The 71,402-nt window shown below is 36.4% G+C and overlaps 5 protein-coding genes across 10 annotated transcripts in view; 4 read left to right on the top strand and 1 right to left on the bottom strand.

Moving 5' to 3' along the window:
* Positions 1-28,385: 28,385 nt before the first annotated feature.
* On the top strand, positions 28,386-34,858 carry LOC104229595 (uncharacterized). Of its 2 annotated transcripts, none has more exons than XM_009782251.2 (7): positions 28,386-28,541; positions 29,238-30,693; positions 32,382-32,437; positions 32,544-32,774; positions 32,895-33,186; positions 34,092-34,288; positions 34,481-34,858. In XM_009782251.2, the coding sequence occupies exons 2-7, from the start codon at positions 29,302-29,304 to the stop codon at positions 34,632-34,634; spliced, it is 2,322 nt and encodes a 773-aa protein (XP_009780553.1). In that variant the 5' UTR covers positions 28,386-28,541; positions 29,238-29,301; the 3' UTR covers positions 34,635-34,858. The 2 variants fall into 2 exon arrangements, with proteins under 2 accessions (XP_009780553.1, XP_009780552.1); XM_009782250.2 differs by having other exon boundaries at positions 29,232-30,693.
* Positions 34,859-38,815: 3,957 nt separating this feature from the next.
* LOC104229600 (uncharacterized protein At4g37920-like) lies at positions 38,816-41,372 on the top strand. 3 transcript variants are annotated; one of them, XM_070172210.1, is made up of 5 exons: positions 38,816-39,140; positions 39,811-40,247; positions 40,470-40,562; positions 40,654-40,692; positions 41,250-41,372. In XM_070172210.1, exons 1-2 carry the CDS (start codon positions 38,984-38,986, stop codon positions 40,203-40,205), a joined length of 552 nt encoding a protein of 183 aa, XP_070028311.1. In that variant the 5' UTR covers positions 38,816-38,983; the 3' UTR covers positions 40,206-40,247; positions 40,470-40,562; positions 40,654-40,692; positions 41,250-41,372. The 3 variants fall into 3 exon arrangements, with proteins under 3 accessions (XP_070028311.1, XP_009780562.2, XP_070028312.1); XM_009782260.2 differs by having other exon boundaries at positions 38,817-39,140; positions 40,454-40,562; XM_070172211.1 differs by having other exon boundaries at positions 38,817-39,140; positions 40,454-40,562; positions 40,654-40,716; positions 41,250-41,334.
* Positions 41,373-41,404: 32 nt separating this feature from the next.
* LOC104229597 (uncharacterized protein At4g37920-like) lies at positions 41,405-46,026 on the top strand. The gene is made up of 4 exons (XM_070172212.1): positions 41,405-41,494; positions 42,181-42,332; positions 42,450-42,634; positions 42,860-46,026. The coding sequence occupies exons 2-4, from the start codon at positions 42,276-42,278 to the stop codon at positions 43,017-43,019; spliced, it is 402 nt and encodes a 133-aa protein (XP_070028313.1). The 5' UTR covers positions 41,405-41,494; positions 42,181-42,275; the 3' UTR covers positions 43,020-46,026.
* Positions 46,027-54,440: 8,414 nt separating this feature from the next.
* On the top strand, positions 54,441-66,944 carry LOC104229598 (uncharacterized). Of its 2 annotated transcripts, XM_009782254.2 has the most exons (14): positions 54,441-54,594; positions 54,721-54,826; positions 55,261-55,348; positions 61,211-61,310; positions 61,405-61,478; positions 61,564-61,635; positions 61,713-61,790; positions 62,618-62,742; positions 63,840-63,912; positions 64,224-64,285; positions 64,377-64,775; positions 64,928-65,027; positions 65,926-66,177; positions 66,754-66,944. In XM_009782254.2, exons 2-13 carry the CDS (start codon positions 54,747-54,749, stop codon positions 66,124-66,126), a joined length of 1,452 nt encoding a protein of 483 aa, XP_009780556.1. In that variant the 5' UTR covers positions 54,441-54,594; positions 54,721-54,746; the 3' UTR covers positions 66,127-66,177; positions 66,754-66,944. The 2 variants fall into 2 exon arrangements, with proteins under 2 accessions (XP_009780556.1, XP_009780558.1); XM_009782256.2 differs by lacking the exons at positions 65,926-66,177; positions 66,754-66,944 and having other exon boundaries at positions 64,891-65,027.
* Positions 66,945-67,281: 337 nt separating this feature from the next.
* LOC104229599 (pheromone-processing carboxypeptidase KEX1-like) overlaps positions 67,282-71,402 on the bottom strand; it is a 4,825-nt gene continuing 704 nt past the window's right edge. For both annotated transcript variants that reach the window (XM_009782258.2, XM_009782259.2), the window contains exon 3: positions 67,282-67,849. In XM_009782258.2, coding sequence (XP_009780560.1) covers positions 67,406-67,849 — 444 coding nt within the window. In that variant the 3' untranslated portion in view covers positions 67,282-67,405. The remainder of the gene's footprint in view (positions 67,850-71,402) is intronic.

Here is a 71,402-nt window from a genome sequence, read left to right as displayed (position 1 = left end):
TGTGTATAAACTGTGCCGAAACCCATCTCCTCTCTGAGTCTTCTAAATCATGAAGAAGGGTGTACTTCGTACGACTTCTTTTCTGTATAGTGTCAAATCCCAATTTAGAACGAGGTTCGGACAAGTTGCTAAGCCGGTGAAGCTTCTGTATTCCCGGTACGCTACCCCCCTCGGCTCGAGCTGTCCGCTCGGGTAAGCCAGGTCTAGAACAAACACCCAGGTTCTGAACCTAGTATAACAAAGCCACATGCCGGATCCCTAGTAGGAACGTTTGTTTGCATCACGTGCATCTGACTTTGGAGGCTCAACAAAGGGGTTGAGTCTGTCTAGGACAGGTGCACCAAAAATGAAAATGACCATCTTGATGCATCTTACTTGTTACTACTTGCGCATTAATTTGATTCGGACTTGTGTGTTGACTGACTTGTAAATATCAAGAATAATATTTTGAAATTGAAAAAAAAAAGAAATAGCGGTTAGGGAATTGATTGTTTATTTTGAAAAGAAAACAAATGCCCAAATACTGTCAAAACTCTGCCGAAATTTTGAGAAAATGAAAAAAAAATGTCTTATTAGTTTGTTTTATTAAAAGCTAAGAAAAGAAAAAAAAGAGTCGTTGTTCTGTTTTGTTTTTCAAAAAAAAAAATAGAAAAATATATAGTTTGTCTTGCCATGAAAATGAAAATGAAAAAGAGTCTTATTTTTAAAATGGTTTTTTTTATTATTTATTTGATTATGAAAATGCAAAAAAAAATAAAAAAAGTCTTTCATTATTTGTCGCAAATATATATATAAATCTGAAAAGTTTTTTTTTATTTCCAAAATATATATATCTTTATTGGTTGCAAAGAATATTTGTCTTGCCAAGAAAATTCAAAGTAAAATTCCAAAAAAGATATGTCTTGCAAAAAATAATATAAATATCTTTATTTTCCATTGTTGATAAAACAAAAATAATAAAAATGTTTTTTTAAAAAAAAAAAATCCGAAAATATTTTGATACTTCTTTCAAAATTGAAAAGAAAATTCAAAATTCAAAAAAATATTTTTTAGAAGCATTTCTTTTATCAAAAGTAAAATTCCAAAAATATTTTCTTTTTTTCTTTAGAATAAGAAAAAAAACAAATGGATAATTCAAAAGCAGTTCTTTCACAGTTCCAATTAAAAAAAAAATATATTAGTTCATTTACTTATTCGCGAGGCCCGAACTACGCGGGTTTGATTCTCACCGGATGTGAGATACGTAGGCAACCCTCATCGGGTCCAACCCCCTTTTTTGCTAAAATAGTCAAAAACCAAAAAAATAAATAAAAAACGTGTCAAAATTTTTTATTTTTGTCATAAATAAGTCTAGTGGTGTCCAACCTTCCCTTTTGCTAAAATAGCCAAAAAAAAAAACATGTCAAAATTTTAATTTTGTCATAGAGAAGTCAGGTGACGCTGTTTTATGAAGACATAGCCGAATGTTCCCGAAAGGGACGCCGGGAGGCTGACTTTGCATAAACAGCCACCTTTGGGTCATTTTTAAGATTTTGACCAGTTGACCCACACAGCCTTAAAAATCTTCGTCCCCGAGGCGTTGAAAGGCCGTGTTTGCAATATTGACTTTTCTAATTCGAAAAATGATAAAAAGAGTCATAAATAAGTCGGGTGATGCTGTTTTGTCAAAAATAGCCGAATGTTCCCGAGAGGGACGCCGGAAGGCTGACTTTGCATAAACAGCCACTTTTTTTGGGTCCTGTTTAGGATTTTGGTCTAGTTGACCCACACAGCCCTATAAATCTTCGTCCCCGAGGCGCTGAAGGGCCGTGTTTGCAACATCAGGTTTTTAGTATAATTTGAAAAGAAAAAAAAAAGAGTCAGCGGTCAGGTGAATACCGTTTGGATTTTTTTTTAGTCAAAATAACCCGAGCCAACTTCGGCCGCGTCTTGAACCGTTCTTGCCGAAATAACCTTAGAGTATCTGTCAGTTGTCGAAAGGTTATTTTCGTAAAAGAATGGACAAGTGTGTAAAGTGTCATAAAATAATCCTCCCCGGCCTCAAATTCATGTGAAAGTTGGAAGGGGCCACATTTGCAAAAATAACCGTTTGGTTGCATTTGTCAAACGGGGAAAGAAATTGGCCATTTGTAAATCTTTTAATTAGAATATGTGGGTTGTTTGATTTTCCAGCTTGTAGGTCATCTTCAAACCTTTGAAACTCAGTTTGTTTTAACATGAAAATTGAAAAAAAAATGTTTAGCATTGTTTATCTTTTATTGGGTCCGAACTACGCTCGGTCTGATTCATGCGGGGTCATGATACGTAGGCAATCTCCATAAGATTCGACCACCACCAAAATAAAAAAAAATATAAAAAAATATAATAATAAATAAATAAAAGAGAGTGTGGAAGATTTTCAGGGGGGCACAATTGTCTAACTGCTTAGGTACATTGTATCTCTGATACATGATTGTCTGTCCAATGCCCTAACACTAACGTGATGGCTTCCCTTTGATGTGTCCATATATAGAAAGTGGTTGGTTGTGGTAACTCCTCCCTGCAAAGCAAAATCAAAGGACAATGGCTCAGAACCGCAGAACCGAGTGGATCGGTACTGATGACCGACAACAATTGGTCGAACAGAACAACAGGTTGGTAGAAGAAGTGAAAATGCTGAGACAGCATGTGGCAGACATGTATCAGGCATGGATAACGGGAAAAGCACCACCCCCTCCACCGCCAAGCCTCTTGAACTCGGTCATTTCCCAAGCACCCAACACCATAATGGAAGATTCTCCATACTCTCCATCCCAACCCATTTATGGCAGCTTTCCCAGCTATCCGAGTAGCTCCATCACTCTTCAATGTTTCTCCGCTCCCCAACACCACTTCTTTCCCCGTGACCTCAAAAGCCATACCTCACTTCCCAGGTACCCGACTCCACGAAATGCTTACCCACCCATACAAGCCTACCAAAAGCCATCTGGATCAGGTTTCCGGCCCTGTCAACATGCAAGAATGAAGAGGTTGCTGAAACGAGAAAAGGCTCTCACCCCTATCGGGGTATCTTATGCCAGTCTGTTTGAAAGGCTAAGGCATGCTGGCTCGATTGAACCACTCCCCGCATGTACTCCAAATCCACTTGCAAGGAGCTTTGATCCGGCAGCGCGATGCGCCTACCACTCCAATGTCATAGGGCACAACATTGAGAGCTGTCATAGTTGGAGAAGGGAAGTAGAGAAAATGATCCGAGAAGGGCGGGTTGTGATTAATAACAGTGACATGGAGCACTCGAACCCCCTCGAGAACTTGCCGACGGAGGTTGATGAGATTGAAGCTGGTAATGGTCTCGGCAGTATTGATGCAAAGCTCAGTGGCTAAAATGCCAATTTTGATAAAGTGGGAGGACGTTTCGTTCCTTGGTCAGCAAGAGAGAAGCTTGTGGTGGCTCATTTTGTTGTCATTTCTGTTGTTCGGATTATTAGGGTTATAAGTCGGATGTTGTCTTGTCCAGTTTGTTTTAGGATTTTGTTCTGGATTGTTTTGTTTGTTTTGTTATTTAAACCATTTCACCGGTAGTCTAATACAAAATCCGGTCTTTTATTATTTCCAGTCATCTTTTTGTTTAGTCCTTTTATCATTTTTGTTCAATGCCGATTCTAGGGACATGACATGCGCACCCAGTTTGGGCCTAGTCTTAAAAGTTAATCATAAAACCCTGAGAAGGTGATCAAAGCATTTAAAGGAAATAAGAACGGTTTGAGATTATTTGGAGCCCGAGTCATGTGGAACTGGGGAAAACACAAAGAAAACCGTTAAATAAAGATTCGCCTAAATTGGCATGAGGGTCGTTCATAATAAAAGAGAATGAGAGTGTCGCCCAACGGTGCTTTAGAAGTGACAAATGAACAAACATATGTTTAACATAATTGTCAAGCCCAGCACCGTCGGAAGAGACTATAAATCTATTGTTTGTTGTGTTGTTTGCATTTGGCATGTTTTGAAGACTGGAATGACGAAGGCATTTTGTTCTGCTACCTAAACACTTTATCCTTCGTTACCCCTTTTTGAGCCTTACTTATTTTTCTTTCATACCCCTCGTTCGGAATCAGTAAAAACGACTAGAAAACGCGAGCATGACATGAAAACATGAAAAAAAAAACAAAACGAAAAAGAAAAGAAAAGAAAAATGGTAACAAAAAAAAAAAAAGTCAAATGAATAAAGAGGAATTGGGAACTACGTTTGACCTGATTCCTCAAAGAGGATACGTAGGCGCTTCACGGCTCGGTCATAGTTTTGAAAATATATAAATCAATCAAGTAAAATATCCCCAAGCAAGAAACTGGGGCAAAAGTTGCGTTTGTGGTAAATAAATCTAGTTCCGAAAGTTGTAACTAATAACCCAGAATTAATGCTTTTTTGAGCCTTTAATACCTTTTTTTTCTAGCCCTATCCAAAACCCACATTACGGTCCAAAGAAAGACCTTCTGACCAGTCTTCAAAAGATGCCAAGTCAGACAAATGAGAGTCTTACCGGCGAACATAACATTCTGTTCCACAGCAGAAAGGACTCTAATCTCCAGCAGAGAGAGTCATACCGGCAACACTCCAAATCCCCAGCTGGAAAGTGATACAAATGAGAGAGTCATATCGGTGAAAACCTTCACAGGCACCATAAGGCGATGAAAGCTAAGAGAAGAACAAAAAATGAGAGAGACTTGATAGTGAAAACCCTTTGGGCACTACAAGTCGAATAAGATTAAGAATCCAATGGGGAATCGCCAATTGAAGATCTTGAAAAATGATTGACGGTAGAGGATAGGCCACATACGCATGTCATGGCCATTAGAGTCGGTATCTGCGTTTGATAGGTTTTTATTTATAGTTTCTTTTGTAAAAGAGTCATCATTTCCTTTGTCTTTTATTTTGTTTCTTTTATCTTTCTCCTTTCATAGAAAAACTCCCCAATAGAGTCTGTCTGGTCATAACAAGTGTGAATTGACTTCAAAATATGTCATCAGCTTCCCAATTATACAAAATGAGATCTGACTAGTGCATCCAAATGGTGTAGTCAGCGAGGAACAAACGCGAGGCCAGTGTCAAGAAAATATTCCCAACAAAAGGGAATTGACAAAAGGATTGACGAGTGTCAAAAGGGATATCCTTGCCAAAACCAAAGTTATAAACCTCAAGGTCAAAGCCAGTGGGAAAATCAAGGAGAGCAATGAGCATGATTTGGGAAATTCATACTAGGACTAAAAGGTCGGGGAAATGTCAGCTTCCGAGTTATGTCACAAAAGAAGACGGATATCCCCAGCAGGAAGGGATTATCCCCAGCACATAATATCATCCCCAACAAGCTGTGGAACGCAGAGCAAGGAAGGAGAAAGGGAAAAGCCATCCCAGTAGGGGTATCACAACCAACCACCATGTTTTAAACTAACAAATTTTGTTTGATTTGAAACAGGTAAAGGAAATGGCATTGATGCCAGAAATGCATGCCGCAAGGGATATTATCAAACTGGGGCAGAAAATTTTCCTTCCGCTTAGAAAATTTTCTGGAAGTCAGGTACCCATGCGGGAAAGAATAAAGATAACGCCAGTCTCAAGGGAAGTGGTCTTAGAACCAGTGTTGCCCCCAACATAATAAGTTCTATGGAGGAAGTTGTTCCCCAGCAAAGGGATGAAACTTGAGCTCAGTGAAGCACTAGTTCTGAAAGAATCAGAATCCCCCAACAGTGTTATCCTCGACAGCGTTATCCCCAGCTGATAACATTTTACCCCCCAACAGGTAAGTAAATAATTCCCCAACAGTGTTATCCCCAGCAAGTATTCGAGGTAAGACATTTTCAAGTCTTAAGGATATTTTGGGTTCATCCGCCCTCAAATAGGATATTTTGGGTTCATCCGCCCTCAAATAGGATATTTTGGGTTCATCCGCCCTCGAACAGGATATTTTGGGTTCATCCGCCCTCGAACAGGATATTTTGGGTTCATCCGCCCTCGAATAGGATATTTTGGGTTCATCCGCCCTCGAATAGGATATTGTGGGTTCATCCGCCCTCGAATAGGATATTTTGGGTTCATCCGCCCTCGAATAGGATATTTTGGGTTCATCCGCCCTCGAATAGGATATTTTGGGTTCATCCGCCCTCGAATAGGATATTTTGGGTTCATCCGCCCTCGAATAGGATTTTATTTTCAAAGTTGTTGTTGAAGCCAGGCGCCCACCTGAATAACGAGAGGAATACTTTTCTTGTCTGTCCATTGCATATTTTAGGCGCCCACCTGTATAACAAGGGAATACATTCCACGCCTTTGCCAATAGGAGACGCACTTCCTAAGTCTAGTTCCGCCAATAGGAGACGCACTTCCTAAGTTAGTTTCACCCATAGGAGACGCATTTCCTCCTAAGTTTAGTTTTACCCATAGGAGACGCATTTCCTCCTAAGTTTAGTTTACCCATAGGAGACGCATTTCCTCCTAAGTTTAGTTTACCCATAGGAGACGCATTTCCTCCTAAATTTACTTTTACCCACAGGAGACGCATTTCCTCCTAAGTTTAGTTTTACCCACAGGAGACGCATTTCCTCCTAAGTTTAGTTTTACCCATAGGAGACGCATTTCCTCCTAAGTTTAGTTTACCCATAGGAGACGCATTTCCTCCTAAGTTTAGTTTACCCATAGGAGACGTATTTCCTCCTAAATTTACTTTTACCCATAGGAGACGCATTTCCTCCTAAGTTTAGTTTACCCATAGGAGACGCATTTCCTCCTAAGTTAGCATTGAAGTTGGGAGCCCGCCCATATAACAGAGGCATACATTTCTGTCCTTTTACTTTCTGTTCTAGGTCGCCCACCAGTAAAATGCGGGAATACATTTCAGTTCTAGGTCGCCCACCAGTAAAATGCGGGAATACATTTCAGTTCTAGGTCGCCCACCAGTAGAATGCGGGAATACATTTCAGTTCTAGGTCGCCCACCAGTAAAATGCGGGAATACTTTATGTTCTAGGTCGCCCACCAGTAGAATGCGGGAATACATTTCAGTTCTAGGTCGCCCACCAGTAAAATGCGGGAATACTTTATGTTCTAGGTCGCCCACCAGTAAAATGCGGGAATACATTCTGTTCTAGGTCGCCCACCAGTAAAATGCGGGAATACATTTCAGTTCTAGGTCGCCCACCAGTAGAATGCGGGAATACATTTCAGTTCTAGGTCGCCCACCAGTAAAATGCGGGAATACTTTATGTTCTAGGTCGCCCACCAGTAAAATGCGGGAATACTTTCTGTTCTAGGTCGCCCACCAGTAAAATGCGGGAATACATTTCAGTTCTAGGTCGCCCACCAGTAAAATGTGGGAATACATTTCAGTTCTAGGTCGCCCACCAGTAAAATGCGGGAATACATTCATGTTCTAGGTCGCCCACCAGTAAAATGCGGGAATACTTTCAGCTCTAGGTCGCCCACCAGTATAATGCGGGCATACATTTCATAATTTTGCATTGAAGCAACTTTTTAGTCTTGTATTACAGATTTTGGAATCAGTAACCCCACCAGAAGGCGGAAGGTTACAACAGGAATCCCCAGCAGTAAACAATAAAATCCCCAGCACCGGGAAGCGGAAGGTTGCAACAAGAGGTCCCAGCATAAACTCAAGTCCATGTGTCAAAAGGAAGAAAAAGCATCGGAAGAAAAGCACCGGAGGAAACACAAGCCGACAAGAAAGCAAGGCAACAAGAACAAATTTTAGTCTAGCCTAGCTTCTTGTTTTCTTTTAAGCACGGTGTAACAAGGAGATCGGTAAGCAGTGATAACAGCATGCAACAGCAGTAACATCGCAGTCCCACGGTAGTCCCAGCTACCAAAAACTTCCCGAACTACATTGACCTGATTCCTGTTTAGCCCAGGATATGTAGGAAACCTTTGAAGCAAAGGTTCGGTCAAATCTTTTTCAAAAAATGCTTCAACGGAGTACTCGGATGGGCAAAAATCGCTCGCTTTATCTTTGCACGAAAACCCTTCGTGTCTCCGGGCAAAGAGGGGCAGCTGTAAGCACGTGATTTTTGCCCTATATGAGAATTACTCCCAAAAAATTCAAAAATAAAATGATTTTTCTTTGGTGTGCAATTTTGTGATATTTTGAAGAATTATTTGTATTTGTCTGTGCGTGTTTATTCGCTAAATTAATAAAAAATACAAAAATATGTCGCATTTGCATGTAGGATTTAATTCTACAATTGATAGTAATTAAAATTGTTTTACAAAAATTAAAAATTACAAAAATAGGCATCGTTTGCATTTTTAGCATTTAATGTCCAAATATACAATTTTATGCTTAATTAATACTTAATTGTGCGTTAATTGTTATTGGGAGTTAATTTGCGCCTTTATAACTTAATTAGTTCTTAATAATAGTTTAAGTATTTTTATAATTTAGTTTTAGAAAAATAAAAGAAGAAAAGAGAGCGAAAATATAAAGAAAGTCGGAATTGGGCCTCTTCTTCAACTTCAAGCCACAGGCCCAAAAAATGGCTCAATCTTCCCTACGACCCAGTCCATTTCGAACTGGGTCGACCCAGTCCATAACCCAACACCCTATAATCTTGCATTTCAAAAAAAAAAAAACAAAGAAAAACAAAAATAAAAAAAAATTTAGAAAACCCTAAGAAATGCCTAACTCACCCCCCGCCCCCCCCTTTTCTATCTTTCTTCTTCTTCTTCTTCCTTAAGCAAAGCTCCATTAATGGCTACTTCACCATCTCCACTACAACCACCCCTTCACCACATAACCATGGCTGCCTTCAAGCTTCACCATTGTCGTTTTTGTTTTTGCGCCATGGCTGCCCGCGTTTGCTTTCATCTTCTTCGTCGAGCTCAAGCTTGAGCTCGACATCCATGGACGACCACTGTTTCTCTAGCAGCCATGGCTGCGTTCCTCGTCATCGAACCCCAGCCAGCGCGACCAAAGTCACGAGCTCCGACCACACTCGCGAGCACCAATGGCGAACAAACAACCTGCCTGCGCCACGCCGCTACTATCGCGGCTTCTTCTTCAACTCCTTTTGCTCGCCGCAGCTGCTTCCTCCTCGCGTCCGAGCTGCTGCTGCGTCCATTTCAAATCTCCGATGTCCAGCAGTAGCGGATGCTACTGCTTCAGTCCATATCGAGCTCGCAAACCTCGATGGCTATGGCTTCTTCATCATCAGTTGCTTCCGTTTCGTCGAGTTCGCATACATGAAGTAGTTTTGGTCGATGTCGTCGATCACTGTCCGAGTTCGTCGTTGGTTGGTCGTTGTTCGTCGTTTCATTTCCGGTTAGTGGTTTTTTGGATCTCATTTATCGTCCATATTTTTGTTTGGTATTTTTCGGATCCAAAATCGATAAATGATTCAATTCTTGTTTTGTTTGTTCATCATTGAAATAATTTTTTTTAGTTTGTTTATATGTTTGATTGGTTTAATTTTCAGAGTCAAATGAAAATTTAATTAATTGATTTTTAGTTTATTTCATGTTAATTTAATTTTTGCAAAAAAAATGAATTGTTAGTTTAGATTTAATATTGTTAGATTTAGTTTAAATCGCTTGAATCCGTTGTTTGTTTAATATAGATTTCATTCATGATGTATCTTTGTTATATTTTTTTTTGTTGGATTTAATTAAGAAAGATTAATTGATTATTTGAAGATTAGTGATTTGAATATGTTTATTTGTTTTGTTTAAGTTCAATTCGAAATTTGAATAAAGTTTGTTATTGTGGTTGAATCTTTTCATTCATGTTCATATTATGTTTGTTTGATTTTGAATCCGAAATGTGTATGTTTGATTTCTTGTTTACCATTTGTGATTATTTCTTGAATTAGTCTCATAATCTTGTTTAAAGTTTAATATAAGAATTGTTTGTTATAATGTTGTTAGAGTTGATTTTAAGTTCAATATTATTGAATTTAAGAATCTAAATATACTTGTTTGATTGTTGTTGTTGTTTAAATCCGAAAAATAGGTTTGTTGTTGCCAAAAATATTGTTCAATCAAATTTTGGTTGTTCTTGGTTGTTCAATTTGTGTTCATGTGATTTGTTGTTGAAATGTTGTTAAAATCATGTTCATGTGATATTGTTGTTATGATGTTCATCCATGTTCATATTGTTGTTTGAACATTGTTAGAAATTGATCATATTGTCTATATTTTGGTTAAGTTTGATTAATTGATGTGTTATAGCTGATGGGTAGTTTGGTAAATTTGTAATACGTTCAGGGGTAGTTTGGTAATTTCAGTAAGGTCGGAAGGGGTAGTTTAGGAATTGTACATTTTGTAATTGTTTATTTGAAGCATGGGGGACAAAATGAAATGGGGTGGTTTGTGATATTATTATTTAATATAAAGGGGGGACAAGATTTAATTTAAAGGGGAATCTTGCATTATTTTAAAAGAAGCATGGGGGACAAAATATAATGGGGTGGTGTGATATATTTATTTAATGTAATGGGGATGAGTGGGAAGATAATGGGTTTGGTAGAGAAAGGGATTGATTTTAATTGATTTATGGGATGAGATATATATATGTGAAGTCTTGAACACAAGAGGGGAAGAAAAAAAAAACAGAGAAAAAGAGAGATTAAAAAAAAAAGAGCTGAACATTTATTCCGAAAAAACATTCAAACTCTCAAGAAAAGAAAAACATACAAAGAGAAAATAAAAAAAAAAGTTGAAAATTAGAAGAGAAAGTAGTACACACCTGATAAATATTCTGGTATACAGGTGTAGAAATTAAGGGTTGAAGATTAAATAGCCTTTCAAAAATCTGAAAATTTCCCTTGGTTTCTGTCCGTTATTTTCGGCATTCCTGGATTTTATTTTGAATTTTTCAAAGCTGTCACTGGGATTTTCGTTGACTGGTTATTGCTGGTTATTGTTGCTGTTGCTGTGTTACGTATTACGTTGCTGACTTTCTTCTTCTTATATTGACAATATCAGGTACACAACTGTAATTTTGGCATTTTGTAAGCTGAAATGAAGAATGGAGTGTTAAATTTTTAATTTAGTTTAATTTAATTTTTTGTATTGTATTTAGGTTATTCATGTATTATTATTCCGTAAATCACTGTCATCGGCATAACTAGGCATATTATAGCGACATATTAAATAACGTCTTTACCAGATTATTAGGAAATATATTTAAACCTGATTATTAATTAAAATTGTTTAATAAAAAAAAAATAGAAGAAATAACGTAAAAATGGCGTTATTGAATCAGTTTGGCAAAAATTAACTAAGTTCCTTATTCAGAAGGTTTTTCGTCAACGATAAGTTAATCCGAATCATGTAGTCAATTTCAGTTATAACATGAATTAGTTTGCAAACAAGTATTAGGACATGATGAATTAAAACAAAGTTAGTTAATGTTAAATTGTTTAAATTTTTAGAAATATGACTTAGTACTCAAGTTTTTATTTTTATTTCTTTCAATTTTTAGTATTTGTAAATAATTAGTTTCAATAAGCTTAAGTCTTACTAATAATTTGAATTTTTAATCCAACTATGGGATAATTAGTTTTTTTTTTGTTTTTTTTTACTTTTCGATAATTCTATGTTGTATTTATGATTATAATTTTATTACTTTCTGTTAATATTTGTTTTTCTCTTCTATTTAATATGTCATTTTCAAGAATGTAGATATTGATTTTATATTTATAAAAAATTTGGTAATAATAAAAGGTAGTCACTAAAGGATATTATTAAAGGATTTCGCTAAAAATAAATAGATGTAAATAATACAAATGTATAGGATTCTCCAATCTCATTTATTTATTTAATTATTTTTAAAAAAATTACTTAGAATTTGGGATGGATTGTTTAGTGAATTTCACTTCTTTCCCAAAAGATAATGACGCGTTAGACTCTTTAGGCGCGATTTAATTAATTTTACCTTCTTAAACTCGGATGCGCATTTCATGCGACCCAAATCTAAATCCTAAAACATCAAATAAAATATGTTTCGTATTGTGGGTGCATTTCATGTGACACAATCCAAAGATATGTTTTAAGCGATGTTCACATTCCTAAAAAAAATAATAATTATAATAATAAAGCGGTAAAAGATAAAATTGGCACATCGGTTCATAATTGTATTAAAATCAGATAAATAAGCCAAATATGACAATTGAGCGACCGTGCTAGAACCACGGAACTCGGGAATGCCTAACACCTTCTCCCGGGTTAACAGAATTCCTTATCCGGATTTCTGGTTCGCGGACTGTAATATGGAGTCATTCTTTTCCTCGATTCGGGATTAAAATTGGTGACTTGGGACACCCTAAATCTCCCAAGTGGCGACTCTGAAATAAATAAATAAATCCCGTTTCGATTGTCCTTTAATTGGAAAAAACTCCTACGCCCCTCGCGGGGGCGGAAAAAGGAGGTGTGACATGATTTTTTTTCTTTTCTAATTTAAAGCCTCTTGACAAAGTTTAGCTTTAGGCCCCAATGTTCTTGAGCCGCCTCTACTACGAAGTAAACTATAACTATATTTTTGTGGAATACAGGGTATAAGATGAATTGAAAGTAGAATAACAATATACTTCTGTGTTCACACGTATAATTTATATGATTACTATTTCTTATTAGTTATTCCAAAAAAAATATTTTCTATTTAAAAATAATTTAATTAAATTTAAACCTTTTATTTTATCACACAAATAGAGACGGATCCAGGATTTGAGTGCGACGGAAGGCACTAGTATATGCTAATTACTAGCGATAAAATTCAGCGTGCAACTAAATACAAATTACTAGTGATAAAATTTGGCGTGCAACTCTTTATAAACTTAGGGGTCGTTTGGTATGAGGTATAAGTAGAATAGTGTTGGTATTAAAATTTAATACCGCCTTAACACTTTGTTTGGCTAGCAAACCTAGTATAAGTTATCTCGGGATTAAAATTAGTACCGTGATAAATTATACCTTGTAGTGGGTGGGGTAATTAGTGTCAGGATAACTTATACTTTCTTCTTAGAAATTAGCAATTGTCATTTTAATACAGTATACCAAACAGTGGATAAAAAATAATATCAGGATAACTAATCCCAACATAAGCCGTATTTAAACCAAACGACCCCTTAATGATAATAATCAATAACTTATCATCTAAGTATTAAAAAAGATTTTAAAGAAAGAAAAAGCACTGAACATACAAGATATTTTTTCTCAAGATGGGTGCTACAGGAAGGGAAGATGTTTGATTTAAACCTAATTTAAATTTCAAATTTTTTAGTTTTTTCTCAAATGAAAAAGGAGTCAGTGATCAATTCGTAGTTATAGAATTGAAGAGGAGTCTCAAACTCTCAGCTGCCATTGTGGAGTAAGAGTTGACGATGCCCACTACTTTATCGAAGTGTTGTTGAAGAAGATTGTGACAAAAAAAAATATCTTTTTTATTTGTGAAGCAATAAGTTGCAATTTGAGATTTTTGATTTGAAGAGTGAGATTTAAAAAAGAATAAAATAAGTTGAGTTAACCATTTTGTACTAGTACTAAACTAAAGTTGAATTTAGAAAAAAGGGAAAAAAAATTGCTATTAAATTTGAATTATGTTGAATTCAAAGAAAGAAGGAGAAAAAGCTAAACATGAGTTTCACATCAACGACTCCTTCAGTCAAGCTTTTGTATTTTGGGCACAAGTAAATTATTTAAGGAGTCTCATATGTATATACATATATATATATATATATATATATATATATATATATATATATATATATATATATATATATATATGTATATATATGGTTTTTGTCGAGATTAATCGGTCCCGTGACCCATCAAGCGGCAAAGTAGGTCTGCCTCTGCACACAAATATTATGAAACATTTAAGATTATAAGTAGAAAATTTATTTTTCTTAAAATGTAATTTCTTATCTAATGAGACTAGGTCAAGAATATAATAGTAGAATATACATCAAGAAGAGAAGGTGTAGGCGTAATTTTGACGCGTTAAACTTCTAGAAGCTTCATTGTATCTTTGGATTCCTTTTAACCTATTTGTCAATAACCTAGTCAAAAGTAAGGCAACCAGGTCTTGGAATTCAAAAGAAAACTACAGTTAGTCCCAATTTAAAGTCCAAGTATTTTGTTACCTCGTATACATAATACATTGATTTTAAGCAGTTAAGCACGCGTCTATGCAGTCCTTCTTCCTTCTACCAGCATCTTGGCTCGACTTCTTCACCGTAGATAATATATAGATAGCTGATTAGGTATGTAAATTAATGTTTTATTCAAAAAAATTAATAGGCTAAATCCTCCAACTCCAAAGACCCATTTTGGAACAAATTATATATCTAAAATAACGGTCTTCTCAAACCGAAGAAGGATTCATAGCAAATTTACTCTTATCTATCTATTAAATGTCAACTCATTAAAAAAACAAATTTTACGTCTGTCCACTTATCTATTCTTTGAAGCACTTAAATTGTAGAGTTAATCTCCAAAATACAATAATGTATTACGAATGTGAATAATATGAAGAGACTAATTAAATAATATTGCATTTGGTGTTATTCTATGGACATATGTAAAGGCTTAGCATTTTTCGAGTTAACTCTTCATTTTCATAACTCAACCCTTTAAATTCCTAAATGTTTGGAAACATTATCTGCATTAAACGCAATGGTCTATTAGGAAGTGTCATGTCAAAAGAGATGCTCCCCCTGTATAAATAGTTTTTTGTTTACTATTATCCGCTAAGTCTTAGTTATGCATTGGAAGAAGAGATGTTTTTCTCATGTTTGCTCGCAGAAAAAAAAAACGTACAATATTTAGTGTGCCTATATTATATGAAGGATATTCATGCCGATATAGAAGCATATACACGATTTGATATTTGTTTGGTCACGCCTAACTATTCCTTATAAAAAGCACTAAGCGGTCGTTGCAAATATAATCCGGTTTACAAGTCCGGAGTTAAATCCCACAAAAATCTAAGGTTTAGCTACAATTATTCAGTATCGCTAAGAAACATAAGTCCAAACAATTTTCTAATTATAAAGATTATAATATTTATTTCTATCTAATTAACTAACAAATCTGAAAAGGCAGTAAAACTATCAATTAACTAAGGAGACTAAGAGTTGGAGACAAGATTAAGGAGGTCTATAGTTATGATTTTTTTAATTGTCGGAATCATTCCCGCTGTGACTTTTATAATTTCGCCTAACTATTCTCTACTAATCGTAAGTACTTCGGATGTCGTAATTCTCTTCCGAGCAACTACCATAATTTACTAGACGTATTCTTCCGAATTACGCTAGCTGACACTACTGCACCGCTCACTAAGACCGCACGCTTCGTTATTCCTAATCTCATATTTAAGTCATCTGTATTGATCTCTCACATACGTTAGGGGCGATGTTATTCAATAACTACCTAAATATATGTACCTAACTTTTAAACTCCAAGGTTCTCCCTACCTTGCTTTAAAATATAGTGATTAATAAAAAGGAAAAACTACCAGAATGTGGTATCTTGAATTATTGAAAGGAAAAAAAAATGAGAAAAACTAATCAATGAAGTTTTGCCAATTGCCAAATGGCAAAATCTAAGGTCCCATGACTAAGAGATAATACAGGTCAACTCTCCTTAGGAGAGGGATAATTTGAAAAGAAAGTTGTATTCTTATAGTAAGATGATATTTACAATATTTATATTTTATACTATAAACATGTAAACATGTTTACCTAAATTTTGATAATCACTAGACTAATGTGTGATTGGAATTCTAAATGGTTTAATCTTTTCCAAATGTATTAAACTTTTCGCGTTTATCAGTTATAGGTGCAAACTATTTAATCTAAAATAAATTGATGGTAATCTAAAATTAGAATAAACTTTCAACACAAGATTAAAAGATTGACTTTGTCTTTGATTACGTTGTATAGCCATCGCGTTGTTGGCTTGTTGACAAGTAAAGCACAAACAAATCTTATTCATCATTCTTTCTACGAAAGTTAAACTAATACTCCGGAGTACATATTTCATATGTTTTTGTCTTTTTATTTAAAAGTCACTCAACGTTGTTTTGGTATTTGTAAATACAAAATCTGCAGAAACTTGTTTGGCCATGAATATTCAAAACATTGAATTCAAAATTTGAATTTGAGAAATATTCAAATACCTATTTGAATGTACATTTCAAGTAAATTATTAATTTGGATGTGTTGTCTTACAAGATATATACTGATTTTTTAGTCATGCGCCAAATGGTTGTGTCGTAACGCTCAACGAACTTGGAATAGATCATGGAAGATCAGAGATGCAAATTCTATCGGAGACAAAAAAATCTAGCTATCCTTTTTCATTAATAAACCTCGATGGACATATATAGAGCCCGTTTAGATTGGCTTATTTTAAGTATTTTTAAGCCAAAATAGCTTTTAAGCCATTTTATAGTGTTTGAATAAAGTAACAAAAGTGTTTTTAAGATCTTTTTTTAAGTTAAAATGACAAAAATAAGTCAAAAGTCAAAAGTTAGAATTCCTAACTTTGGCTTTTGGCTTAAAGTCACTTACAATAAGCCAATCCAAATGGACTCATAGTTGTTGGATTTTGAATAAATGTGTGAATGAAAAATGGAGAAAAATAAAATTTTGATTTGCTTTTTACCATTGAATAGGAAAATGAAGATTGACGATTGTTATGTTTTTATATAAAAGTACTTTTTTGATATCTTAAAGAGTCGAGAAGAGGGCAAGCCTTGCACAGCCGTTGCTCGACTTTGGATTTGTTTGATATATTTTGGACCAAATTTATTTCTCTTTTCTATTTTTTATATTTTCGCGTGATATTTTAATTTTAAAAAATTATGGTAATTTTTCCAACGGTCATTTTGTGACTAAATAAAATTAAAATAATTTCTACTGGATAAACACCTCGTCAAATGAACAAGCATCTTTGCATCCGTTGAAGCTCAATCTCGTTGACTATAAATTCAGAGGCTTCGCCTCATTGTTTCTCTTCGAAAAATCTAAAGAAGACTCTCCCTCTCTCTTCAACATATTCCATAGTTTTCCAAAACAAATAACTCTTTTGTTTTGTACCAAATTTGCTCAAGAATGGAAGCAAACAACAACAATAATAACAACCCAATGAGATTTCACAAGTGGAGTCTGGGGAGGATAATGTGTACTTGTTTAACCAAAAGATATTAAAACCTTTTTGATTAAATCAATTAAGAAAGTTGATGGGGTAAATCCCAGCCAAGCATAATAAGATCTAGCTTGAAGGATGCTAAAGATGAGCAAGATGAACAATATCTCTCTGTATTTCAAAGAAGAACAACAAATTATAAATATGATTGCCTTTAATGTAGAGAGATTTTGTAACAAATATTCAGCTCCAAGTAAAAGTCGTATTTCGATCTTATTATCGTCCTCCTCTTTACAAAGTGTTCGGTCCCCTTTTATAGGGGACAATCTTCCTTCTTAATCTCAAAAGGAAAAGGTACAACTTAAAGAATATTCCAAAAGTATACTTATATTATTTCCTATCATGCTAACACGACTACAAGTGTCGCGCGTTCGCTAGCCACTGTCGATCGTCGTTTATCACGACGATCCTTAAGAAGCGACATCGCAGGGACCTCGCTCTCTACTACACTTGGTTTCGGTCGTGGTCATCCAAATTTCGACCCATACAGTTAGTCCCTCCTCTTGTCGAGGTCGCACTTTGGGGCGTCCTTGATAAGCGGACATCGTCCATGCATACGAAGAAATTTGATCTGCAAACCATTTCGATTTCGGTTGATGACAGAAGAACGAAGCATTTTGCCATACCTTGGGCGGTGTGTGCCATCTTTTGGAGTGACGTCACTTCCACGTGTGTCATGATGGCGTGTATTCCCGAGGGACAACATGATGGCATGTCACTTCGGTTTCGCTGCCATCGGAAGTCTTTTCGCTTCGATTCTGGCGCCACCTAACCCTATAAATAGGGGAAGGGTTTGTTTTTTCAAAAACGTTTGGCAATTTTTCTTCCGATCATTTCCTTTCTCATTTCTAGCTTTGCTTCTGTGTTTTTCTTCATCTCCCCTTTCTCGTTCAGTGTTCTTGGTTTTTCTTGTTACATTAGCACATATCCTTTCATAGACATGCCTAGAACACACCGATCACGTGAGGGGTTTCTAACGCCACCCCGCTATCCATGGCGCCCCCTCCCGATGGTGAGGACTTGACGATGGAGGAAGGAGATAGCCTTCCCACCATGGATGAACTACTACCAAGACACCTTATGTCTCGAAGTGACTTTCTCAAAGACCTTCCTCCTACTCCCGTCCCAGTATTCTCTGAAACTGAACAAGTCCACTTTAATGTCCTCCGTGCAAAATATAACATTCCTGCTCATATTGAAATGGTTCTAGTGGGAAGAGACTTCGTAGAAGTTCATAGACCGGGGTATTGTGCCTTTTACGAGTACCCCTTTGTGATTGGTCATTCCTTCCCCCTTCTCCCGTTAGCGGAAGAGTTTTGTCGATTTTATCAGGTTTTCCCAGTGCAATTTTCCCCGTACACACTCAAAATACTCCTATTGTTGATGAAGTATGTAGAGTTGGCGGGGTGTGAAGTTACCGTTCACCACCTCCTGCATTTGTTTTCACCCAGCTTTCACAGGGGGTACTATGGTGCATCTGAGGCACCGGGGGACAAAAAGGCTGGTGGTCGGAACTGATGATCGGGCGAGCCACAAATTTTGGCACAAATACTTCTTCGTCAGAACTGACCATATCGCATCCGACCCTGCTAGATTTCCTGAGCGGTGAAATGAGAGCCGTAAGTATCACCACTTGTTTACTCTTTCTTTCTTCTTCGTTCACCTTAGTGTTTACTTGTGGTTTTCTTTCACAGGTATGGGGTGTCCACCCCATTCTATTGCAGCCATAAGGGATTGGGTAGCCCGTCTACTTCCCCATGCAGCGGAGACTCGAGACTGGCCCGCCTTCGTTAAACGCTTTGGGCCGAAAAATTCATCTGGTGAGCGTCTTCCTCTGTATCATTCTTTGTCTATATATCATTGTCTATTGATACGACTCTTTATGACGATAGGTTGTGGAGCTTCTAGGCGGGGGGCCCAGTCCCTGCATTTTGTAAGGCCTTCGTCTCTGCGGGGATGAAATTCACTTTGGGTGAGTCTGCCCGAGAGGGTCATGCCTAGTCATTATAGACAAGGGACTCCTCTCGAGACATAGTTGTGAGGGAGGAGATCCCTTATTTAACATTTCAACATCCCGTGGATGAGTCCTCTAATGGGGATGAGTCTTTATTGAGAAAAAGAGAAGGATGGAGCTTGGGAAGAGCGTGATCGTTGAGACCGGCAAGAGCAGAATGGGTATATCAAAGACGGCACCGGTACCCATGTTTATGGCCAACGCCATCTTGGCAGGGAGATCTCCCCAAACATAAGGGGTTTATAAGCGAGGGGGGTCTGTGCGCTTCGTCGAGGGTGACACATCATCTACTGTTGGTGGGGGTTTGCGTGCCGAGGGCGACGGTTTGGGATCGGACGTTGACCTAGAGGATGCTTGCGAGTTTGCGGAGCATCATACTCACGTGGAGATCAGAATGGAGGGTTATGATCGACACATAGTCGTTCCTAGGAATTACGACTTATTGTCGGACTGTGATCAGGTGGCATATGTTTTTTCCCCTTTGTGTGTTGCCCCTGAGAGAGAGGAACTTAAAGTGATGAGTGATGCGGAGTGTTTCTGGCATGGCTCTACGGGTAAATATCTTTCTTTTTATTACGTCGTCGTATACGTGTTACTATTTTGGCCCATTTATTCTAACTTTTACTTCTCATGCTAGACCCTTATCATGGAGATCGAGCATGAGTGTCAGGAAAGGATGAGGACGACCCTCTCTGGAAAGATGTTTTCCAAGTACCAAAAATATCGCACCAAGCATCGTACGATGGTCGACATCTAAAGTCAAGATCGTGATTTCCAACTGCTCCGTGTGGGACTCAAGTAGAGGGAGGATCAACTGGCGCTTAAGGTAGAGGAGTTGAAAGAACGAGATGAGGACCTTATGAGGGTCGTTGCCCGTTGTAGTGAGCTTGAGGCAGCCCTTAGAGCCAAGGAAGATGAGCTTGAGCTAAGTATGGGATTAGTGTCTGAAAATGCCGATCTTCAAGCGAAGGTAGCCAGTTTGGCTGCCGAACTGGACATGAAGACGACTGAGGTCGATAAACTTAAAAGTGAATTGAATGTGAATGCAGATAAATTGGCCTATGATGAGAGGGGGAGGGCGATGGCCATTTCTGAGGTGGTGATTTCAGAGGATGCTCTCCGTGTTTGTAAGTTAGAGCAGCCTAATGAGATGAAGTCTTCTGCGCTTAGGACGACGGAACTTGAGGGGCGTATTCAAGGGTTGGAGGCTGAACTGTCTGCACTGAACAGGCAAGTGGATTATTTGAGAGTAGAGGACGTACGACAATAGTCGCAACCTTCTACATCTTATGCCCCAGCTGATCGTGTCATGCCTCGACATTTATAGAGTTGTGGGTTCACGTCGAGGCTCAGCTCGATGTGTGCAAAGCCCTTCCTGTTGATGGAAGGGCGTCTGAAGCGGAGCTTCGATATGTACGTGCTAGGGCTCGTACGGCTCGTGAGGCATGCGGGTACAATCCTCTCATGCCCGATGGAGATGATATTAATTGTGATGATGCGAACAGACTTGCCTCCGACTCTTGGTACGAAGACGCATATGCCATCGGGAATGATGTGTAGTATTTGTTTTGTGTTTTTTGCTTTGCTATATTTTGTAAGGGTGTTTTTGATCCCTTTGTAAGGATCAATATTTGTAATATATTTGTTGTAAATGAAGGTCGTTTTGGGCATGCACCTCTAAGTTGTTTTCTTTCTTTGGTTTGTTTGATGACGGTTTCCGCCGCAATCACATCGCTCTGGAGCTTTGTTGAAATGCTATACTTATTGCATTTAGTTGAACTATGTTTGTTAGTAATGGCCTTGGCCGTAGGGATATTATTTTCGGGCTGGCGCCGAAGTAATAGCCCATCGTGGTTCGAATGATGTTGAACTCACTTTTTGTTGATTGCCTTAGCCATTGGGATGTTACTTTCGAGATGGCGCCGAAGTAATATCCCGTCGTGGTTCGAGTGGTGTCGAACCCATTGTTTGTCGATGGCCTTAGCCATTGGGATGTTACTTTCGAACTGGTTCCGAAGTAATATCCCGTCGTGGTTCGAGTGGTATCGAACCCACTGTTTGTCGATGGCCTTAGCCCTTGGAATGTTACTTTCGAACTGGTGCCGAAGTAATATCTCGCCGTGGTTCAAGTGGTGTCGAACCCACTATTTGTCGATAGCCTTAGCCATTGGGATGTAGGTGTTGGTTTTATTCCTGCATTGGAGACGCATGTTGATTTCGTGTACATAATGGAGTAATTTTATTCATATGTTGGGGATACATGTCGACTTTGCTCGTACAATGGTGGTACATGTAGTACATATAATGGAGATTCCTTATATCTAGTCCCTTCATTGTTTGGCCTGGAGATGTAGTTAGAAGGCAGGGCAATGAATAATACCTCACACTTTGAGGCACCCTCTCGTCGCCTCATTAAAAACCTCCCCGAGAAAACTCGATTGGGACAAAACCCGGGTGAGGGAAAAAGAGTACGACTTGGGCGGCGTCTCTTTTTAGAAGTGGAAGTATTTCAGGTGGGCGACGTTCCAGTTATTTTGTAGTAGTTTTCCTTCCATTGTTTCTAGTTGAAATGCTCCTTTGCTTGCTGCTGCTGTGATTTCATATGACCCGTCCTAGTTTGTTCCTAATTTCCCTTCATTCGGGTTTTTCGCTGCTTGCATTTTGGCCTTTAGTACGCAGTCCTCGACTTTGAGTGGTCGTATTTTGGCCTTCTTGTTATAATATCTTTTTGCTTCTTGTTTTTGGGCCATTATTCTTATATGTGTCATATCCCTTCGTTCTTTGACCTTATCTAGGTCTTATAACCTGCTCTCGTCATTGCTTGATCCACTCTCATTTGAGTATCTCATGCTGGGTTCCCCGACCTCAACGGGTATGACTGCATCGGTGTCGTAGACTAGTGAATATGGCATCTCGTTTATGCTGGTCTTCGACGTTGTGCGGTAGGCCCATAGCATTTCCGGTAGCAGTTTCAGCTATAACCCTTTGGCATCTTCAAGCTTTTTCTTTAGTATGTTTAATATTGTTTTATTGGAGGATTCCACTTGGCCATTGCCAGTGGGATGATATAACATGGAGAGTATCCGCTTGATGTGCCATTTCTCGAAGAATTCAATTGTCTTCTTCCCGATGAACTGGGGTCCATTGTCGCAACTGATTTCTTTAGAAATGCCGAAGCGGTATATGATGTTTTTCCAGATGAACGTGATGACTTCTTGTTCACGTATTTGAGCGAATGCACCTGCCTCCACCCATTTGGAAAAATAGTCAGTTAAAACCAAAAGGAAGCGTGTCTTACCTCGCCCGGCTAGGAGGGGCCTGACGATGTCCATCCCCCATTTTATAAACGGCCATGGAGAGGTGACGGAATGTAGGAGTTATCCTGCTTGGTGTATCATAGGGGCATATTTCTGGCATTGCTCACATTTCTGACGTACTCTGTAGCCTCCTTCTTCATAGTGGGTCAGTAGTATCCTGCACGAATAAGATACCTGATGAGGGTCCGGTTACTCGTATGGGCGCCGTAGTGACCTTCGTGTACCTCTTCGAGCACACGCCTTGTCTGATTTGGTCCAAGGCATTTGGCTAAGGGGCCACCGAACGTCCTTTTGTAAAGGTCGTGGTTAATAAGGTTGTACCTGTCTGCTTGTATTCGGAGCTTTTTGGCTTCCTTTTGTCTTGTAGGAGTGTTCCTTCCTGTAGATATGATATGATGCGATTACACCAGTCCCAAGTTAAATTTATAGAATGTACCTCGACTTGGTTTATTAATGAGTGGAGGAGGGTGACCACGTTCTCCTTAGTGATGTTTTTAGTTGTTGCCGCCAGTTTGGCAAGACTATCCGCTTTGATGTTTTGCACTCGGGGAATTTGGTCAAATCGGCATTCGTCGAATTCTGGCAGCAGTTTGTAGATTTTGGTCTGGTATTTCAACCTTTGTTCCTTAATCTGGAAAGTCCCAATGACTTGGTTTACAACGAGCTGCGAGTCGCAGTGGAGGATGATTCGCTGAGCACCATACTTGAGATCCAACTTTAGTCCTGCAATTACGGCCTCATACTCGGCCTCATTGTTAGTTATTTTGGGGCATCGTATAAATTGATGAATCACTTCGCCTGTCGGGACTTCGAGTACGAGTCCTAGACCCGATCCCGAGGCGTTGGATGCGCCGTCGGTGTAGAGGACCCAGAGGTCAGATCGGTCATGTGAAGTGCGAAGTGCTTTTTGTTCGACTTCGGGCAATATTTCTGCACTGAAGTCGGCGAGTACTTGCGACTTTATCATGGTTCACGGTTGATATGTTATATCATGATTGCTTAATTCTATGGCCCACTTGTCCAATCTCCCCAATAGTTCGGGTTTGTGTAGGATACTCCTAAGGGGAATGGTTGTTACTTCCTTTATGGGGTGGCATTGGAAATATGGTTTAAGCTTTCCCGAAGCTATGATTAATTTTAGGGCCAGTTTCTCGAGGTGGGGGTACCTCATTTTAGCATCAACTAAGGTTTTGCTGATATAGTAAATTGGAGATTGCGTATTTTTGTTTTCTCGGACTAGGACTACACTTACCACGACTTCAGACACAGCTAGGTAGACTAGAAGGCATTCTCCTGGATCTGCCTTGGCGAGTAAGGGTGGTAAAGACAAGTATGCCTTTAGTTTCCTTAGGGCATCGACACATTCCGAATTCCATTGAAGTCCATTATCTTTCCTTAACACATTAAAGAATTTATGGCATCTATCCGATGACCGTGAGATGAACCTTGACAAGGCGGCTATCCGTCCTATCAGCTTCTACACCTACTTTTTGTTGGTCAACTCTTTGGGTATTGCTTCGATTGTTTTAATCTATTCTGGGTTGACCTCGATGCCTCTTTGGGAAACCAGGGAACCGAGGAACTTACCCGAACTTACATCGAAGGCGCATTTTTCGGGGTTTAACTTCATGATGTACCGTCTTAGTATATCGAAGGCTTCCTTCAGATGATCGATATGGTCTTCTTTCCTTTTCGACTTAACCAACATATCATCGATGTATACTTCCATTGTTCTACCGAGTTGGTTTTTGAACATTTTGGTGACCAACCTCTGATATGTCGCCCTCGCATTCTTTAGCCCGAACGACATCACTTTATAGCAATATGTTCCCTGGTGAGTGATAAAAGTAGTTTTCTCCTGGTCTTCTTCTTCCATGAGGATCTGGTTGTAACCCAAATAGGCATCTAAGAAGTTGAGCAACTCGTGCCCTACTGTTGCGTCGATGAGCTGGTCGATGTGTGGTCATGAAAAAGAATCTTTCGGGCATGCCTTGTTCAGATCCATGAAATCTACACACATCCGCCACTTTCTGTTATTCTTTTTCACCATGGCCATATTGGCGACCCATTAAGGATATTTTGATTCCCGGACCGAACCATTCGCGAGCAGCTTATCGACCTCTTTGCTAACGACTTCATTGATAGCGGCGTTAAACTTACTTCTCATTTTCCGCACCAGTGGGTAGAGGGATTAACATTAGCTTGTGGGTGGCGATATCTTTTGGGATGCCTGGCATATCTGCGTGGGAAAAGGCAAACAGATCGGCATGGTCATTTAAGAACTTATGGAACTTACCTGGTTCCGAGAGGTTGTGCCAAATATAAGCCTTTTTTGTGCTGTCGTTACCGTCCAATAGGACGGGATCAAGATTTTCTATCATTGATTCGGATGTTTCCACGATGTCGAGTTCCTTGATAGCATCTGCCCGTACGTCAAGCCTAACCCCCGACATCGTTGATTGCTATACTTCCGCACTCGCTCCTTTGAGTTGTTGGGTGTGTGCGCAATCTTGGGCGATGCGATAGCATTCTTGTGCGGTGCGCTGATCCCCTCGAATGCTGAATATTCCCCATGGGGTTGGAAACTTGATCACTTGATAGAGACTGGAAGGGACCGCTCACATGGCGTGTATCCATGGGCGTCCTATGATGGAGTTGTAAGTTGTTTCCTGGTTCATGACGTGAAATATTGTTTCCAGAGTGACTCCTCCAGCTAGGACAGGTAGCACTCTTTCTCCAGAAGTCCGTCCAACTGCATTATTAAAACTTGTTAGCGTTATACAATGCGATATTATTTTATCTTCAAGTCTCATCTGCACGAGGACTTGGGGATGGATAATACAAGTGCAGCTCCCGTCGTCTACCATTATTCTTTTTACATCAGTATCTGCGATACATAAAGTGATAATAAGAGCATCATAGTAAGGGAAGGACAAACCGTCGGCATCTGACTTGTCGAAGATGATACTGTCTTCGAGGTCATCATACCATTCATGGGTGATTTATCGTTTGAGTTTATGTGTGGTGGTGAATTTGACATGATTGATTGTTGCGCCATCGCCTCCTCTGATGATCATCTGTATAGTGCGAGCGGGAGAGGGCAGTTTTGGAGGTCTGTTCGTGTCCGCGGGCAAAGTTAGCTCGTCCTCGATTGCTTAGCAACTCTTTCAGGTGTCCCTGGTCCAGCATTCGCACTACCTCCTGTCGTAGTCCTATGCAATCTTTGGTTTTGTGACCTCTTTCTTGGTGGAATTCGCAGAAAGCGCTTGACTTCCGGGTGCTGGGGTCCGACCTCATTTTCTGCGGCCATTGCACCTTTGGACCGAGTTTCTCTAGTGCATACACTATTTCTGAAGGAGAAACACAAAAGTTGTGAGCAGATGGGAGTTGAGGCATACCTTTCTCGTGTCGATATGGTGTTGTGTGTCGAGGGGGAGCATCTGTGTGCTGTGGTGGAGGCGGGGCAGACGTCCTGGTGTAAGGCTGATGCCTTTCTCAGCCGGGGCGTGGCCCCGACCGATCTCTTCAACCGTCGTTGTGATGATCTTTCCGTGCTTCAGCTTGAAGTGACGTCAACTGTTGGTTCGATCCATTGAGGTCATCCTCGTCAACTCGTACCTCGGCGTAATAAGCATTATGGATTTCTTCCCAAGTAGTTGGAGGGTATTTCATGAGCCTGCTAAGCAGTTTTCAGGTCACTCTCGACCCGTTCCTGTTTAGCCTGTTCTGGAAGACTGCTACTGCCATTCCTTCTGACACATTCGGCAGGCTCATTCTTACCCTGTTAAACCGAGCTAAGAAGTCTTTGAGTCCCTCACTGTGTATTTGCCTTACGACAAATATTTCATTTACCCTAGCTTTTGCCTTTTTGGCTCCTACATGGGCGATAATGAATTTATCTGCCATTTCCTCGAACGTTGTTATCGAGCGTGCCGACAGTTGAGAGTACTATGTCAATGCTCCCCATATTAGGGTTTTGTCGAACTTTTTCAATAGTACCGATGGTACCTGCTCTTTTGAAAGATCGTTACCTTTCACGGTTGTAATGTAATGGATGATATGATCCTCTGGATTGGTAGTATTGTCATATATCTTTAGGTAGGGCGGCATTTTGAAGGTCTTTGGGATGGCGTAGGTGGCCGCTTCTTCACGGTATGGTTGCTCAATGAATCGACCAACATCGCGTTTTGGCAACAACTTTGGAGCGCCTGGTATTTTGTCCCCCTCTCTTGGTGTTCCTTCATTTGGTCGCGGAGTGCTTTATTCTCATTTTCCATCTCCTCCATTTTCTTTAAAACAACTGCAAGCGTGTCACTACCTACGTCATTAGCGACATAAGTGTTACCTGCATGGGGGCATCCTGCTCATCAACGTTTATCGTGACAACTGCATGTGCAGTATTCCTGTTATCCCTTTGGGCGGGTTTGTCAAGTATGGTGTTCAGAGTATTCGTTAGCCATTCTTCCAGCAATCTTCGCACTACTGGTGGTGCCTCTCCTGTTGTAGATGTGGAGGCTTCCTTCTCGCGTGAAGTAGTTACCCTTTCGTGCGGGGGAGGTGAATCGTCTCCCCTGGGTGTGATGCCCGGCATTTCATTTTCGTTATCTTCCCTGCTATCTTTGTTGATGGTGTTCATAAGGTTGGTTGTGACGCCTGCTATCGCTTTCAGTCTTGCATCTCCTTTCCCGGCCTTTGTTAGTTTACACAAGCTAGGAAGAAGTGGTTATCCCTTTCAAGAATCTAGATGAGACCAAGATCTTAGCTAAAGAAATCCCCACACACGGCGCCAATTTGTTTGACCAAAAGATATTAAAACTTTTTTGATTAAATCAATTAAGAAAGTTGATGGGGTAAATCCTAGCCAATCATAATAAGATCTAGCTTGTATGGCTAAAGATGAGCAAGATGAACAATGTCTCTCTGTATTTCAGAGAAGAACAACAAATTATAAATATGATTGCCTTTAATGTAGAGAGATTTTGTAACAAATATTCAGCTCCAAGTAAAAGTCGTATTTCGATCTTATTATCGTCCTCCTCTTTACGGAGTGTTTGGTCCCCTTTTATAGGGGACAATCTCCCTTCTTAATCTCAAAAGAAAAAGGTACAACTTAAAGAATATTTCAAAATTATATTCCCATTATTTCCTATCATGCTAACACGACTACAAGCGTCATGCGTTCGCTAGCCACTGTCGATCGTCGTTTATCACGACGATCCTTAAGAAGCGACATCGCAGGGACCTCGCTCTCTACTACACTTGGTTTCGGCCGTGGTCGTCCAAATTTCGACCCATACAGTACGCAAACCTTACCCCTACTCTGAAGGGCAGAGAGGTCGTTTCCGAAAGACCCTCAGCTCGAGACGAAGAATAAGAACAAGTAAATAACAACAACAAGGCCATGAAGATGATATCAACAATGTCAGGACATGAGAAAAAATAAACGGAAGAAAGCAATAGCAATAGCAAAAATAATAGCCACAAGTAGTAACAAGACAGGGTACTAGAAAAATGAAAAGAAGATAGTAAAAAATAACCCTAATACTGGCATTCTAAGAATCAAAGACAATGTACTAGTTAGTTAGCCCTAATAAACTTGGAATATATCAGAAAAACACACGATGATCTATTACCCTTCTACCCTAATCTTCGACATCCATACCCTCTTGTCAATGATCATATACTCGCAAAGCTTAAATCGCATCATGTTCTGCCTGATCACCTACGAAAGCAAACAAAAGGACCCGAAAAAGAAAGAAAGAATTTCCCACCCCATAAAACACAATTAGGAAGAGAATGAAGGTCTTTATGTGCAAAATACAAACCTTGAATCAATAAAAAGATGTTCCCGCTTCTCGGTCAAATTTTCTTCCCCATTTCTCTCTCTTCTACTTAACGACGACGGTTTCTATTCAAAGTCCTTAATCTTTCTTCCATTTCACATTTTTTACCCCCCTAACTAATTTTCTCCTTAAATTTTCCTTCTTTTTCTCTCTGTTCCCCAATTTTATCGTTACTACAGATCTGTAAGTTCTTTGTTTTTTTTTTCTATCTTCTTCCTGTGTTATCCCTGCATGTGTCTTAGATTAAACATTTAATTTTTTTTTATCATTTGGTGAATTGATCATTTTTATGCTTAATTTTTTTTCTTATCCAAATTAATTTTACTGTTGATAGGTGTTCCTCTTTTTTTTTTTTTTTTTTTATAATTATTTATTCTCGTTTTCCGGGGTTTTCCGGAGGTTTTGATTAGTTGTTTATGCTAGAATATTTAAGTTGAAGAATGTTTTTAATCTTGATTATTAGAAGATTGAAGATTGTTTTTCTTAGATGGGGTAGCGTAGAATGTCTAGTACAGCGTAAGTGATGAAAACAGTAAACTTTAACTTTAGTGGTATAAATTAATTTTAAAAGGGCCTTTATGTTTGTTCTTCACTGTTTTGCTACTGAAGTTTATGTGGATAGTTTTGCTCACGAATTTCTTGCTGAGATTAATATGTTGCAATATACAAGATTTGAATTTTATGAGTTCTGGACAGCGACCTCAAGTGCTAGTAACTAGGTTTTGAGTTAAATTTTTGTACATATCTGGTGATTTCTTGCGCTTACACTAGTTTGAGCCAAAGCTAGAATCCATATATTAAAGCCTACATTTTCCTCTGTCTGTTTTGTTCATAGATTTCTTGAAACTTACAATTTCGTTTTGATTTGGTTAGTTACAGGCGGCAGCCAAATTTAGGAACTCACTGTGGTTGTTAAGCGTTCCCATGATAGTAGACTCGCGTCATGGAAAAAGAAGTTGCTGTTACAGAAGCTGCAGTCAATCATTCCGCTGCTGACAAAGAAGCAAATAAACCAATTATTAACAGTGAACCTATTATAAATGAAGGTTCTAGCCAGAAGAATTTAGGGAGTACATCAGCCGAACTGGAGGAAGCAAATAAGGTGAATGCTCGAATAGGTGAACAGGAAAAGAAAATCTCTGAAGATAATTCTATTTTGCATTCCAGTGCTGTGAAGAGTCAGGTTGATACAAATAATGAACAGGAAAAGGAGAGTTCTTTAGGTGAAAGCACGTCAAGTTCTTCACTTGCTAAGAAAAACGAGATTGATAGACCCGACTTCGATCAAGTTCTCTCCCCAGGGGATCTGAATGGACAGGAAAGTCCCAAACCAGCGATGTCTGATTTGAATGAAAAGAAGGCTGATTGTGTTAAAGGTGACCTAAAAAGTCTTCGGGAATCTAATGAGAATCTTGACGAAGCTCTTTACGAGGAGGAAGCAGAACCTGTCTTTGATGGAACAGAAGAACCTGGGATGGGTGTTAATAGGAGTTTATCAGCCCGTTCTGTACATCGTGACTTAGGGGCACATGGATCTGTTTGGCCTGATAAAGCAGTGGCTCTTACAAACTTTGTTAGATCGAAGAGTACAGTTGCTGTCAGTACGGTTCTACGTCGCCTTTCTGCTAAAAGCGATGATGGGAAAGATGTTACTGATGAAGAAGATAAGCGTAAATGCAACGAGAATAACGCTGCTGCATCACAAGAGCATGAAATGCAAGCTGTGTCTCAGAAAACTGCAGAACGACCTGGGTGGAATCCCCTCAGCTTAATTGGGATTTTACGTGATGATAATGGAAACAGAACCGAAGAGAAGAATGAGGTCTCACAAGAAGCAGTTTTACCAATAGCTATGAAGGGACGAATTATATTGTATACGAGGTTGGGATGCCAGGAAAGTAGAGAGGTAAGACTTTTTCTACACAGGAAAAGACTCAGATACGTTGAGGTTAACATTGATGTGTATCCTAGTAGAAAGATGGAACTGGAGAAAATTGCTGGTGATTCTTCTGTTCCTCGAGTATTCTTTAATGAAGTTCTAATAGGTGGATGGAGTGAATTAAAGAGCATGGATGAGTCTGGAAAGCTCATGGAGAAGATTGAATATGTTGTTGATGAAGCACCATCTTTTGAAGCTCCTCTACCACCTCTTTCCGGTGAAGATGATTTGCCTAGTAGTGGGTCCATGGATGAGCTAGCTATTATTGTTAAGAAAATGAAACAGTCTATTGTTGTAAAGGACCGGTTTTATAAGCTGCGCAGATTCACCAATTGTTTCCTGGGATCAGAAGCTGTGGATTTCCTGTCCGAAGATCAGTACTTGGAAAGAGAAGAGGTCAGTTTTTCCGATTACATAAGAATTAGCTTATGGTAAACCAGGTCCAAAAAATAAAAAAGGACCAAAATATGTGGTGCTAAAATTGTTGGCTCCCTAAAAATATTCTACGGGCAAGGTACTCTATAGTTTTATCCTTTGCAATGCTTAAGACTACTTGAAAACAAACTAATTAAACCTAGGGGATCTTCTAAAGCAGCGTATTGACTTCAACATATGGTCACCATGGCATAGTTTCACAACATGTTGATTATGGCATCCATGTCTACTTTGATTATTGAATACTTAAAACACATGACACAACAGATCATGGTTGATCAGTTTTGGTGTACGAAGATAATATTCCATGTCTTGTTCTTCTCTATAACAATTATTCTATTCTTCATGGCCAGCCGAGCTGTGAAGTTTTTCCTTGAAATCACTGTATATATATTGATGTCACCTTGTTAATACTCATAATCATGTTGATATTACTCCTGTTTAGGACTATTCATGTACTGTATTCAAATACTTCCTTTTCTGACCAAAACTCATTCTTTTCTTGTGTCTTAATGATATGTATTAATTTTTATGTGTAAAGAAATAGTTGGCAAGTCTCAACTGTTCTTGGAATTTTATTTTATTTGTCATTATAGAACACTGTTCATTCCATGGCCAGAAATTATTGCATAGAAATCTAAAATATATTGGTTCGATGTATGTATTGTGTTAAACCTTGCAAAATTGTTTATTGACTTTACACACACAAATTTTCATGTGATTATTCTCCTTTGTTACTTTTACTTGAAATATATGTGTACTGTGGTTATCTATGTTCCCATTTTTCTGATAAGAGACTAGAGCATTTATTGTTGAAATCAAAATACAAAAGAAATTTACTATTTACTAATAGAAAGAATAACGAAAGAAGTTAAGATGGGCAGCAAACTGAGTATCAATGGTCACTGTGTAGTACTATAGCTCATGTTTAGATGTCCTCTAAGATTTTTCATATGTATCCTGCACTAAGTATGCATTGCCAGTTGCTAAAAGAAGAAAAAATGGTATCACAAGAAATATGGAGAAACCCATTTAGTTAGTCCACACTTTCAGTATATGTGTTCTATGTTATTACAAGTCATCTCTTCATCACTTATAGCGATGGAGCAAATCAGCAATGTGAAGGAGTTATCGCTTCATGGGTGAAGTGATGCGCTCCCGAAGTTTATCCCTTCAGACAGTGAGGTGCAAAACTTTCATTCTTTGAGTATGAATTTAAACGATGAAAAGGAAAAGGAGAAAAAGGATGAAGAAATGGCCTTTTGCTATTTAAGTACCAGGATTCTCCTCTCTAGTCCCTATGTACGTTTCAGCATTCTTGATATGATCAATTTCTTCAGTATTGTCATGATTATATACTAGATGTTGAAATTAGTATTTTTAATTGCAATCTGATGTTATAAGTTGTTATTATACGTTGGAATTAGTATTTTAATTGAAATCTGATGTTAAAATTTATAAATGCATATTTGTTAGGTAATGTATTTTCAGTAAATTGTGCTTTTCACTTCTAACAAGCATGTGCGTCGCTTCTTGCTGTTTTGCTTAACAGCCCCGTGGACCTTGTTGCTTATTTGCACTTTTCGCCTTTGAAAACATTATCTGTTCTGTGGATCATAACATTTTCTCTTATTGCTTTTGTCCTTTAGGCTGTTGAATTTGGTAGGAAGCTCGCAAGCAATCTTTTCTTCCAACATGTACTTGAGTAAGTTTCTGATTACTCTTTTCTTCTCTCTCTACATTGTGTGTGCCTTTTGGCTGATATGTCTCAGTATCTTATCCATCTGATCTGTCTGTTCCTTATTTTCCAGTGAAAATGTGTTTGAAGATGGCAACCATTTGTATCGTTTCCTCGATGATGATCCCTTTGTATCTCAATGTCAGAACATCCCAAGGGGTTTAACAGAAGTGAAGCCCAAACCCATAATAGAAATTTCATCTAGGTTGAGATTTTTGTCTCATGCAATTTTCGAAGCTTATGCATCAGAAGATGGGAGGCACGTTGATTATAGAAGCATCCATGGCAGCGAGGAATTTGCAAGGTTGGTTTCTCGGGGTGCCATAAACTGATAGGATACCATCTAATATGTGTGTTTATACTTGGGTAACCTATGCTTGTGGTACTTGTATGTCTTGGTATTGACTGAATGATGCTCTTCTAGATACTTGAGAATAACTGAGGAGCTTCAAAGAGTGAACTTGAAAGACATGCCTAGGGAGGAGAAGCTTGCCTTTTTTATTAATCTCTACAACATGATGGCCATTCATGCAATATTGGTTTGGGGGCATCCCTCTGGACCAATGGAGAGAAGAAAATTATTTGGGGAGTTCAAATATGTCATTTGTGGGTGCACATATTCACTATCAGCTATCCAGAATGGAACCTTAAGGAGCAATCAGAGACCACCATACAATCTAATCAAACCGTTTGGAGTAAAAGACAAGCGTCTTAAGGTAAGATTGTTTACTCGGTCTTACTTACATCTTGGCTTCCTGCATATGTAGAATTGTGGAAGTAGAGGTTTCTTATGGGTTGTAATTTACTCTTCTTCGCCTTAAGATATTCCATTTAATCATTATCCAAATGTGGCGCAGATGACAAAATGTAAATCTGTTGTCTGCTTTGCTTGAAGGCTTTTATATTTTAGCATCAATCTGTTCATCAATTCTATCAAAGCAACGGTATAGTAAGCTTCATGTTTTGCACCAACACTGCTAAATAGTTGCGTACCTGAAGACCTAGCTCTGATTAGGTCTCGACTTGTTTCTTTGAACTGTTTGGATATGTTTGTTGTGTGACTGAGATCTCATTTGGTTGTTCTTTATCTAAATTTAATTTACAAAACATCTTATTTTATCCTACTTTGGCTAAAATGTAACATCCTATAGTATAGTGTATTTATAGAACAGGCGTCAAACTAATGTATAGTCCAACATAAGTTTTCTATGGAATATTGAACCAATTGTGAAGTTTTGAATTTGATGGGATTAGCCTTTAATATGTTAGGGTTATGGTAAGAAAGGGAAGAATTTGAGGAGGTAAGGAGGGTAAAATGAGGGATAAGTGTTATCTCCCTTGTTTTGTCAGAATAAACAAGGGAGGGCAAAACTTACAGAGGATGCTTTTCCAACCCCTGCAGTTAATTTGACCCTTTAAAATTGCATAAAAGGGAGAAGGCATATCTTTTAATTTCTACCTTTCTCAGTAAACAAAAATGCTTATTGAGAAATTGGAGCTCCATTAATTAGTGGTTTTGTGTTGACCTACGCGGTTGTATTTGGAAATCATTTCAATAATATAATATCTCTTGATCCATTATCTGTCTAATCCCTCATGCCCACCTCTGACTTTCATTCAGGTAGTTCTTCCTTATCCAGAGCCTCTTATTCATTTTGCTCTGGTTAGTGGTACGCGATCTGGGCCTGCTCTTCGATGCTATTCACCTGGAAACATAGATAAAGAGCTCGTGGAAGCTGCCCATGATTTCTTAAGATTTGGAGGACTAATTGTTGATCTTACAACCAAGGTTGCATATGTTAGTAAAATCTTGAGATGGTAAGTTGTTAATTCATCTCTAATTACCAGTAGAACCTCAAGGGTGTGTACTTTGCATCGACGACATCAAATCTATGCAATGGTTTGGGCATGAATATTGCATGCAGAGTAGTGGATCTCTCATGATGCAACTTTCATAAAGTTTCAATAACACAATACTAAGAAGTGATATTTTCATTTGATAATGCTCAGGTTTAGTGTTGATTTTGGAAAGAATGAGGTTGAAGTATTGAAACACGCTGCAAATTACTTGGAGTCATCGGAATCTCAAGCTTTACTGGAGTTGCTCGCCAACAGTCAGTTGAAGGTGGTGTACCAGCCTTATGACTGGGGACTGAATCACTAGCGCTAGATTCTACCTTGTTACATATGCTGTTGCAAGAAGATTTGACATGATCTCATATATAAGAGAATTTCATGTTTCTTTGCCTCTCTTAGGCTCTTGTAGCTGGAATCTGAGGACTTGGGAAAATTGCCTCATAAATAGCAAAAGTAATTTAAATAGACACATCTTATATCTGCTGGTTCCCAACTGTTTTCTACTTATATATTATCACTAGTTAACTTGTCCGCGCTTCGAGCGGTGTATTACTCAATTTAGAAATTCTTTTATATAGATTTTGTCATCTCATGTGAGATAAAAGAATTCCATATATATGCATAAAAATATTAATTTAAATATTTATGAAGTTGCAACTGTAAACTAACATTACTATTAGTGTGCATGCGAAATCTCTATGCTAAATATTGATAAAAATATCTTACATTTGAAAATGAAAAAAATGTTTGAAGATTTTTATTATTTGATATAATGTGCACAAGTGATTATAATACATAAATCTTGTAGTTGAGTATATGTTTAATAGAAGTATTTGATTTATTTATTTCATTAAATAGTACAAGAATATTATTTTTCTAAAATTTTTATGTATTCAAATTAAAAAATAATAAAAGTTAAAGGAACAAAATACAAAGGGAAAAAAGTGGCAACACAGATCTGTGTTCTGCCCATAAGATATGATTTTTTTTCAGTTTTTTCTTTTTTACTTCTCTTATTTCTTTTTTCCCTTAATCCCTCTGTCAATTTCCCATCCTCTGATGTCCAAATAATCTCCTATTACGAACAATCTTTTACTTCACATCAATTTCCTCCGTATTTTCCTTTTCCCTCTTGTTTTTCCTCTGTCCTCTTACTTCAGCTATTATTTCATCCCCTTTGCGCTCTCCCTCCTACAATTACTCCATAAAATTATAAATTTTACTTCCATTTTCATGACTGCATCTTCCTGCAATTTAAAAATTCCATCAATCACCCATAATATAAATTGAGAAAAGGTTGAAAAGAAAGAGTTAAAAAGAGCTTGAAAAAGGGAACTCATTTAAGAAAAGGATTACACAAAATTTCAGAAGCAAAGAGACCAAGGACACAGAACATGCTTCAACGGCATTTCTTTCTTGCCTAAACAGAAAAACAAAATAAAAATAGGAACTATACATAATACATGTCCACGGACGGGAGAGGAAGAGATACACCAGGCTCACAATCAGAAAGTATTAGCTAGAGAAAATAGAAGAAAAGAAAAAATTAGAGGGTAAAAAGGTTGGGACGGTATTAACACTTGATGATGAATAGTGAAAATTAAAAAGCCATAAACAAATCAACATTCATCCACTCATCGGGACAAGTATATGAAAACACACACTATATGTAATTGTGACTTTTATATAAAACCCCTTGACCTTATAGTCTCAGAGTCTTACTGATATTATGATGCGATAATCTTATCTTTGATAAACCTCATCTTCTTTGTGTCTAATCTCCAAGCCCAGAAGGTAATCAAAACATATGAACAGGCAAAATCATGCATGTATAGAAATAAAGAAAAACACACGAAGTAGGGCTTATGAACTTGAAGAGACATAATGCTTCTGAAGAGGTGTGAGCCGTGCTGACCTTTTAAGTAAAAATGAAGGCATAGGCATTAATCCCTATATTTACTTTGATTTTTTTTTCTACCAAGGAAATGAATTTTTACATTACAAATGCACAAAAATTAGAACTAACATGCTAATATGCATAAATGTCATTGACGGACTAAAAAGTAAGGAAAAGAACATGGAGAAAAAGGGGGATAAGAACATAACACATGTTTGTTAACCTCGAGCCTCTCTCTGAGAGCATTGATACCAAAAATAAAAAATAATCCCAAAAGAACAATATAAAGAAATGTCAGAAAAACCTGTCGATTAACAAAACTAAAGGAATAAATGCACACTACAAAAATAGTATACTCGCACGAATGACCAAAACATGTCAAAAAAATTAGTCTTTTCCAATTGAACATGTCGAATATCAATATATATGGATCCGAAATAAAAATAAAGAAATTTACAATCACAAAGAGTTACAGTCCAATAAGCACAAAGTAATGAATGAAGGATATATTCTGATTAACAATAGCAAAAAGAAAATTAAGCACACTATGAGAATAATCTCATCAATCTTAAAATGACTAACACCACTACAATTTTAAAAGAGGTAAACCTTTTGTGGAGATTAAAAGGCATGACTCTCAGAAGAGGAAAAGAGAAGTTAATTAAAAAGTTTAAAAGACATGATTGTTAATGTTTTTTTCTTCAAGTACATAAGTGGAAAAAACGAGGAAAAGGGCATGATTTACATACAAATATATAAATGAAATACAAACTTTTGATTAGCCAACAAAATCATAAGGAATACCACCCTTCTTGCCCTTTGAACACAAAATTTAAAATAACTGAAATGATGTTATTGGAGGATACATACCATATATATGGAATAAGCAAAACTGACATTACTAAAATAAGTAACAAAAAATATATTATATATTTGTAAAACCAAGAGTCTTCCCTTTTATTTGGAATAAGCAAAATTGATGGTACAAAAATAAGTAACAAAAATATATTATATATTTGTAAAACCAAGAGTCTTGCCTTTTATCTGGAATAAACAAAATTGATACTAAAATAAGTAACAAAAAATATTATATATTTGTAAATATTTTTCAGATTTGAGAACTTACGGTATAGCCTAGAGATAAATTTGGAGCAGACGAAATTAAAGTTTACCTTAACGTAAGCAAAACTTTTGTTGATAGTTCAGCATTAGAGTGTAAGAGGGTTAATGAACTTTTTCTTTCCAATTCGCATTCTATACATATGTGACCAAACAAATAATTAGCATAGATGAAAAATGGCAATGTTTTGTATACACTGCAGTTTTTCTATTAACTGGTGCAAGAGAAAATAAACAACATAAGCTCAGCATAAGAATGTTATGTAAATGCAATTTATTGTCGACAATAATAAAATTCCAAATTCGCTAGATACTATAACCGAGAAAACATAAAACTTATTGTAAAAAAAATCTAACTATAAGATCTCTTAAGAGAAAATCCACAATTTTGGAGATTTATCATACTTTTTATCTTGAGAACCAAGAAAACAGGAAAAGTACAAATCCTACCTTTCATATTGTGGCCTTCTGCAGTTAAATGGCGGTAGAGAATTGGCTTAGGTTTGCGTCTCTCATTCCATACAACTAAATTAGACTGAAGCCTTTGCCGTAAAGTGGTGGTAGAGAATTGGCTTAGCTTTGCTTCTGTCGTTCCACACAAATAAATTAGACTGAAGAAAGGAAAAAAGGCGTTACTTTTTTGCCAATAGAAAAGACGTAACTCATTAAAATAAAGAACAAAAGAAGAAAAAGGCGTATTAAAGAACAAAAGATGAGGAAAAGGCGTAAATGTAATTAAGGCTATTTAATAGACGTGACTTTTCGGGTTTTATAATAATTAGCACATAAAAGGAATATATGGGAAAATAGCAAAAAAAGGAGAAAAAAGATAACGAGGTTTCCTTGTCCAAGAGATTGCCACATCACCTTGCCTGAGTCCCTACTTTATATATATATATATAGAGAGAGATGCGAGGCATAATCAAATAATTATAAATTGTGAGAACATTTATGTACTCCATTTCTCTACTTTTAGTTGTCCATTATACAAAAAATATATTTTTACTTTTACTTGTCACTTTATTTTTTTCTTTCTGTTTTTCTCTTATCATTAATTACTCATTTCACAAATTATTTTCCAAGACTTCTCAAATACTATCATTATTATGGTACTATGGTAAAATATGCACTTCATCGATTAATTCTTAAGGGATGTGCAAAGTCAATTATGGATAAATAAAAGTGAACGGAGGGAGCAATATTTATTCGTGCAGAAAATAATAATGTGGAATAAAAATAGGAATATTAGTAGTATATGAATTAAATAACTAAATTGACAAAAATATCTCTAACATAGTAATCAATCTTTTTTTTAGGGGGGAGGGTTAGAAGAGGGTTAGAAAACCTATTTTTAGTCACACACTGGCTACTAATTTTTAATACAAAAAGAATCAAAATCTAATAAAAATAATCTCGATATTATAATTCTGCATGTATTAGTCCGAATTTTGACATATCCTGCGTCCGTAATTTTGGTCATTTTCTGGTTCTTTCTCGTGCTTTCTTATTAGGAAAACTTATTCCTTGTAAGCAAGTTGAGCATTCCCTCTCAATTTCATCTCTTTTTTATTCTTGGCATTATAAACCCTAAAATATCTAACAGAAAAAGGAGAAAAAGGAATTGGGGATTGTATTGTTGAATGGAGTTAGCAGCTTGTATTGCCCTTGCTATGCCTTCTCTGTACGGCCGTCCACTTCTACTTCTAGAAACTTCTCTCCTCTTCCGCCTGTCTCGCTTATCCAAATATCCAATTCAACGACAACGTCAACTGCACCTCGCCGGAGCTAATTCCGTAGGTAAGAAACTTTCTTCCAGCCACCAATACTTATTCTGCCAAATGTTAGCATTTTTTTTTGTGCTTCTGCAACTTGGAGAATTTTTCAATTGATTTCTGTTAGCTCATTACTCCTCACACTCTTTCCACCAAAAATGCATGTAAAAATTTCTATTATGAATGTTATTTTATATAACTTCCAGAACTCTAATTCATCTACCTATTTAAAATTTTAGCTTAGATCTAATTTATTTCTATCAAACTAAGTTTTTGAACTTGTAATTAGTATTCCCTTGGACAAAATTCGAGTTGAAGTTGAAGTTGAAAAACTTTGCGGAAGTATGAAGTTGTGTTTGGATAGTTGCAAAAAAAAAAAAAAAAAAGGTTCGCAAAAGTTGCACATTTATGAATGGAAGTTGGGAAAACTTTATTTGAGTTGAAATATACATTCGAGCCACTGGGTTCAAATTCTTTCACTTCAACTTGCAAAATTATGTAAGATTATTTGCAACTAACAAGCCCTTAATAATTTCCTTCCACTATCACTAATATTATAATAAATAAGTCAGATTAACAGCTTAAACGCTGTGATTAGTCAAATTTCACATAAAATGGGATAGAGAGAGTAGTAGAATTTGCCTATTGGTTCTATGAAGCCATTTGGATAATAATGATGTTTGTCAAATTGTTAGGTTCTCTCTTATCTCTGAATGGGGTGAGGTTGCGACAGTCATGTCTTGCCGCTGTAATGGGTGATACAACTGCAGTACCAAATGGTGCTGTTAACGAGCAAATTCCCTCTGTGAAGCTATCTGTTTCAGTTACTAGTCAAGAAACTGATATGGAAAATGGAGAAGACAGGAGAGATCCTTCTGAAGGGTTGGATGAGAATAAAATGATCCGAGTATGCGACAAATTAATTGATGTCTTCTTGGTTGACAAGCCCAATCCTACTGATTGGAGAAGATTACTAGCATTTAGTAAAGAATGGAACAATATCCGGCCCCACTTCTATAACCGGTGTCAGAATCGAGCAGAAAGTGAGAGTGATCCTGGAATGAAGCACAAGCTACTCAGGCTTCAATGAAAGATGAGACTAGCGCCTTTGCGAGCATGAAGTTTTCATTCTGTACGTGCCAGATCATGACTTAGTAACTGCTTTCATTTTCCAAAGAGACCCAATTATGTCAAACTTGTTTTGGAATAGTTTCAATTCTCCATGACAAGTCCAGATGTTATTATGTTGTATTTAAATGAGGTCCCTCTTTAAGGAAGTCCAAGCAAGGGCTCAGTTGAATCATAAATACTCAAACTAATCAATTATTTTATGTCTAGTCTTTGCTAATTGCAGTACATTGGGCTGAGGTGAACTTCTATGATCAATTTACATGTTACGGGTCAAAGGATTGAGGATAATTTAAGGATTATTAGTGGATTTCTTACGGTATTTCTCTCATGTTAAGATACAAATTCTAGATTTCATTTGCGCTTGGTATGTTTTCTATTGAACTTCAACCAGTAACTTTCTTTTCTAGGTTGATAATGATGTTCAGAGGCATAACGAACTTCTTGAGGTAATCAGACGGTCACCATCCGAGGTTGGTGATATTGTTGCCGGGCGTCGTAAAGATTTTACAAAAGAGTTTTTTGCTCATCTTCACACTGTAGCAGAATCCTATTATGATGATCCATCGGAAAGAAATAAATGTGGTTCTTCTGTTTGCATATTTATGCTAATAACTTTCGGTTTGTTTTCTGCATTAAGACACTCTTTTCCTTTTTGCAAAATATACACTCTAGAAATGTTGTTTCCCATATATGAAATCGTTTACTCTTACCCACAACCTTGCACATGTGAAGTGACCCCAAAGGACCAATGGAAAGAAGTGAGTAAAATATCAACTAAAAGAATTTCTCTCTTGCCTTTGAAACCAAATGCTACAATATAATGTACAATGAGATAGAAGAAGCTTTGGAGAACCTTTGACTTTGGGACTGTGAAGTTTCTCTTGCTGTAAATTTAGAAATTAAACACCACGAGTTCACAAACATCATTTCCTTGATTTTCATAATTGTTTATCTGCTGTTGATAGGTTTCACTGACAAAATCTTCCTTTTTCTTAATAATTAGCTGTGGCAAAACTAGGGAATACGTGTTTGGTGGCTGTGCAAGCTTATGATACGGCAACTGAAAGTATAGAAGCGTTAAATGCTGCAGAGTTGAAATTCCAAGATATAATAAATTCTCCATCAGTGGATGTGTCTTGCAAGAAAATAGATGATCTGGCCCAGAAAAATCAACTTGATTCAGCACTGGTGCTCATGATAACGAAAGTATGGTCAACAGCTAAGGAGTCGGACATGACAAAAGACGAGGCAAGATCATTCTTTTCTTCAGATACACATCCATACGTCACTTCTTGCAGTAATTTTTCTCTGTCTTAGCATTAACTTAATTAAGAAGAGAGATGCGTACCGAGGTGATAGTATTCAAAATGACACGTTTTAGTGATATCCAAACAATATTGTTTTGGGAGCTACTTGAGATTTTGTTGGAAAATTTTCTTCTCAATTCTGAAGTGTCCTTGGCTCTCCACTGGTGAGGCTATAGAAACAAAGAAGTTCGGGGCAAAGCTGACAAAATATTTATGACTAATTGATATGAATGATGAGAGTTTTTCTCATTATTTAATACAATAGTGCTAAAGATGATGATTAGCAAATGTTGCATGATTTTGCTAAAGAATGTGAACGTTAGTAACCTAGTGCCACAAGCTAAGATTATCGTATCTGGAATTGGTATGGTGGAATAGTGATTGGTATTTTCCACGTTGACTAAAATGCTTATGTACATTTTAAACTCTTAAGATAGTGCATTGGTAGTAGCTTCTGTGAGCTCATGCACCAAGCTGCTTTACTCTTGTGACCTAGCTTATATCATCTTGCATTTGAAGAGAACTTATTGTTGGAATGCCTTTATGTTGAAGTTACAATTAGAATTTTACAGGTAGCATACAGGGTCTGCATCTTAGATGTGGTAGTTTAATGTCTTTGGATTTCAGGACAGATAGACCTAGCTGTAGCTGTAAAAGATAATATTCATTTGGCTGTTCTTATCCAAGTTACATGACTTCGCTTTTCAATCTCTATTGTTTTTATGGAACTTTCACAAGGCCAGATGCCATTTCTATACAAGTTTGGTATTTCAGCACAGGTTGGCTACTCCTCCCCCCGCCCCCCAAACCCCCCAAACCCCCCAACCCCCAATGCGGAATTCATTTTTCTAACATGCAAATGATTAGGCTTGTCAAATCTTTTTTGCTTTTTTCAGGTAAAGGATGTCCTTTTGTATATGACAGCACGAGGAAATCTCCAGAGGCTTATGCCAAAAGAAATCAGAATTCTAAAATATCTACTCACAATTGAGGATCCTGAGGAGCGATTGTGCACTTTGAAAGATGCCTTCACAACGGGAGAAGAACTCGAAGGGAAAGATGTAGATTGCTTATACACATTGTATGAATCTAATATCTAATCATTTTTCTCTTTACATTGAATTTCTCACAGCATTCATGAAGTATCTTTAACCTGTTGCCTTGACGTGGAAGCACTCCTATCAGATGCATATCGTTCTGAAATTTTACATATTTTGGAGGCTTTGCCTTTGCCTTTGCCTTTCCCTTTCATTTTTTTTTCCATATTCACTTTTAACTGTTATTAATAAATCCCTGATCCTTACAGGACTCCAGAGCAGCTATACAACTGGATTAGGACAGTGGTGGATGCATATAATTTCAGTAGAGAAGGCACTCTCATAAAAGAAGCCAGAGATTTGATGAACCCTAAAATAATTCAGAAAATGGAGGAATTAAAGAAGTTGATCTTAGATAACTTCATGTGAGCATTTGCTTGCTTTAAAATAGCTATGAGATTCACCGGCTCGTGCCAGATTCACCAGCTCGTGCCATCAACATCCATAAGCATATGTCCCAGCTATGGGACTGCTGCTAGTGCCAGATGCGGTGACCACATGATTGCATCGCAGAATTGAGCTGATAGGTTCAATCTCCTCACATCGAAGCCTTATCTCGGGTTTGTCGATATTCCTGAAAGTTTATCAAGGATTGCAAGGTGATTCCAGGTGAGATACTTGTGACGCGACATAGGCTCTTGGTGATGGACGTTGGTATTATGGTGAAGAGGAGGAAAATGTCGGGTCGAGGAAGACCGAGAATCAGGCGGGGAGCCTTAACTAAGGACAAAGCTCAAGAGTTGGAAGGGCGGTTGTCGGTTATGGGAGCTTGGATGAGTAGTGGTGATGCGAACTCTATGTGGTCAACGACAGCAAACTATATAAGAGAGGCTGTGAGAGAGGTGTTAGGGGTCTCAACGGGTGTCACCGGCAGGCATAAAGGAGAATGGTGGTGGAATGAAGTAGTACAAAGTAAAGTGGAAGCCAAAAAGGAGGCGTACCAGGCGTTAGGGGGAGCATAAGCGAGGGGGAGAGGCGAGCGTGCATGGAGAGGTATAAGGTAGCTAGGAAGGAAGCGAAGATGGCGGTCACGGAGGCTAAGACTGCGGCTTATAGTCGTATGTACGAGGAACTAGGGGAAAAAGGAGGGGAGAATAAGTTATTTAGGCTGGCCAAGCTGAGAGAAAGGAAGGCTCGAGATTTAGACCGAGTGAGATGCATCAAGGACGACGGTGGGAGAGTATTGATGGAAGATTCCCAGATTAAGAGGAGATGACAGACTTACTTTCAGGATCTTCTTAATGAAGTAGGGGATCGGGATATTGTGCTCGGTGAATTGGAGCATTCCGAGAGTCATGCTGACTCTGGGTACTGCAGGCGCATCAAGGTTGAGGAGGTCGTGGGAGCTATGAGTAAGATGAGTAGGGGCAAAGCGACCGAGCCTGACGAGATTCCGGTGGAATTTTGGAAGTGTGTGGGGAAAACAGGTTTGGAGTGGTTGACTAGCTTGTTGAATGTTATTTTTAAGGCGAAGAGGATGCCAGATGAGTGGAGGTGGAGTACGGTGGTCCCACTGCATAAGAACAAAGGTGATATCCAGAGCTGTAACAATTATAGGGGTATCAAATTACTAAGTCATACTATGAAAGTATGAGAAAGGGTAGTTGAAGCAAGGTTGAGGATGACGGTATCCGTCTCCGACAACCAATTTGGTTTCATGCGGGTCGTTCTACTACAGAAGCTATACACCTTGTTAGGAGGTTGGTTGAACAGTACAGAGATAAGAAGAAAGATCTGCACATGGTGTTTATTGACCTAGAAAAAACGTATGACAAGGTTCCTAGAGAAGTTCTCTGGAGAAGCTTGAAGGCAAAAGGCGTGTCGGTCCCTACATTATGGCGATTAAGGACATGTATGATGGGGCAAAGACTCGGGTTAAGACAATGGGAGGCGACTCTGAGGATTTTCCGGTTGTTATGGGGTTACACCAAGGTTCTGCGCTCAGTTCGTTCCTATTCACCCTAGTGATGAATGCGGTAACACATCACATTCAAGAGGATGTGCCATGGTGCATGCTATTCGCTGATGACATAGTTCTAATTGATGAGACGCGAACCGGTGTTAACGAGAAGCTGGAGGTTTGGAGACAAGCTCTTGAATCTAAGGGTTTCAAGCTTAGCAGGACAAAGACGGAATACCTGGAGTGTAAGTTAAACGCTGAGCAGAGGGAAGTGGGCGTGGATGTGAGGCTTGAATCGCAGGTCATCCAAAGTAGAGACAACTTCAAGTACCTTGGGTCGGTTATCCAGGGGAGATGGGAGATCGACGAGGATGTTACGCACCGTATCGGGGTAGGATGGATGAAGTAGAGGTTAGCATCTGGAGTATTGTGTGACAAAAGAGTGCCACTGACACTCAAAGGTAAGTTCTATAAAGCGGTGGTTAGGCCGGCCATGATGTATGGGGCTGAGTGTTGGCCGGTTAAGAAATCACATATCCAGAAGATGAAGGAAGCAGAAATGAGGATGTTGAGGTGGATGTGCAGGCATAGTAGGATGGATAAGATTAGGAATGATGATATTCGAGAGAAGGTGTGTGTGGCTCCCATTGATGACAAGATGCGGGAAGCAAGACTCAGGTGGTTCGGGCACATTCAGAGGAGAAGCCCAGATGCTCCGGTAAGGAGGTGTGAACGGCTGGTTGTGGAGGGCTCGAGAAGAGGTAGAGGGCGGCCTAAGAAGTATTGGGGGAGGTGATTAGGCAGGATATGGCGATGCTTCAGATTTCCGAGGACATGGCACTTGATAGGAATATGTGGAGGTCGAGTATTAAGGTTGTAGGCTAGGAGGTAGCTGAGTATTGTCTTATGTCATAACTTTGGGGGACTAGTTTGGTAAGGATACTATTTTGCTTTTGCTTGGTATCATGCCTCTTGATTTCATGTTGTTCTTATTTTTCATATATATATATATATATATATATATATATATATATATATATATATGTATTTCTTTCATATTGTTCTGTGGTGTTACTAATATTGTTTTCTTTTGTTCTTTTGTCCTTTTGTCTTATTGAGCCGAGGGTCTTTCGGAAACATCCTCTCTACTCCTTCGGGGTAGGGGTAAGGTCTGCGTACACACTACCCTCTCCAGATCCCACTAATGGGATTACACTGGGTTGTTGTTGTTGTTTAAATATCCTGGACGTTGGTTCAGAAAAGGCACTAGCTGTCGTTGGTTGTATAGAACATTGAATTTTGTATATGATAGAGCTTCTGTATTCTGGGACATTGGCGTGATGGCCTTTCTCCTACTCAGCTTGTTTCCTGTTGAAGCTCAATTACGTCTTTACGATGATTTTTATACACGAATGTATCATTTATGATGAAGTTTATTACTATTATCAGTGAATTTATATGGTGTTTAAAGTTGTACGAACTTGTCCAAGTGTTTATTCATTCGTTGCTCGACAAAGTAGCCAGGTTTTAGAAATTTTATTTCCCATGCTTTATTACAGTAGAGAACTGCCAAATGAGTGAAGTTGAATGTGATTGTCTTTGCGGAGAAAAAAAGAGGAGGAAAGGTCTCCTATGCACACTTACAATTTGAATAGAAGAAAATGATCGTGTAAATCTCTTGTGCATTATTTTCAAGTCTATTATATGTACAAATCAAGATCTTTTATTAAAAAAAGACACAAGGCTAAAAAGAAATTTGTAAAGGATTACAAAACCAAGGTGAGAAACCAAAAGATGAGAGAAACAGATCCATCAAAGGATGAACATAGGTCAACGAATTTCGATTATTCCCATTATGCATTTAGCTTTTTGGACGTGAATTGGTTTAGGTGAATTCCGCGCGAATACAGCGAATACAATCGCACAGCTCGACTCCCCTATTTTTTAGGCGAATTCCGCTATGGTATTCATGAATACAGTAGCGCGAATACAATGAATATAGTCACGTAACAACTAAATAGTAACTATAGGAAGTAATTATATATATGGTAGCTACAAGAAGTTAACAGCCACTAAACAATACTCCCTTCGGTCCAAAATAAGTGATTTTTTGGCTTTTATTTGTGGTCCAAAATAAGTGATTTTTCCAGATTTCAAGAATGAAATAATTATTTTTTTCCTACATTGCCCTTGGAGTAAATAATGCTGGAGTATGTGTTAGGAGTATTTGTGTGAAGAGATAGTAAAGGTTAATATTGTCAATTTTATTGCTAATTAATGTTAAAGGTGGATTTCTTAATCTGTGTAAAAATAATTAAAAAATCACTTATTTTGGACCGGTGGAAGTAGTGATTTTTGAAAATTCCTCAATTTTAAACTAAAATGATTTGTCAAACTCTACTACTTTGCATCGGACTTCGAAAGATTCCTATTCTTTAGCACCACAAATGATAACATCACTGTGAAAATATAATGTGACACAAACCGAATGATTATGTTTGAAACCTCCTATCGATGTTGCTCAATCACTTCGTATTCTCACATTTATGGATCTTACTAAAGTACCATTATTTATTTTTTTATCATAATTTAATGCCACACCTTTCACAATATTATTTTTTTTAAATGTTTATTACAGTTAAGGTAAAGATTAAAAAAAAATAATTTATCTGGATTTTAAAAAATGAAAAGTATTTTAAATCGGTTATAAATAGTATTTTATTTATGGTTAATGTCTATATTTTAGAGAGATTTTAAGGTTTATTACTTGGTGGTTAAGTCACTTTCCCCTATAAATAGAGGAGTTCTATTCTATTGTAATTTATCCCAAATCAATAAGAATTCTCTTTCCCTACTTTTCTCTTCAATACTCTTCTTCTTTTATTGTTTTATAACACGTTATCAGCACGAAACTTTAACCAATTGAGTATAAGCTTTGGGATTGAGCATAATAAGTGTCAATTGTTCCATGAACTACCTTCATGATTAAATTCTGGATTTAAGGTAAGTATTTTATTTTATTTTTCTCGTTTAAATTCTTAAAATTTTATAATTTGATTTTAAATACAAGTAAAGACAATAAATTTTGATTATAACTCTAATAGAATTTGTGAGAAATTATAACCACCCAAAGTGGTACAATTTCTATGTCTTGCCATGATCAAATTCATGTATGATTGTGAGCACAAGAAGTGGAAACTCGTCCCATTGAATTTGCTTCATTCTCATTCCCTTTAGAGAATATGGTAGCAATATGTAATAAGCCTGAAAGATGACAAAATTATTACAGTGAAGGTATCAATGGAAGTGAACGTGACAATAGACGAAATTATAATCGTCATCATTGTGGTAATGAGAATAATAAGGATTCTCAAAATAATCTTTCACTCCGTAAAAGTACCGTTTGTCATCGATTTGACATGAAATTTTGTAAATCACATATAGATGATTATTGTTCATTCATAATGTGAATGTGACAACATGTGATTTATGAGTACATATTCATTATTGGAAGAATATGAACGTCCTAGTGGTAGTGAATATACCACACTCACATCTAGAATGAGGTTTGAGATGAAATAAGAAAATAATTTCATTATTATGGCATGAATGGTCATTGATCACGTACCTATTGTAATTATGCCAAAATTTTATGGCAATGTAATTATTATAGGGTAAAAGTAATGGAAGCAACATATCTTGCCTATAATGATTTGACCATGACCATAATGGTATAACTTTCTCATTGAAATAAATATTCACCATATATATGAATAAGTGGTAGTACAAAATTAACTGAGAACTCTGGAAGAACCAATACATTATTTTGGAGAAACACAATTGATTACCAATAAGATATTGTGTTGTAGTAAGTCTCAAATAAACTTATTGTGTTTCTAAAGTATTCGCGAAAGCGGTTGGTTATATTGAGACTATAAATAATGAGAAGACTTAATATCTTCTATTACTACAACTTATAGCGGCGTAATATGTATGTGAAAAGCTACCTGCTTTATTCTCCAGTTTGTACTACACAAATAAAAGAATGCCACAATAAAGTGAAAGTTTATTGATATAAAAACTCATATCATAATAAACTTGGAGTTTATTTATAATTGCACACGTCATGGTATAAACCTAAAGTTTATCAATATTGATAATTATTCAGTTGGCATAATTGGTTTAGCCATATTAATTTAAGTATGATGTGCAAAATTAAAAGAGAATTCACATGGGTAAATATTAAAGAACTAGAAAGTTCTTTACGAATTCTCTTATGTTGTTCTCATTGATTATTAAACAAACTAAAATTGGGATTGAATCTCACGAATGCTGGAAATATCAAAGGTGAATATGGGCCCGCTCACCTGCTTTGTATACCATATAAGATGCATCTATGAGATGGTTACATGTGCGATTGTTATTAACCCGCAACCTGATATTTGCGAGATAACTTGCGAGATAATTTAATTTAGAGCATAATTTTCAGATTTTCTATTCAAGACAGTTCATCTTGATAAGTTGGTTTATATCACAGTTGATTTAGCAAAATAATTTATTGAGTGCCTCCACTTAATAGCTAAACTATTGCTTATGAGGACAAAGTTATCTATATCAGTTTGATATACATTATATACGAAAGTATATTACATTCTCCCCTCACAAGTGGTTCAGGGTCAGAACCAAATAATTTCATCTTATTATTATTGATGTGCGGTGTATATTATTATTAATACTGTAACACACAAAGGTGAGTTCCCAAATTGAGGAAGAAAGTTAGTTTTTCTAGCATGAAGGGGAGACAAGATAAATAGTAAAAAAAAGTTACATGGGATGAATTATCATTTGTACTTATGAACTTGAAGTTCATAAAAAGGTAATTCATCTGCAATATATTGCAAAGCATGCCAGAGCATTTGCTGACCCAAAGAAAGTAACTGCAAATGCTCCTATTAGAATAAGTCCTAGAAGGACAAAATCTATGGTATGCTTAAAGCGTAAAGACAAATCGGTTTTAAATAAAATTCTTGATAAAGAAGATGAGCAAATGATCATAATAAGGAGGCAAGTGATCTAGAAGATCACATGATATAACACTTCATAAAATCTCAGAAGAGATTCAGGTGTTTGAAATATGAATGAAGAGATCTCTATGTTATGTTTTTATGAAAAAGTATTGGAACCGATATAAAATATTCGTCGACAACATCTATGATAGCGCTAAATATATATGAGGATCTTAAGTTTGGAGAAACAATTTCGAATAGAATTGGTTTCGTATGAAAGACATGTAGTTCAAATACTTGAAAGTATAAAGTCAATGATATATGCAATCAGTTTTCGGTATCTTATTTGTCTAGCATGACATGAAAACTTGATATGTATCTAAAGTCTATTATATGACTTATATATCTTAACTTATATAACAATCCTTGAAGGATTTAAATTGTTTAAAGCGTATACAATTCTTGGTCCTGAAGTACCATATCCTAAGTGCAATTTGTGCACATATGTATCTTGCTATAACTATAAGCATGGTAATATGATAGCGAAAATACCTCTATGGAGATATTGAAGAGGCTATTCCACGACATTATATGAAGACATTACATATCTATCAAGAATGATGATTTCAAGGTTCAACATATTCATTCAAATTAATATTGATTGATTTGTTTATCAAATCTCTACCAATAATCTTTTGAAGAAGGTGCACAAAATCGGGATGCGAATACTCAAAGATGTGAATTGATGCTCTCATTAGGGAGAGTTAATACACGTTGTACTCTTTTTTTCTTACAAGGTTTTGTCCACTGGGTTTTCCTTGCAATATTTTTAACGAGGCAACCAAAAGTCGTATTTCTAAACATGTGTACTCTTGTCTGTATTTTAGAATTTTTTTAAAGTTTATTACTTGGTGGCTAAGTCACTTTTTTCTTATAAATAGAGGGGCTATATTCTACCCAAATCAATAAAAATTCTCTCTCCCTACTTTTCTGTTCAATACTCTTCTTCTTTCTTTTATTGTTTTATAACAAAATCAATTATTTTTAGTAACCGAAAAAGATCGGAGGAAGTACATAAATTATAAATGTAAAATTTAATGCACAAACAAAATCCAAACATTGTATTAATTATGCCAAAACTTACTGCAAGGTGAACCAAATCCTAATGACGTTGTAAAAGATTAATTAGTGAAATGAATGAGTTTTACAACAAAAACGCTTAGTCAATTTATTTCATACTTGTACTCAAAGTTATTACGATGTCACCAAGTTTTAATTTAAAAATTAGTAAATTAATCCGCACTTCGCGCGGCTATAAAAAAAAATACAATATGTGATCTCATTGTAAATTTAGCCAGATAGAATAAATTAATTTTTTCATGTGTGTGTATTTCTTTATAAATATTTTTTTCTAATTAGCTCTTAAACGTTCCATATCGTCAATTCCAAAGCTAATTTTGTTATCCTAAAAAATTAATTAATGTTTGATAGTTGATTTTGAACTTTACTAATTACAGAAACCAAACATTTAGACTTGAAAATATGTCAATAGAAACCCATCCACCACTAAGCTTTCTTTGACTATAAAAAAGAAACAACTAATATTAATTTCATTAAACCCTTATATAAAAAAATGGCATTTATCATGTCAAGGACGATTGCCATTGCATAGATTGCCCTGATTAATTTCTTAACATGAGAAATCTTATATGCTCATATTGTTGCTTTCGAAATTCATTGTATTGTTTGTTCTTCCTTCTCACATAAATAATATTAATTTACGCACTCTTTAATTTTTTATAATTGATTCTGAACTTTTTATTATAAGTATATGATGATTTGGGACTATTTAATTCAACTGATAGAAAGGAAATATAATATTATTCGATTAAATGATTCACAAAATGCATAGTTGTTTTTCTTGAAACAAATTTTACTTTTGTAGCATTGCTAGAAGTGTCTTTCCAATTTCATTGGTCAAATCGAAGACTTGATTCCTAATTAACAGGAGAAAAGAACCACATTAAGAAAATATAAGTAAACCTGGAAGATCAAATTAATTGAAAATTTTTGCCAAGATTATATAAACTTATCAATATACAAGAAATAGAACTGTTGCATAATGTTTAAGACTTCCAAATCCATCATAATTTTGATTTTAGACCATAAATTTATGCCTTCTAATCTAACATGTGTTTTTGCTCCCTAAGATCAAAGTAAGCTGCTAATGTTTTGCTATATAAGAACAAAAAAAAAATTAAAAAGTAGTAGTCAAAATTAAACTATAGGCGAGACCGTAGAAGTCATTTGTAAAAAAAGGCACAAAATTATATTAAGTCAGCATGCTATTATGATTGTGCATACCTTCATAATATTTAGCTCTTGCCAGTATTTTAAAACACCTAAGGGATCAATAATTCCAATAGGCACAATTGCCAAATTTCTCAGTCACATATGAGAAGAAACTGCAAAACCTAGCAAAATAAGAACAAAAAGAAAGTAAGTCAGTCAAAAAAAAAAAAAAATCCACATGCAAGAGTAAATCGTCATATATTTAACAATTGATTTAACAGGGTTTTTTGATTTTACAACTTTGCAGACAAATATGCCATAGAAGATAGTGCTAACATGATATTTCATGGAATTGTGGCTATGAGACTTATATTACATTGTATAAATATAAATAGAGGAATAATCATGTCATTAAATAACATATTAATTTTTGGATGTTATGAATATGAGAGGTATGAGAGTTATAAATATTAATAGAAACTGAAATTATGGAAACGAACAATTCTGCGGAAATACAAGAATTGGAAAATTGAGAGACTCAATATTCTTAAATGTCTTTCCCTTCTAGTTGAGGAATGAATGTAGACACTAATTGATAGAGAGACCTCATTTTTCAGCAAATATTTTGAGGGAAATATAAGAGAAAAAGGCCAAACAATTGACAAAAAAGATAAATACCAATGCTGGCCTAAGAGAGGTGTCACCTCATCTTTTCTTAGACCAACTTTATATATATATATATATAGAGAGAGAGACTAGTGAATCTATTCACGCTTCGCGCGATGATAAAAACTATCATTAAAGTCATAATTTTGTTATATATGTATTCTATACCATCTAAATTTCTATAAATATTAAATCCAATGCAATACAACAAATAAAATATAATTTTTTTATAAGAAAATTAAATATTCAAAAGTTTTTATGGTCGCATGTCTCTAAGACCTCCAATTGGTGATGCCGGAGGTGGTACTCTTCGACCAAATCGATAAGCCCTAAATAAATAATTTCTCAAGGTTGCTTGTTCTTTCTCAAATATTTAAATCTCATTTTTTAGATTTTAATGTGCAATATCTAGCACACAATCTTCATAATCATATAATAGACATGTATATATGTATGTAATATGCATTTCTTATACTTCTAAAAAAAATGTTCAACCTCAAAACATTACTCGTTAAACTTGAGCAACTCATTGAATTTGAAGTCATCTTACCCGACTTCATACATCTTGCAACACAACTAATGCCTAGTGGTATCGTTAATTTATTTTCAATATCACTCATAATCTTATTTTAATAATTTAATGTGGGCGCTTTCTCTTACCACATATATCGAAACCTAAACAAAATTAATTAATTTTCTTTTCAAGAATATCACTTATAAAATAGTCATAAAATAGTAATTCCCAAAAGAAAAATGAGTCTAAGAGCCAATGCAAAAGCTGAACTCTACATATTCTTAATGAAAATGAGAATTGAAGAAGCAATATGAATGACTAGAGGATAAAGGAAGAAACTTACAGGTAGAAAAGCCATTGCAACGGTAGGAATTTTTTATTCTTTATAAATACTCTCTCCGTTTCAATTTACAAATTGTAACGGTCCATAAATATAGAATATGAAAGGTTGAAACCACAACAACCATTCTATTTACATTTATGGATAATAAGCCAAAAATATTTTGGTACCCAAATTTTTTATATAACATTTACATCTATAAATAATCAACTTTTTTTTAAAGAAATGTGTACTCTTTAGTTTTACTACATTTCACTAAATTAGAAATTTACAAAACTTGAGAAACCTATTGCACTGGATAGAAAAAGCAAAGAAGCACATGTAAATTACTCTTTTACGTCACTACATAATTACAACATATTTTTTGCTTCTCCCTTCCCATGGAGAAATTCAAAAGGAATTATCGAATTAATTGTCACAACTATAAAGTAAATTACCAAATTATTTTAAAGAAAATAGTGACATACCTGGTATTATTCTACCAATTTCTGGCTAACCATAGTCTCTTGTTCTCCATTTTTATTTTCACTCTTAGAGAGGGAAGTAAAACAAAGAAAGGCTGAAGCTACTACATCCAAATTGAAACGCAATTGAAGAAATCAAACATGAATATAAACATTGCACAAACTATTATTTCAGATGATATCAAGTAAAACAAATGAAGTTACAAAATAATACAGGAATAGAATTAGATTTCTGGGAGAGCAAAATACCTTTATTGCAACAGTCCTTGAGCATTGGAATTATTTTTGAGTTATGGGAAAAAAGCTAATGCACAGAAAGAAAATAGAAAGATTTAAAGGAAAGAAATAAATAGTAATAATTATGAGATTTAAGTGAAGGGTAAATGTAACGGAAGAAAGGTATAGAAACGTTATAGGAAAATAGATGAATAGTATATTAATGATGAAAAAAGTAAATAAAGCATACTTAATTGTTAGCAAATTTTAAATGCAAAAATAAGGAAAAGGGTGTAAAATATAAGATAAAAGATAAATGTGAAATATGCCACATCAATCTTTCATTTTCCCAACTTTATTATATATATATATAGATATATATTAAAAACGTTAGCTGATCAGAGCTCCGGCGACAGACTTATTAGAGACCCCAAAATCATCTATTTGTACCCCCTAAATTAAGCTCCTGTTCTTATCCACTTCACAACTGTTTAATATTTATTGCAGCTATTCGATTTTTTCATGAGTTTATTTTCCACAATCCCGGTGAGTTTTCCTTAATTGTTGGTTCGTTTTCTGTTTGACACAATATAAAATTGTAATTGATATTGAAACTTACGTATCAATTGTTTGAATTTTGGTAGTTACTGGTTTTCTGGAAATTGTGTGTAGATAAACTAGGGTTGAAAACAGTGAAGATGACGAGAAAAACGAGTTGCTGTGGTATTTGTGAGAATTCAAATCTTCCTTCCATTTGTCCTGTTTGCGTCAATTACAGGTAATTCAAATATTTAACTACAGTAGAAAAACAACCAAAAATTGAAGTTCCTAGTATTATTTCACAATCTGCTATTTTGTTATTCATAACTTATTCAGGTGAGGCTGTGGATGAATTTTATGTACAATGCAATTGATGTGGATGAATATCTGATTTTGGATAGGGGCAGACATATCTAACAATCAGTTGCTTCATCCTAATCCACTATTTGGGGCCTTGTATATATAAATGTGTGTATGTATGTGTGTAAATCCATTAGGAATTGGTATAAAAGAATCAAATTCACTGCTTCGGAGCACTCTACATCTTGAATCTGTCCCTGATTTTAAAGTTACCTTTAGCAATTGGATACTAATATAAAGCAATAGGAAGTGGGTGGGGTTTTGGGGCGGGTTGTAGAGGATTGTGATTCTGGTGATGATGTATTTTTGCAGATTGAATGAGTACAGCACTGTGTTAAAATCACTGAAGGGCAGGAGGGATGCACTCTATGGGCGATTAAGTGAAGTACTCTTGGCTAAGGTTTTCCTACTCCCTAATGAAGTTCTCTCTTGTTATGGTTTCAATTTGGACTTTGACACGTCACTTATCCTTTTGTTACCTACTTGCCTTGTTCAAGAAGTTGCCTTTCCCTTTTGATCTAATGCAGGTTTAAGTATGTTCATTTGAAATTCTCTGTGAATCAGTTTATCCATACCACAAGCGATAATCTAATCATACTGTTTATTACATCAAGGAGAACGGCATGGTAGTTGAAGAATTCACAAATAGGATTAACCTAGGATGGTTAAAATGGAGGAATGTCACGAGAGTGCTATAAAATAGGAAGTCACTGAACAAAATCAAAGACAAGTTCTGTAGAACAGTTGTAAGATTGTTAATTTATGTGGGAGTGAAAACCCAGTAAGTAATTCCGGCAGGCAATCATCCACGCGCCCCCACGCGCGAAGCAAACCCACTTTTCTCCGGCGAGATCCAAGCCATGCGCCGGCGCGTGTGGCTTCTTCCGACCACTTTTCAAATTTGTTTCTTCTCTAAGCCCCTCACCAGCCTTTTCCGACTAACCCATACCATTTTCGCCAAAATCCGACTACTTTGAAAAACTTCCGGCGATAGAAAACAACCTCCCAGACCACTTTCTCAATATTTTTTCTTCTAACAGACCACTATCCAGTCTTCTCCAGACTTCTCCGACCATTCCCATTACAGTTTCACCAAAATTCTATAACTTCTCTAGTATTGAGAAGCGAATGGTATTGGAAGAAACACATAGTTAAGCTCCAATGGTGGAATCCGATGGTGGGGTCTGTTCCAAGAAATAAAAAGATGAATCAAGTGTGGATTAGACCAGTAGGGCTTCCACTACATCTATGGTCTCAAAAAGTATTCAAAGAAGTTGGGGAATTTTGTGGTGGTTGGATTGAAACTGAGGAGGAAACATAACTAAAAAATCATTTGAAATGGGCAAGAATAAAGGTTTCAGTAGAAGGATCTACAATACCAAAAACAGTGAAAATAAATTGTGAAGGAGTAGTCTTCGAGATTCAGATCTGGTGTGAAGCTCCGGTGAGAACGTACAACAGTGTAAACGGAGAATTCAATTGTACGAAAAAGAGTACAACAACAGACAAGCAGCCAATAGGGGGAGGAGCTACATGTATTTGGAAGGGACATGTGGGTAGTTCAAAGCAGGTTCAGCTTGTTCCTAATAGAACAAGTGAGGATCCACAACACTACAACAAAGAGGAATTAGGCTCTGATTCTTTGGCCCAAATTATATTCGAAGAGAAGGCTTTCAAAATACCACTCACAAAGCAAATGCCAGATCCTTTTAAAGAAGAGATAACAACTATTCAGTTCGAACCTTCTGTGATAAATCATATAATTACCTTTTTGGAGGAACCAAAGGAAAACAACAACATCGACAGCTTAGAAAGAGAGGAAGAAGAGAGGGAGGATGACGGAGATAAAGAAAATCAACAAGAAGAAACTCCTCAAGACAATGCTATGTTGATTCTTGCAGAGCACGAAGTAAAGGAACATAATTCACAGGACTACAACAACATACACATGCAATCAAAAGAATCTGATATGTTTGTGGATTGGGCAATTGAAGAAGTTGTGCCTCTAAACCATCAAAACTTAGAGGCAGAAGAAGACCTGGAATTTGAAGTATCAATTTGGGTGCATCAGAATATTATCAGACTGAGCAAAGAATTTGGGGTGGATTTTAGTGGTTGTGAGAGAGAAGCATTGGAACTTTACATGAAAATTGACAACAGAAGGCAAGCGAACAAAGGGAAAGAAGTTACACAGATTGTCCAGACTTCAAAGAAGAAGGGATTCAAAGAGCTGAAAGGTTTGGATATTGGAAGCAATTTCAAGAGCAATGGAACCAGAAGCAGGAGGGAAGCATTATCAGTCATAGCCAATGTTAGTGAACATCATAACATGGAATGTCAGGGGACTTAATAAAGTCAGGAAAAGGAGATTGATTAAAAATTTGATACTCAATGGGAAGGCAGAGATCTTTTGCTTTCAAGAATCTAAAATAGAAGGGGATATTAGGGAGATTGTAAAAGAACTATGGGGTAATAAGTGAGTGAAGTTTGCTTAGCTGGAAGCTAGTGGGACTAGAGGGGGTATTGTAGTAATGTGGGATGGTAGAACATGGAAGGGGGAGATAGTTTGTGTTGGAGCACATACGATTACATGTAAATTTTCAGGTAAGACTCAGGAATACACATGGCATCTTTCAACTGTGTATGCTCCTAATGATAGAAAAAAGAGGGAGGAAGTATGGTGGGAGCTAGCAGGTGCTAGAGGTCTCTTTAATGGACCTTGGGTAGTATATGGGGACTTCAATACTGTAAGGTACCCATCAGAGAAGAAGAATTGTTCTAGATTCACAAGAGCTATGACTGATTTCTCAAACTTCATTGAAGACATGGAACTGGTAGACATCCAATTATCAGGAGGAGAGTACATATGGAGAAAAGGTGACAGATATATAATAGCAGCCAGATTGGATAGATTCTTGTTTTCTGCTGACTGGAATGAAAACTTTAGAAACATAAAACAATCATTGCTCTAGAGAGTTACCTCAGATCATTTCCCATTGATGCTTGGTAGTTGGAATCCAGTTGAATCATACTTTAAGTTTGAGAACTGGTGGTTACACACTGAAGGATTCAAAGACAGAATTGAAGAATGGTGGAAATCCTTTACTTTTGAAGGAAGGCCAAATTTCATTTTAACTTTGAAACTTAAAGCCTTGAAGAAAAAGCTAAAGGAATGGAGCAAAACTCTGATTTTGTGAATGTTTCCTCCATAGGCAGTATATACAAAATTATCTCCAAATTACTAACTGAGAGACTAAAAAAGGTGGTCAACAAACTGGTGGATTCTCAACAAATGGCTTTCATAAGAGGCAGACAGATCATGGACGCTACGCTGTCCTTATAGCTAATGAATGCATTGATACAAGGAAAATAAGCAGGGAACCTGGGATTCTATGCAAGCTGGATATAGAGAAAGCATATGATCATTTGAACTGGAAATTTCTCTTTGAAACACTAAGGAGAATGGGCTTTGGTGGAAGATGGATTAATTGGATGAAATACTGCATCTCAACTGTAAGTTTCTCGGTACTCATCAATGGAGAACCAGCTGGTTAGTTTCCATCACAGAGGGGTATGAGACAAGGGGATCCCCTTTCCCCTTTATTATTCATTATTGCAATGGAAGGATTGAACGATATGCTAAAAAGAGCACAGTCAAACAGTTGGATCAGAGGCTTCAAGGTGAACTGCAGGGCGGATAACAACATGAGGATTTCACACCTGCAGTATGATGATGATACTTTGGTGTTCTGTGAAGCTGATAGAGAACAATTGAAAGTACTAAGGGTGATATTCATTCTTTTTGAAGCCACTTCTGGATTACGCATAAATTGGGACAAAAGCTTCATTTATCCGGTAAATGAGGTAATGGAGATACAAAGTCTTGCTGATATTCTAGGAGGAAAGGTAGGTCAACTGCCTACTGTATATTTGGGGATGTCATTGGGAGCTAAGAGCAAATCTAAAGGAATATGGAATAGTGTGCTTGAGAAGTGTGAAAAGAAGCTAACAAATTGGAAGAATCAATATCTATCTATGGGGGGAGACTAACTCTGATTAATTCTGTACTAGATGCCATGCCTACTTATATGATGTCTCTATTTCCAATCCCAGTCAATGTAGCGAAGAGAATTGATTCTTTAAGAAGAAACTTCCTATGGGAAGACACCAGTGAGAAGAAGAAGTTCTATCTGGTTAATTGGAGCTCTGTAACAACTAGCAAAAAGGAAGAGGGGCTGGGAATAAAAAACATAAGAGTTCAGAATCAGAGTTTGATGATGAAGTGGCTATGGAAACTTGCAGCAGATGAACAATCACTGTGGACGAAGGTTGTTACGGAGAAATACGGAACAAAAGGAAAATGGACAACCAAATCAGTGAGAAGCCCATACGGTGTCAGCTTGTGGAAATCAATCAGGAATCTGTGGCCAAAACTGATTAACAAATCCAAGTTCAAGGTAGGAAATGGTAGGAAGATTTCACTGTGGGATGACAATTGGATAGGTCAAGGACTATTGAAGGATCTCTTTCCTGACACATATTCTTTGAATCAACAACAAGTAACATTACATGAGGCATGGACGAATCAGGGATGGAACCTTACATTCAGAAGATTGCTAAATGATTGGGAGATTGAAAAGTAACTGACTTTTACAATAGTTTAGAGATATTTCGTGGTATCAACTCTAATCAAGATCTTATCGTATGGAAAAGTAATAGGAAGGGGAAGTTTTCTGATAGATCTGCTTACAAGGAATTCAACTCGTCAAACAATCGGGTTGGTTGTTGGCCATGGAAGATGATATGGAAAGTAAAAATTCTTATACAAGGTTGCTTGCTTTACATGGTTATTGGCAAAAGAAGCAGTACTAACACAAGACAACTTAATCAAAAGAGGATTTCACCTGTGCTCTAGATGTTACTTATGTGGAGAGAAGGGAGAGACAATTAGCCATCTTTTTTTGCATTGTAAATTCACTGTACAAATATGGAGAATCTTCATCAGCTTACGGGGAATTTCATGGCAATGCCGGGAAGAATTAAAGATGTTCTAAATTGCTGGAATAAAGAGGGCAACATTACTAGTTATAAAGAGAGATGGAGAATTGTCCCGGCATGCATATGGTGGACAATTTGGGAAGAGAGAAACCAAAGATATTTTGAAGACAAGTCCAGTAACATTCACAAGATAAAGATGAATGTTTGGCGCTTTCCTATTTTTGGTGTAAAGGAAAGTTGTTGGAGGATCATGAATCCAATTTCGATGTTCTAGATTCCTTGTGAGATGACCAAGGATATTTAATGTTTATTTTTCTATCTGGGCACTTTTTTTGTAAATATGTGTGACTTCACTTTTCTAGTGAAGTCTTTTTATTAATATATAAATATGTTACCTTCTCAAAAAAAAAAAAAAAAATCACATAGAGGGAAGATGTCTCAAAAGACCTATAATCTCTTATAATGTCTTGGAATCCATGGTCTGGAGGGCTTTTGAGCAAATTAGAGACTCGACATTCATGTAGGTCTAGGGACGATGAAAAGATCATATGAGCGATATGAATCTGTTGGGTTTAAGGAACTGTTGTTGTTACACACATTAGGTCCCAACTTTGAAATAAAGGTATAGAGAAGATTAAAAGAGAGTATGGTAGTCAAATAGAAGGATCTAACTGGGGTCATAGTAGATAGTCCCATACCATCCAGTGTTCTTAAAGCCTTTTTTCCCTAGTTTCGAACTTGTACATCAATGTAAATATAATGTGAAGTTTAAAAAGCGTAGTTTTAGAGGACTCCTATTTTTCTTTAAAATAAAACTTATTTAGTGTTGGAATGAAATAGACATGTATAGAAAACTTAATTAGAGTTGGGTGATTAATTTGCACAAAAGAATATAGTAAGCAAAGTGAGATCAGTATGATGCATGTCAGGGCTGCTATAATATTCTAACAAAAATGCGAACAAAGTCTTGTTAACCAACTGAAAGCTCGACGGGATGAATGTATTTTGACTTGCTGCCTATAGGCCATTTCCAGATTACTCTAGGGGTTATGAGCTGCCATTATGTCTGCCTTCTAGTTGATGCCTATCTTAGATATTCAGTATCCTAAACTGATATAAGCTCCCTTATATTCTGTAATGAGGTATATTCTTACCATTACTTCTAAAAAACAAATCGGTTACAAGGTATACCTGTAGCTGAAAAAGAGGCATCTGTTCATTATTTATCTCATGATTTTGATTTGGACCTTTCGGTCATCTTCAGGGTAAGGCTGATGATCAACTTAGTTGGAGGGTGCTTCAGAACGAAAAATTGGCAAGATTAAAGGAAAAGCTTCGACAGCAGAAAGAGCAAGTTTCACAAGGTGTTTGGTCCTGTATTACTAATGGCAGCTCTTCAATTTTGATTGTATGCAGATCTTAACCTATTGGCGAGCAGACTAATACATGTATTTACAGGGAAGGCGAAAATCGAGAAGATGTCTCATGATCTGAAAATTCAGTATGAGTTTCTAGGATCAGCGACGAGCATGGTACATGGAGTCTTTCTTTTATACTTCACATTTTGGTATGAATAGTTTGATGTACCCGCCCACTGATGATTGAATCAAATTGCAGTTGGAAAAAAACCGTGCGGAACAACTTGAGAAGTTTTATCCTAATCTCATCTGCACTCAAAATCTTGGGCATGTGAGGAATTATTCTTCTGTCTAACTCTCCTATTACAAAATTTTCATGCTACTAATGCTCTTTTATCGAAATCACAGATGGCAATTACCTCTGAGCTTCTTCATAAACAGTCTGTGGTTGTAAAACAGATTTGCAAGTTATTCCCTCAACGTCGTGTAAGTCTTGAGAAATTATATATGCTTATAATTGTGGCACACACTACTCAATCCAAACTACAGAGAATGGAAAGAATTACTTTATCTTGTCCCTGAAAAAGACTATGGAAGATGGGGATTGATATGGTAGTCATTTCGAGAGGCTTTTCTTATTATATATGTGCATTACTACCTTTGAATTGGTGAGGCTCTTCATCTTCTTTTTCTTAAATTAGCAAACTCTTAATATTCTTGAACTTGAAGTGAAATTTTGGGAAGAAAACTGTGATTGGCTTCAATGAGGATTGCACCTCACAAACCCCGTGCTTCCCTGTTGGTTATGTAAAAATAATGATTATTTCAACAATTCAACTTCACAGTTAGATGTTTGATCATGTGAGCTATCGGGGATTGGATCCATGGTTCCTTCATTTTCTTGAAACAAAGTATCTAATGTGGACTATTGTTGAGATTATGAATCTTAGCCTGTTCGTGTTCCATAAGTGCTTTACAGTCTGTTTCTTTTTTGGCCCTTATAAATTCCCCCGTTTCATTTTTAAAAAAATAAAAAAATTAAAATGTCCGTCATATAGAAGTTATGATTGTTTTAGGAAAAACGGAAATTGGAGTTGGCAGTTCTTGATCTACTATCGGGTCATCGTTGTTAGTATATGGGCGGAACTGTGAAGTCATTCAGGAAGAAAACCTGAACTGTGTATGCTTTGTAATATTTCTGTTTGGTATTTACGATGGCCAAGAAAAGAGGACGTTGGACTTTGAACTTCCTCTTTCTATGGTGACTATCTACTTGGAGCACATTTATGTTTCTTACAAATCTTGCGTTGCAGGTAATAGTTGATGGAGAAAAAAAAGACACGTTAAGTGGCCAATATGATAGCATCTGTAATGCAAGGTTGCCAAGAGGACTTGATCCTCATTCAGTTCCATCTAATGAGCTGGGTGCTTCTTTAGGGTAATTTCTTTTGCTTGCTTATCACATAAGTCACTTTTCCATCTGTGTAGTCATTAAGTTTCTGAACATAGCGTGTGGCGTTCAAGAGTCTAGATATCTGCGGAGCCATTATTCAAGTGACAATATGAGTTTGCTCTGTTATTCTTATAATCTCATCTGGATGTTTCCCTTTCTTTTGCTCAATTATTATCTTTCGCAGTTTTCTTTGAATAATGTTTACATTAGTGCCCAGTAATTGTGGCCTCTATGAGTTGGAGTGCCATGGCTTTTCTGCCAAAGTGGATTATTGGCCACCTATGCTTTTTTGCATTCAAATAGGAAGGAAATAAGCCCTATGAGGCTAGCAATTATGCTTTGGATGCTACAGTCAGGCTCCTATATATTTATTTTTTCATACTCTCAGGTTTTGGTATTCTTCTTAATATGCTGTGATATTTTCAAATTTTCTTTGTATACTTGGGCTTTTTTGGGTTGGAGGTGAGGGTGGTTTATCTGGGCTACGCCAATAAAATTATAAGAAGGGTTTATGAAAGCATTGGAGTATAGTTGATAGGTCTTTTGGCTGGATTTGAGGATCTTTTGGTAAAGGTTCAAGTTGCTTTATGCTATACAAGAAGTGAAGACGGCTTTCCCAAGAACTCAAAAAATTAACTAGAAATTGCAAAACCCATGATATCCTTTTATGGAGAGGATTGCTGGAAGATGAATACTGATTGTATCCCCTTATGGTCCAAGGGCTTGTTACTGTGTGGTCTGCAAGTAAATGAATAGTTAGCTATAGATATGCCAAGAGTGCTACTTGCTGATTTAGGCGTACAGAATAAATCCAGTCATTTCAAAACCCAGATGGAAAATGCATGTGCATTACGTTTTTCTAGCGATACCATTTATCTGGTGTATTTGAGAATATTCTAGTATTTACTGGAGCAAATTGAGTTATGTAGTATGTCATTGAAATGAAACACTGCGTATACAGATCCACATGCTGAGTAGATTGAGATAATTATCCAACGATTTTTACGTGTCTATTTGTACAAAAGCCATTTTGGCCAGTAATAATATATTCTAATGATTTTATTTTCGATGGTTGAAAGCAGATATATGGTGCAACTTTTGAACCTTGTTGTTCGTTGCATATGTGCTCCTGCACTTCATAATTCAGGATTTGCGGTATGCTCAAACAACCTTCTATCATTGTTTTGATAGTTTAGCCTCAAATGCTTGAGAGTACATTAATGGAACTGGTCAGAGCTGTCTTAGTACAAAAATCTTTAATTAGAGAAATATTGCAATTTATTTTATGCCAGAGCCAGGGGAATAGCAAAATATAATTTCCTAGTAACTTTCAGACCTTAGTGAATGAGGTCGCCTTTTTTGCCAGAGTCACTGTACATAGATGGACAAAGGATAACATATTTATTTTATCTTGAACGCACAACAATCTTTTTTAGTTTCTCATGTGTCTTTGTTCATTACATTAGGGTTCATGTTCTCGAATATGGCAACGAGATTCTTACTGGGATGCCCGGCCGTCATCTAGAAGGTATTCTCTTACTATAATGTAGAAATTTATTGTTCCTTTTCCACTGTAAAGAGATAAAAACTTTCCCACTGATGTTAGTCATGCATTGCAGTGGTGAGTACCCACTTTTTATTCCACGCCAAAACTTTTGCTCGTCAGGTGGGGAAGCTTCATGGTACGACAGAAGTTGCAGCAATTCTGGAAGTTCAAGTGACTTTGGAGTTACCTCAATGGAATCTGATAGAAAACCTCGGTTGGATTCTTCTAGTAGTAGTAGTTTCAACTACGCTTCTGCTTCCCTGCACTCAATAGAATCACACAAGGATCTGCAGAAAGGCATAGCACTTCTCAAGAAAAGTGTTGCCTGCATTACTGCATACTGTTACAACACATTATGTTTAGAAGTTCCTGCCGAAGCCTCTACTTTCGAAACATTTGCAAGATTGTTGGCTACACTTTCTTCTTCAAAGGAAGTTCGATCTGTGTTTTCTTTGAAAATGTCTGGTTCAAGGTGCATATTTCCTTTATTTTATTATTTATGTATCATAATTATAGATCTGTGCTCAATACTATGTAATGAAAGAAATTTACTTATCATGGCATTGAAACCTCTGATTGTCCAGCAGTGACCCGTATTCAGTGATTCGGTTTTATAATATATAGGGCATCCAAGCAAGTCCAACAACTGAACAAATCTGTTTGGAACGTAGATTCAGCCGGGTCATCTAGCACTTTGATGGAGAGTGGACATGTGCCAGTATTGGTATAGTTTCTTTCTTTGGATTCAGTTCAGCATAACATATATTGGCATTAAAAATATTTGTATGAATATATATAGAGTGAACATGCGCCAGTATTGGTATGGAGGCATAGTTTTTAGTATTGGTTTCATGTCTGCAGAAGACTTGAGTTTTTCTGTATTTGATATTTGTTTGTGTTGAGCATTATGCCATTGCCTAATTTTTGTGAGGGGTAAAATGCATCATTATCCACTCTTGCTGACCACATCTCCTTTTCTATTGACGTCTACATTTTTTTTGGTTTTCTCACATGTATGCAGTAGTTTGTTGAACGAAATTAAAGGATCTTATGTTAGGGAACAACGAACTCAGTAATGCGGCAATGAAGAGATATCTATGATAAGCAGGATCTGGCATAACTCAATTATGCCTAGGCGATTTTTATAAATCTTTATGGAGTTTTCTTGCTTTACGTGTACTAATTTGTAACAAATTGAGTTAGCTGATTTAGTGTTTTATGTACGCTAGATAATTCTCTCCTGGATTTCAACTAACGGCCTTTGTTTTTTCTTAAGCTTTCTTATAATTTTTCAGAACTTGATGAGAAAAATTTATTAGGGGACATAATTTAGTAAGAACTGCAAAGAATAGAGAGTCCAGAAACCTTGTAGCTACAATCTCTTTAAAATCTTTTGGAATTGCTGCTGTGGATCCGAGGATGTGTCAGCTTTGTTTACTAGTGGATGGTTTATGATTTGGTGACTATGATAACTGTGCATTATAATATGAAACTCTTTGCTACTGGGCCCAATAATGTGTTGCAACTATGCTTTTACAGTTTTTCTCTCGTAAATAAATTTTGAAAGTAATTACTACAATGAAGCTGATGCATTTAATTTCTCTTCTTTCTTAACTTTGCAGAGAAATACATTTGACAATGCTCTTCCAAGTTCTAATGCCAGTTTGATTTATGCCACTGAAGTATCTGATGTAGGAAGGAATGAAAATTTAATTGAAGGTTGGGATCTTATTGAGCACCCTCCTTTTCCTCCTCCTCCATCACAAACAGAAGATGTTGAACATTGGACACGGGCCATGTTTATTGATGCAACAAAGAAATGAGCCACTTCTTGGATGGCTACTTCATTGTAAATATAGCCATTGCTCATGAAGGTAAACTGAGCTACTTTGCCACATTCACATAACATACATGTTAAATCTCTGATAGAGTTTCTTTCATTTTTCTCAAATTTAGAGGTAAATATAATTCTGTTTCAGTGATTGATTCTTACTACAAATTTGTGAATTGTCTTCTTTCTTGTGTGATTTGCTAATACATATATACCAAACTAGCAAAACCTAATCCAGGCTTCATTTCTGAGTTTACAATCTTGCAACTCAATTTTCTGGTCCTTCATATTGGCTTGGTGCTTTGTTCACGTTTAGCTGCAAAAAATGTCTTGATGTGGCAATATATGTGTGTGTCTGTGATGTAAAACTGTTCCATACAAGACATCTTAGTGATGACCTTTTGTGTGGCACCGTAGGAAGTTCATAACTGATCACGGGTATTAAGTAAATAAGAACTGCTGGACTCATGAGTCATCGTCATAGTTATGCATGTCTAAAGCATTTAGATACCTGTTGTTTTACACTGAAAATTTTCTTCTTTGCCTCTTCAGATGTAATAATAAAATAACTTTACTTCCTTTTTTTCTTTTTTCTTTTTTCTTTTTTGCTGTTTCATAGACATCCAAGGATGGAGGGAGGGATGCTTCTGAGTTACATCAATCTCGTGGATGAAAAAACTTGTAAAGTTGTCAAACTAAGTTTAACATTCACAAATTGTAAATAGCGTGAACGTGGTTTTAGCTTTATTTGTGGAAACCACAGTATCTTTATTTTACGACTATTACCTTATTCTCATACAGCTTTAGAAAGAGTGACGGTTTTGCATCCAAGCAAACACCCATTGGAAGATAAATATGCAGGCGAAATATATCCTTTTCTATTTAGCTCGCACCAACCTTCACTGCCTGGGGGCCGCAAAATATGTTTGTCATCAGGTGCTAAAAACCTGATTCTCTAAGGAGCTCTTCTATGACTGGTAGCTGGAGATTTCCAAAACAAGCTAAAACCTCAAAACTGAACTGCTATTCCTTTCCTGCAGCAAGTTTTATGGGTCACCGCACTGTACTTTCTAAGACATTTTGGTAGCAAAAGTGAAGGCCCAGGAAAGAAAGAGATTAAGATATGTACTCTGGAAAACAAGTTAAGTTGAGGGAGGGAGATTTTGTTTGCTCAATTAAAAGCTCCAACGTTCTCTAAAACATAAAGCGAAAGGTAATTGAAAGGCACATTAAGTAATTCTCCCTCTCAAGCTAAAACTAAACTCATTCGTTCACTTCTTCCTTTTCTTTGGGGGCTGGATCGTCTCTTCTTCTTCATCATCTTCTGGCTCCTCCTCTACAACTTCTTCTTCTTCTTCATCTGGCCCTTCTCCGCCGTCGTCATCATCATTATCATCATCGTCGTCATCATTGTTGTCGTCGTCATCATCATCATCATGACCTTCACCACCACCATCTTCATCTTCTGCATCTCCATTTTCTTCACCTTCTCCGTCATTGCTTTTCTTGGCATCGCCATTGGTTTTGTTGGGATTGTTTTCATGAACCCCATCATCAGAAAATTGCTCTTTACCATCCTCAAATCCACCATTTCTATTCTCAACATTGTTGTCTCCATCTCCACCTTCCTCAGCAGCATCAACTACTTTGTGCTCATCATTTGTATTTTGATCTCCCTCGACTTTGGTCTCAATTGCCACCAGCGGCATAACATCCTGGAATTACTTAAAGACATCATCTTACATGCCTATTCTAGGAATACTATAGTGGAGAAATGGATGGATTGCCTGTCAATCTCATGACATAACACAAATATTACTTTTTCTAGCCATTGTACATAGATTATACACAGTTATAAATATATTGTACATGAATTATACATATATTATAAATCCACTGGTTATTTTTAGTTTAAAAGATTAGGTGGACGGCTATTTTGGTTAAATTCTTGAGGTTTTAACACCGTTAGTCCCTTTGTAAAGTTTTTATATAAGTAGCACTATTTTAACTTTATTTTAAAAATAGCACATTCATTTACACTTAAAGCATTTTTCAAGATTCTTTACATGACATTTAATTTCTTAAACGTAAACACTTAAGCACAATTCAAGGGATGATTGAACCACATTAATTTATTACAATATTCTCTCTCATCATTAATCCAAATTTACCATTTTCTTTGCATTTTGACTCCGAATATGTGCTATGAGGAAGAGGATCTCTTTTTCATAATTCTCTCATACACAATCTAAATCAATCTACATTCCATAATCTTTTTTTCACTTCCACAAATAAATACTCACCCAAATATCTTAAAGATACTGAAAAGAAGCAATCGTGGGAATTTCTTGTATTTTTTCTCTAAGTTATACCTTTAATATAATATAATTATTTCATCCATATATATATATATATATATATATATATATATATATATAATACATTGTAAATTGTATTTTGTATATTTAAAATTTAATATTATACTATGTATATAATAGGTATATTTCGTGGATTAGTTTTAAAATGAAATGTTATATAACGTGTATATAAATATTATATTTATTGTATAAATTAAAGCAACAGTATTTTTTTAGGTTTGAAGATACATAGTTATACAATATATATACTAATTGGTATATTTAATTTATATATTATATTATTTATGCTACTGCAAAGCTAGTCCTTTATGTTTTTTTTTCTTCCAACTTTTCCTGTTGTATTGGACGAGATGGTGAAGATTATCTAAAAGGAAGAAATAATGATTGTGAAGAGAGAAGAATAAGTTAATGCAATGGATATAGTAAGCATTAATTAACTTTCATATATTTAGGAATTTTCGGAATGGATGCATCATGTTGTTATAGGGATTGAAAATAAAAAAAGGTTTTTATGACGAGATTTTAGGCTTAAAATGAGGGTTCCTTTTCTAGCAAGGTTGCTAAGATGGTAATTTTTTCATGGCTACAATTGAAATATTCATTTTAATACTAAAGATCTGCAAATTATTTTTTACATTGCCTAGTTATGAAATCTTCCCTTAATTCTTCAACATAAAATGAGCCCAAAATGCATACTACTAAAATTTTATGGCCCATTATTATAATAGAAGGGGCAATTTCTGTCCAAGTCTAAGCTCATTGGTCCAGTTCAGAGTGGACCACCTCGGAGTACTATTTACAGCCCAAGTATGAAATACTAGTACTAGTTAATGTGAGGTCAGTCAATTTTATAAACATAAAATTAATCATATCTTGATAGCATATTCGGATATAATATTCTCTTAAGAAAGAGTCAACATAGAAAAAGCATGTTTTTTCAATTCGTTTGAAAACAACATTTTAATCAACATGTTTCTTTTTATTTAAAATAAAATAAAATAAAGCTCAGTTGACGTTTCCAGGATTACAAAAATCTCATCCAGAATTGATTATTCCCCAAATATACCAATTTAGTACATTAAAAGTCCACTGTGAAGGGGCAGTAGTTGCAGCATCTATTCTGCAAAACTAACATAATTGGCCAGTGGCAGACTATATAATTCTTAGTGGGCCCCTGCTCTGCATCAACTAACCCGGAACCCAAAATGGCATATAATCCAAATTAACGTTCTGTTTCAGTTCCGACACTGACAACCAGTACCCTATAGGCGCACGTTAACTTCACAACATTAAAAGAGTACGAGAAAATAAATGCTACTTCTTCATAATATTTTTAAAAAAACTATTTCTTACACCATAACTCCTCTTTTAGATATTTTGCACCCTTTTCTTAGTTTTTCCTGAGCCGGGTCTATTGGAAACAACTTCTTTATCTTTACAAGGTCGGGATAAGATTTGCGTACACACTATCCTTCCCAAACTCCATAATATGAGATAATACTAAGTATGTTATTATTGTTGTTGCACCCTTTTCTTAGTTTCTGAAATTTTACTTATTGAGAATAAAATTTCTACAGCTAAATTATTTTGTTGAGGGGTTAATCCAAAACAAAAAAGAAAAGAAAAAAAAAAAAGAAGCAAAACCATTGGATTCTGAGAGAGAAAACCTCCTAATTCCACAAAATGAAATATTTTGGAAGCACACGACCAATGAACATTCAGATACTTGTATTTTGTGGTGTTCATGGTTTGGTTTGGATCAGTTTTTTCCTAAAAAGAAACCAAACTAAGTAAGTCGGTTTTTTAAATATTAGAACCAAACCAAACCAATTAAGTCAGTTTTTCTTGATTCGGTTTATGTCGGTTTTTCGTTTTTTTTCGGTTATTTGTCGGTTTTTTCTTAAATATAAGACATACACTACCAAACACATATTCCGGCGACCACATTTTCAATGTAATACTATCAAATCAATTGTCATTTGAGAAATCTATTATTTGCCAAAATATATAGATGATAATTGAATCAAATAGTGATGAATAATTTAAGGACTGAACTAAAAATATGTTATTTTTAACACGAAATGGATTCTTACACTAAACAAAAGAAAACTACCAATCAAACTAGAATGTAAAGGTAAAGAACTATATTAAAAGTGCAAACTATTAACATTTACCATAAATTTTTTGAAACTTTGTATAATAATATACATATATATAGGTGTAATAATAAATTTGAAATAGCTACTCCTATAGTCGATTTGGTTCGATTTTTTCTGATTAAAATCAAAACCAAATCAGATTTGATCGGTCTTTAAAATTCAAAATCAAAACCAAACCAAACCAAACCAAACCAAAAAAGTATCGATTTTTTGGTCGATTTGGTTTGGTTTTCGATTTTTCGGATTTTTATGAACACCTCTACTTGTATTGTACGGTAAAAAAGAACAGAGAGATAGAGAGCACATGAAATACTTATTCACTGTTCAGATAAATGTATATTTTGTTATTTTATGCTCTCTTCGGTTCAGTTTAATTGATTTTTGACTATTTTGTCACATATTAAGAAATCCATTTTTAGTATTAATTAACAATAAAATTGACCATATTAATCTTACTTTGTTCATGGGAAATGCAACAAATACTCGTAGGCTTATTATTCCAATGACAACTTTAAAAAAAAAGTTAATTAATTCCTTCTTGATGTCGGGAAAAAATCAAATATTGCATAACACAAAAAAAAAGTCAAAAAATCAATTAGAGTTGACCGGAGAATATACACAATTTGTAATTACTTAACCACCATTAATTAATAAGTTTTTCTGTTTCAATTCACACCAGATTATGGTAAAGTAAGATAATAATATTAGCATGTAAAACATTTTCCAGGTTA

Source organism: Nicotiana sylvestris, chromosome 4 (assembly GCF_000393655.2).
Source record: "Nicotiana sylvestris chromosome 4, ASM39365v2, whole genome shotgun sequence".
NCBI lineage: Eukaryota > Viridiplantae > Streptophyta > Magnoliopsida > Solanales > Solanaceae > Nicotiana > Nicotiana sylvestris.
The sequence above is the reverse complement of the archived record's forward strand: the minus strand, read 5'-3'. Positions and strand labels throughout refer to the sequence as shown.

Excerpts from the sequence above, each read along its gene's own strand:
- LOC104229595 (XM_009782251.2), top strand. The coding sequence starts at position 29,302 with ATGGAAAAAGAAGTTGCTGTTACAGAAGCTGCAGTCAATCATTCCGCT. Across the intron at positions 30,694-32,381 it reads AGTACTTGGAAAGAGAAGAG|GCTGTTGAATTTGGTAGGAA; the intron begins GTCAGTTTTTCC and ends TTTGTCCTTTAG. Across the intron at positions 32,775-32,894 it reads GGCAGCGAGGAATTTGCAAG|ATACTTGAGAATAACTGAGG; the intron begins GTTGGTTTCTCG and ends ATGCTCTTCTAG.
- LOC104229600 (XM_070172210.1), top strand. The coding sequence starts at position 38,984 with ATGGAGTTAGCAGCTTGTATTGCCCTTGCTATGCCTTCTCTGTACGGC. Across the intron at positions 39,141-39,810 it reads CGCCGGAGCTAATTCCGTAG|GTTCTCTCTTATCTCTGAAT; the intron begins GTAAGAAACTTT and ends TCAAATTGTTAG.
- LOC104229597 (XM_070172212.1), top strand. The coding sequence starts at position 42,276 with ATGGAACTTTCACAAGGCCAGATGCCATTTCTATACAAGTTTGGTATT. Across the intron at positions 42,333-42,449 it reads AGTTTGGTATTTCAGCACAG|GTAAAGGATGTCCTTTTGTA; the intron begins GTTGGCTACTCC and ends TGCTTTTTTCAG. Across the intron at positions 42,635-42,859 it reads GTAGATTGCTTATACACATT|GACTCCAGAGCAGCTATACA; the intron begins GTATGAATCTAA and ends TGATCCTTACAG.
- LOC104229598 (XM_009782254.2), top strand. The coding sequence starts at position 54,747 with ATGACGAGAAAAACGAGTTGCTGTGGTATTTGTGAGAATTCAAATCTT. Across the intron at positions 61,791-62,617 it reads AGTTATTCCCTCAACGTCGT|GTAATAGTTGATGGAGAAAA; the intron begins GTAAGTCTTGAG and ends CTTGCGTTGCAG. Across the intron at positions 65,028-65,925 it reads GTGGACATGTGCCAGTATTG|AGAAATACATTTGACAATGC; the intron begins GTATAGTTTCTT and ends TTAACTTTGCAG.